Genomic DNA, 70062 nt, shown 5'->3' on the forward strand with positions numbered 1-70062 from the left:
CGAGCCGAGAGACTGGCGTTGGCGATGCTGCTCGCTGCAGGCACATCTTCTTCTTCACAATCGCCCCCGCTGAAAAGGAGCCATCCTGGCGACTTAAGAAGTTTCAGGCAGAGGCTCATAGTACGGTTTCAGTCAGGAAACAAGAACGATGTCACGTGCATGCCGACGTATGTCGTTTGATCGGGAAACTGGTTCAATTAGAAAATTAACCGGAGAGGTTTTCTCCAAAACGGTGTAAGGCCCCTTGTGCCGGGGGACAAGTTTCGAGGAGAGTCCGGGAGTTTGGTATGGGATGGCAAGCCACACCAGAGACCCTGGGGCATAGTTGGGATGTGGAAGAGAGGTGCTACGGTTTTCTTTCTGGCGTTGTTGCTCTTCCGAAGTGAACGCACGGGCGAGCTGGCGGCACTCTTCGGCTTGTCGAGCAGCATCGGAGATAGGTGGACACTCGGAAGCATCAGGACGGTAGGGAAGTAGGGTATCAACTGTATGGGAAGGCTCGCGTCCGTAAAGAAGAAAGAAAGGTGAGAATCCCGTGATGGTTTGTATTGCGGTGTTGTATGCAAATGTGACGTATGGGAGAAGATGGTCCCAATTGCTATGATCAAATGCCACGTACGTTGAGAGCATATCACCCAGCGTGCGGTTGGACCGTTCCGTTAGCCCGTTAGTCTGCGGGTGGTATGCTGTCGTTTTCCGATGAATGATGTGGCATTCCGAAATCAGAGTTTCGACGACCTCGGAGAGGAAATCGTGGCCTCTGTCACTAAGGAGTTTTCGAAGTGCACCCTGTCGAAGGATAAAGCGTTGTAAAATGAAAGAGGCGACATTCTGAGCTGTAGCGCTCGGCAAAGCGGCTGTTTCGGCGTAGCGTGTCAGATGGTCAAGCGCCACTATAATCCACCGATTACCATCTTATGTCAATGAAAGGGGGCCGTAGAGGTGAACGCCGAAGCGATCAAATGACTTGGCAGGGCATGGAAGTGGCTGCAATGCGCCAGTCACACGTGGCGGTGTTGCTTTGCGTCGCTGGCAGTCAGGACAGCACTGCACGTATTTGCGAACAAAATTGTACATGCTGCGCCAGTAATAGCGATGGCGAAAGCGTTCATATGTTTTGAACACCCCGGCGTGACCACGTTGCGGATCCTCGTGAAGAGAGGAACATACTTGTGATCGTAAAGTGCATGGAATGACCAGTAGCCACCGGCGGCCATCGGGAGCGTAGTTGCGTCGATGAAGAAGTTGATCGCAGATGGCGAAATGGAAAACTGTCAAAGGGATCGAGATATTAGAAGGTTGGGCGTGCCAGATAAATATTCGATAAGAGAGGCGATCCATGGGTCATGATGTTGTTTGGTGGCATTCGAGTCGAGATTTAGCGATGACAAGATCTGGAGGCAAGTGTTTCCGCACGTCGGATCTGGTGGTAAAGGTGAGCGGGACAGGGCATTAGCATCAGAGTGTTTGCGTCCACAGCGGTGTACACGACGCGAAAGTCGCACTCCTGGATGTGGATGCCCATCGCGCAAGGCGGTCAGAATGGTCTTTCAACGTGGAGAGCCAGCAAAGTGCGTGGTGGTCAGTTACTTGATCGAACGGGCGGCTGATAAGTACGGCTGGAACTTTCCAAGCGCCCACACCAGAGCCAAACACTCTTTCTGTCACGCTGTAATTAGTTTCGGCATTCGTCAGAGTGCGGCTAGCGTAAGCTACAACGTATTCTGAATAGCCGGGCTTTCGTTTAGCGAGGACAGCGCCTAGCCTGACGCCGCTGGCGTCGTTGTGCACTTCGGTAGGAGCTGTCGGGTCGAAGTGGCGAAGAATAAGTGGGGAGGTGAGCAGACGGCGCAGAGTTGTGAAGGCAGCCTCACATGCACGGGACCAGGAGGAGAGGTTCACGTCACCGCGAAGAAGCTCGGTTAACGGTGACATGATAGATGCAAAATTGCGAACAAAGGGCCAGAAATAGGAGCATAGGCCTACAAAACTGAGAAGTTTTTTCATGGTCGTCGGCTTGGAAAATTCTCCGACTACTCGAAGTTTTGCTGGGTCAGGTACACGCCGTGCTTGGACACGATGTAGCCTAGGATAACGAGCTCGCGTGCAGCAAAGCGGCGTTTTTTCAGGTTAAGCTGCAGGCCAGCGTTGGTCAGACAAGTCAAAACGTATCTGAGGCGAATGAGGTGGGTAGGAAAGTCATGGGAGAATACCACGACATCGTCGAGGTAACAGAGGCACATATTCCATTTGAGGCCACGTAGCGTATTATTCATAAGACGTTCAAACGTGGCAGGCGCGTTACGAAACCCTTAGGGCATGACGTTAAATTCGTATAGTTCGTTGAGTGTAATAAATGACGTTTTTTTGGCGATCAGCTTCAGCTATTGGGACCTGCCAGTAGCCAGACCGCAAATCTAGTGACGAGAAGAATTCCGCTCCGTGAAGGGTGTCAATGGCGTCATCGATGCGCAGCAAAGGATAGACGTCCTTGCGGGTTATCTTATTCAAACGACGACAGTCCACGCAAAATCAGATATATCCGTCTTTCTTACGCACCAGGACGACTGGAGATGCCCAGGGACTGTGAGATAGTAGAATGACGTCTCCACAAAGCATATCTTCGACTTGATCATTAATCACGCGGGGCTTTTCAGCGGAGATACGGTATGGTCTTTGACGCAGTGGCTGGTGTAGGCCGGTGTCAACATGATGTTTGACTTGTGACGTCCGGCCCAGTTAAGGTTGCGACACATCGAAAGAACTCCTGAACTCATGAAGAAGATCCAGCAGGTCGGCATGTTCGGTGGGAGTGAGAGTGTCGGCGATGGCACTGGAAAATGTATCATTAGACGACTCCCCGATTGCGGACAGTGCTTTTGGGTGGTCGCAGTAGTTATCTGGGACATCAACCAAAGACGAAGGGTCAAGATCCTGCACGCAGCCGAGACATTCCCCCGCAAGCAAAGTGACAGGTGTGGAAAGCGGATTGCTTACAAACATGTTGCTTCTTCCGGCGGCAAGCTCAATTGTTGCGAAAGGCAGCGGCAAAGCTCGACGACATTTGAAGATATCGGAAGGCATAAAAAGGACTGTAGCGTCAGCGAAGGCGTTGCATGAAACGGGAACAAGTGCAAAATTTTCAAACTGAATATCGGTATCTTAATGAACGAGCAACTTCGGCGGCTGATGAAGAGTGTCGAATAATGGGACATCACACAAGGGTGAAATCTCAACTTCGGCACGTGCGCAGTCTATGACGGCCTTAGAGTGAGACGTCCCCAGCTACGCCACCGATTACCGAAGAGAGGGAAGACCACTCGTCTTTATTTATTTATTTATTTATTTTACCCTCAGGACTTTACAGCATTGTAAAAGGGAGGGGCAAAAAGCAAAACATACACGTAATAAGTCAGCCAACGCACAAAAACTACAAAACATTCAATAATAAGAAAACGAGCAAAAGCGAAACGGGCAAAAGCGAAATGGGCAAAAAGCAAAACATACACGTAATAAGCTAGGCAACGCAAAAAAGATGCAAAAGATTCAATAATAAGAAAACGAGAAGAAAAAAAAGAGAGAATGCGGTGTGAAATACAAGTTACGAAAACGATGAGGAATTATCGCGTGCGCAACATGAAATTTAATTCGTCAATGAATTCAACATGTGAAGGCCTGACGGAACGCGTCAGGTTCAGTAATACTGGCGGTTGATGCTGACAAAAGATTCCAGTCGCGACATGTGTTAGGAAGGAAAGTTCGGGAAAAGGTGACGGTGTTACTTCGAGTAATATGCACTTTGTGGGGGTGATCTATGCGGGATGATATGAAAGATGCAGGCTGTATTAAGCGCGATTTTAGAACGTGATTGTGATAGTATATTTATTGAAACGCGCAAAGGCGAGCGATTTTTCTACGCATGACAGCAGAGAGAGATTAAGCCTGACCTTCATGGCAGTTACACTAGATGTTCGATTATAGCTGCAAAGAATGAAACGTGACGACCGGTTTTGTATTGCCTCTGATTTGTTAACGAGTGTTATGTGGCCGGGATCCCATACACATGCGGCGTACTCCAGTAGAGGACGGATGTAAATGATGTACAGCTGTTTCTTTAAAAAAGTCGGCGCAACAGGAAAGTTTCGTTTTAAGTAACCGAGCATGCGATTAGACTTGGATGTGACGTGATTATTGTGGTCCATGATAGCGAGTTAGTAATGTGAACACCAAGATACTTATAGGACCGGACATATTCAAGAGGGGTTGCGTTCAGGCTGTAGGAATAGTTATCGATAGATGTGTGCTTACGTGAAACTCTCATTGCTTTACTTTTAGAAATGTTAAGTTCCATTTTCCAAAAGTTACACCAATGTAAAATGTTGTTTAGGTGTGCTTGTAAGGTTTCGCTGTCGTTATGGTCAGTAATTGTACGGTAAATGACACAATCGTCAGCGAAGAGGCAAATAGGGAAGAATATGTTATTAGGCAAGTCAATAATATAAATTAAAAATAGTAGTGGGTCTAAAACAGAACCTTGAGGTATGCCTGAACGTACGGGCACTTCAGAGGAATCAATATTGTTAGTGCAAACAAACTGTGTGTGGTTAGAAAGAAATTCTTTTATCCAGTCAAGTAATAAAGGGTCTATGCGCAAGCAATGTAATTTTAGTAGGAGCAGTTCATGGTTAACCTTGTCAAAAGCTTTGGCGAAATCTAGGAAAATACAATTATTAGTCGCACCTGATTCAAGTGCAGCGTGGAGATCATTAGTAAATAGTATTAGTTGTGTTTCGCAAGAGAAAAATTTGCGGAAACGATGCTGAGAGTTATGAAACAGGTTGTTTGATTCTAAATGTTCAACGAGGTTTGAGTAAATTATGTGCTCCATTAGTTTGCAAGGGACCGATGTGAGAGAAATAGGACGATATTACGGGGGTTATGTCTTTCACCAGACTTATGGAGTGGGATCACCTTAGCGGTTTTTCAGTCTTTAGGTAGACAGTTATCTTGGAGCAATTTAGTAAAGAGGCAGCCTAAGAGTTTGGATTGATTGATATGTGGGGTTTAACGTCCAAAACCACTATATGATTATGAGAGACGCCGTAGTGGAGGGCTCCAGAAATTTAGACCAGCTGGGGTTCTTTAACGTGCACCCAAATCTGAGTACACGGGCCTACAACACTTCCGCCTCCATCGGAAATGCAGCCGCCGCCGCCGGGATTCGAACCCGCGCCCTGCGGGTCAGCAGCCGAGTACCTTAGCCACTAGACCACCGCGGCGGGGCAGCCTAAGATAATTAAACTGTATTCCTTAGTATTCTTGAGAAATTTAGAGTTAATTGAGTCATCTCCACATGATGATGATCGCTTTAGCTTATCAATAAGTGTCGCAATGCCGGTTGTCTTAAAGGTAATGGGATCCATAGGAAGAACGCCTAGATTCTGCATGCATGGACGATTGTTAATGATGAAGTCGGAGAAAGAAGAAGCGAACGTTTCATTCAGTAATGAAGCACAGTGATCTTTTGGGACTCGATTACCGAGTTCATCAACACTCAACCCCTTTTTATCCGGTTCCCTCTTGGATACGTGTCTCAAACACTTGTCAAATACAGGGATTCATGCTGGGGCCGGAAAGTAAGAGACGTCACGATCTTTTCTTAATCATAGACGCATTTAATTGAATAACAAGTGCAAATGGCGTACACACATATTGTCCGTGAACGACATCTCTGTTACACGAAATGGTAACACATCAGCGAATACTCGCGACACGCAAAACAGGATACAGAAGCGAGTAACGGTGACAATACAACGGTGCCTCAATACGGAGTAAACATACGACGACACAAATGATAAAGTGATAAATTAATAAAACCACGCAATGTCTCAATATGCCGCATCCCTTGCCGCATCCCTTCCCGCAAAGCTCGTTTAAGTAAAGGAGGTGAAGTTCGTCTCGCAAAATGTCCATGTAGTCGGAGCCTCGGAGTTGGCTGCTCGAGTCGGGGCCGAAGGTTGGTTCTTGGCGTCGAGGTCTGATCTGTCCAGTTCGTCAGCGTCTTCGTCGTCTTCGTCATCGTCGCCTACGTCGTGCCTCTCAGTGATTTCCATCCTAACTTCTCTACCATCTCGAGCTCATTGCATCGTCTCTCTGACCCTTCACATCGTATCTCGGACTCCCTTTTTATAGGACCCGACTCCGCCCTACCGGGGCACCAAACCAATCGCCACTATCCACGCGGCATAGTTCTCTGTCAGTCGGTGTGCGTCATCTCCGACGGCCGCTCCCGCGGCCCGCACCAGTAGACAACCCTCTCCCAAACAAAGCCGAGCAAGTAACAATGTACAAACTCAAGCCTCAGGGAGAGTGATGGGCGAGCCGTCTTAAGACTCTTTAATTACGGGCGAACAATGATCCAGATACTTCTGGTACTTGGTGAGCCGATGTCCAGACCAAGTCTCAACGTTTCCATGTAGCTCGCTGTCACCCGCGAAATGCTCCGTAGCCGCCGCTTCTTCGTCATTCACCGCCGCGGGCGGCCATCCGCGCAGAACGTAGTAATGAGCCCTGGAGCCCCGGAGGCTGACGGAAAGTCAAACTGAACCCGGCACAAACGCCGCGGCAACATCGCATTCCCCGAACCAACAAAAGGTGCTCTGCTGCTCCCCCATGCCACAAATCTGAAGGGTGCGCGCTGATTATCTCCACCGTACACTGTCACACGGTCTGTAGACGACGAGGCGCCGCTCGGTCCTCGTGTTTGCGCCGGGGAGCCCGTGAGAATAATAGAAATAATCCTTCTGGTACTTTACTCCGGAATGCTCATTTGTTACACTGAAGGTTTTCTTTTCCTTTTTTTGCTTGGATTTGTGAAACGAACGAAAACATCTTGAAAGGAGCGGGGTTCAGTCCGTGTTTGCGGGGACGTCACAATCCCTTCATCTTGCAGAATAATTTTCCCAGCGGGGAAATTCAAACATGAGAATTCTGGGCGCATAACGCCTTCGGGTTGCGCAGCGAATTTGAGACATTGTGGCAGTCTTAGGAATACGATATGCGAACACAGCACACTTGTGATTCAGCCCTGGCGGTTGCGAGTCGCTGAGAGGAACCAATCTGTGATTGTCGCTGAATCATCACCCACCACGAAGCAGTTTGATTCCGTATTTCTACTGCACACAACACACATGAAACCTTCAGAATCACTGCAGAAACTCGTGGATGACGAGTGAACAAAACGCACACTGCTCACAGCTGCTCGTCGGATGGTTTAGCACGCAGCGTTCAGTCATGAGTGCAAAAGGTTCACTACCATGCGAGCACAACACACACTTCGCCTGCACTGTCCACTCTCGGCACAAACAAGCAGAGTATACACACATTTCATTACGCTTTCATTCCACACATGCACAAAATTTTAAGATCTTATCGAACATTTCCAACCAAACGAAAAGCGGGATGGCGGGAGAACATATGTCATACAGGCAGCAACACTGAATTACCCTCGCGTACCATCTCCTGCCTGGCCTCATTTCAAAACACAATCAACAATATAAAACAAGTGTACAAGCCAAAGCAAAACAACATAAAAAACTTAAACTTCGACAGAAAGTCCTTACTAAAGTAACATGCACAATGACCAAGTAGAAATTATAAAACATAAAATGGCATATAACATTGCGGACTCTTATGACCCTAGCCGATCCCCGAGCGCTCAGCGTCTACCCGTATGCAGACCTCTTCCCCGACTCCGAGTACCGGACCCTCATTAGATGGTCCGAACTTCAACCTACTCAACTCAGTCGCGGACTGGGGCATGTGCAAAGCTATCTTATAAAGCCACTGCTGCGCTTGCCCGAGTTTGGTGCGGTGTACATCGAGTGTGCTGCAGTTCCACTTTGGCCCCACAAAACCACCCCGTTTCGATCTAGGCAGTTCTCAATCTCATCTTCTCCCTCTAACGTTCGGTCTACAACCGTGTCGACCAAGACTCCAACAGCTGCATGCTCAGAAAACCCAATCTCATCCAACTCCATATCTGCTACTCCTACTGGATATGCCTCATCGTCTCGTGGGACCTTCGTGGTAGAAACCGCAGCTAAACCGTATGTATCCGCTCCAGCAACCTCAACAGGTTTTGTTTCACCCAGTGGCACCGGAGTGGGAGCGTTCCCCCCAAACACACACTCGCTCAATGGCGGAACATCCTTCTCGATCACGAAACTTACATTAACCACTTCCGCACACGGTGAACCGCGACTCATTTTTACGGAGCTTGTTTCCTCGCGAATATTTACGACTGCGATTTACCTCTGCGCGTCAACGTCATGAGGAGGAGTTGCGTCTAGGTTTCCCGATTCGGATTTTGTCACCATCTCCTTGTCTTTGTGAATGCGGCTGCCACCCGTCGAATTCCACTTTCGTCGCCGCTACCGATAGCATTCTCGCCAAAAGTGACCAACTCTGCCACAGTTATGGCACCTGCCGGAATAAGGAAGCTGCTTAGGGAATTCCTGCCAATTTTGTTTCACCTTATTGTGTACTGCCAAGCTCTCCACAAGTTTTTCGAGGCGGTCAAGGCGGCAATGCATCTCATGAATATCCATGTCCTCTTCTACACATCGAACGTGTAACGAAGGGCTCCAGGACACTTTCTCATTCTGTTCCTCCTTCGCCGCTATGGCAATGGCCTCGTCAAACATTTTCGAGTCCTGATTGAGAAAAAATCTGCGGACCGGATCCCTCAGGCCTAATAAAAATTGGGAGAGCAATTGTCCATCTAGAATTTCGTGGCGCAGTGAAGCTTTCACCGGATCCTGACTATCGGAGCTCGCAAGGGTGGCGGTCCCGAGGATGCGCAAGCGACTTGCAAATGACCGCACTTCCTCATCTGCCTTCTGCCTCGCGTTTAAAAACCTTTCCATTTTGAAGATAAGTCGCTCCATATCGAACCTCTTGAGGGCCAAATATTTGAACTCAGAAAAAGTTGTAGCCGCAGCGACGCCATCATCCCACCACGCAAAATCGTGCGCCGCGCCTACCATCTTGCATCGTGCTATGCAGAGCAGCTCACTATCCCGCCAACTACCCAAGCGACCAACCTGCTCCAAAATTTTAAAGACCCCAACATCCGGACCCGTATCACCTCCCGTAAACGACGGAATCATGTCCGCTCACATTAACGCACTCATTTCTAGTGGGTCGTCCCTGTCGGTCATCTTGGTAGCCTGCTCATTCATTTTGCCGCCTCTCCTTCCCTTGTACGAGGGTGAAATCTCCCACCGTTGCCCCAGCAGTAATCCCACCGCTGCCACCACTTGAGACGTCCCCCGCTACGCCACGGATTACCAAAGAGAGGGAAGACCACTCAACCCCTTTTTATCCGGTTCCCTCTTGGATACGTGTCTCAAACACTTGTCACATACAGGGATTCGTGCTGGGGCCGGGAAGTAAGAGACATCACGATCTTTTCTTAATCATGGACGCATTTAGTTGAATAACAAGTGCAAATGGCGTACACACATGTTGTCCGTGAACGACATCTCTGTTACACGAAATGGTAACACATCAGCAAATACTCGCGACACGCAAAACAGGATACAGAAGCGAGTAACGGTGACAACACAACGGTGCCTCAATACAGAGTAAACATACGACGACACAAATGATAAAGTGATAAATTAATAAAACCGCGCAATGTCTCAATAAGCCGCATCTCTTCCCGCAAAGCTCGTTTAAGTAAAGGAGGTGAAGTTCGTCTCACAGAATGTCCATGTAGTCGGAGCCTCGGAGTTGGCTGCTTGAGTCGGGGCCGAAGGTTGGTTCTTGGCGTCAAGGTTTGATCTGTCCAGTTCGTCAGCGTCTTCGTCGTCTTCGTCATCGTCGCCTACGTCGTGCCTCTCAGTGATTTCCATCCTAACTTCTCTACCATCTCGAGCTCATTGCATCGTCTCTCTGACCCTTCACATCGTATCTCGGACTCTCTTTTTATAGGACCCGACTCCGCCCTACCGGGGCACCAAACCAATCGCCACTATCCACGCGGCATAGTTCTCTGTCAGTCGGTGTGTGTCATCTCCGACGGCCGCTCCCGCGGCCCGCACCAGTAGACAACCCTCTCCCAAACAAAGCCGAGCAAGTAACAATGTACAAACTCAAGCCTCAGGGAGAGTGATGGGCGAGCCGTCTTAAGACTCTTTAATTACGGGCGAACAATGATCCAGATACTTCTGGTACCTTGTGAGCCGATGTCCAGACCAAGTCTCAACGTTTCCATGTAGCTCGCTGTCTCCCGCGAAATGCTCCGTAGCCGCCGCTCCTTCGTCATTCACCGCCGCGGGCGGCCATCCGCGCAGAACGTAGTAATGAGCCCTGGAGCCCCGGAGGCTGACGGAAAGTCAAACTGAACCCGGCACAAGCGCCGCGGCAACGTTGCATTCCCCGAACCAACAAAAGGTGCTCTGCTGCTCCCCCATGCCACAAATCTGAAGGGTGCGCGCCGATTATCTCCACCGTACACTGTCACACGGTCTGTAGACGACAAGGCGCCGCCCGGTCCTCGTGTTTGCGCGGGAGAGCCCGTGAGAATAGTAGAAATAATCCTTCTGGTACTACACTCCGGAATGCCCATTTGTTACACAGAAGGTTTTCTTTTCTTTTTTTTATGCGTGAGTGTGAGAAACGAACGAAAACATCTTGAAAGGAGCGGGGTTTAGTCCGTGTTTGCGGGGACGTCACAATAGCGGTATAGGAAGTCCCAGCCGAGGATGACGTCATGCGAACAGACAGCGAGAACAATAAACTTCCTGATGTAATGAATGACTTCGATGGACACTCTTGCAGTGCCGGCTGCGAGAGGCGTTACTTGCTGCGTGCTTGCGGTGTGAAGCGACCAGCCCTAAAGCGGCATCTTCACTTTGGGAATAAACGGCAGAGATTAGCGGCAATAACAGAAACGGCGGCACCGGTGTCCACAAGGGCGAAAGTACAATAACCTTCAACAGTTACTGCAACCGCGTTAGCAGGAGAGGAGCGAGGGCTCAGACAGTTCGAAAACGGCGCAGTTCTTGCCTCTTGAACTGCAGTGCTTAGTTTTCCTGGTCGGAAGGTCCGGGCTGGCGACGCATCGGGGAGGGCAATCGCCGACGAGAAGAGGGTGCGCGTTGCGGCTGGAAGTCAAGGTGGTCAGTAGGGGCATAGCGAGGTGACAAGACCGGCCCGTATCGGGCGAAGGGTTGGCTGCCGGTTCGCGACAACCGGGAATAGTTGCCGAACGTCTGAGGTCGACGGCGGCAGTAGGTGGCAACGTGTCCGGAATGAAGCAGGCGTAGCAAGTCGGTCGGTTATCGGGCGTCCTCCAAGGATTGGCGACTGGTGCGGCCGCCCAAGGTGCAGTATAAGCAGCCGGGTGTGCAGGCTGTGAGCGCGTGGTGTAGGGTGATTGCGGGAGCCTACGTACAGCGTCTGCATATGAGAGCGGCATGGCTACTGGCTGCATCTCTTGCGAAAAGGCGACAGGAAGAGCCACAGGCTGCGCTGCATAGGTTAGGGGTGCGGCCACAAGCTGAACGGCTGGCGGATAGGTGACAGGAGCACCTACCGGTTGTGCGACACCCGGGCAGTGACCGCGGGTAGATAGAGGTGGCTCGTAGTGCACAAGGGGAACAGTTTGTGCAACCTCATCCGATATAGCGGTGCGAAGCGGGGCAGGTAGACGGGTGGTGGTCTCGTGAGTAAAGGGCACTAGGGAAAGTTGGCGGGCGACTTCCTCACGAACGAAGGCTCGGACTTGCTGAAGCAATGATATATTGTCAGGCATGGAGTCGAAACTGGACAGCGACTCACCACCAGGTTGAGGCTGCCGAGTCAGAGTGCGTTGCTTCTTCAACTCGTCGTAGCTCTGACACAAGCTGGTGGTTTCAGAAACTGTACTTGGATTCCTTGCCAAGAGCATTTGAAAAGCGCCATCGTCAATGTCCTTCAGGGTGTGTTTGACCTTGTTCGACTCGGGCATGGTGTCATTCGCGCCTCGACAAAGGTCGACGACATCCTCAATATAGCTGGTAAAATTTTCTCCAGTCTGCTGAGAGCGGACGCGCAAGCGCTGTTCTGCCCGCTGCTTGCGGACAGCCAGCCGACTGAACACTTCGGCACATGACGTCTTGAAGACGCTCCATGTGGGAATGTTGTGTTTGTGGTTGTTAAACCACAATTCTGCGACGCCAGTGAGATAAAAGATGACGTTGCCCAGCTTGTCGGCTTCATCCCACTTGTTATTGGTGCTCACCAGCTCGCAGTGCTCGAGCCAGTCTTTCACGTCTGTCCCATCCGCACTGCTGAAGACTTTCGAGTCCCGCAGCCTAGGATGGCCGGGAATGTTGAACTGGGGCGACGACACCGATGGGTTGGCGTTGTCAGTCATGACTGGCGGTAGCGTGCTGCTTCGCAGCTCCAGGGTGTAGCGACGGGGATAAACAGCACCCTCCACCAAATGTGATGAGGTTTATTAGTCATTAACGACAATGGCAAGACAGCGTGATGAACCGTCCAGCACAGAGCAGCACAGCAGCGAATCGAAGCACGAGCCGAGAGAGACTGGCCGTTGGCGATGCTGCTCGCTGCAGGCACATCTTCTTCTTCACAATATATTATGTATATATATATATATATATATATATATATATATATATACACTCCGTCATACAGGCAGAGTAACATTTGTAGTTGACGAGAACATGTTTATAAAAAAAATTGTTTAAAGGAGTAGAGCACTGGCTTTCTATAACTGGGTTACTGGAACAATTATGAAATTGTTGCTTGAATTGATGCTTTACCTGGTGTGCTCCCAGGTTCGATAATCGATCATTACGTTCGTTTTTTTACGCCTTCATAATCTCTCATCGACGCACCTTCTACTTTGTCTGATAAAGATGTCATCATAATTCAGAGGGACATACATACTGCAATTGCGTGAGCGTGCACATTATTATTGTGCTCAATACACTCTTAGTCGAGAGCCTCCGCTGTATGCACATTTGCTATCTGAGTTGTACTTAGCCCTATACAAGTCAATTCAAGCTGAAACAATACCACCCAAGTTTTGGCATGGTACTTGAGGAGGTTTTAATTCACGCAAATTATACCAATTTGGTTTACATTAGCTCTTCTTGTCAAGTTTTTATTAAATTTTTCCACAAAAGATAAGTTGTTATCATCTAAAATAATTGTAAATTAAGCCAATTTATCAGTGTTTCTATTCCCCCAATTCCAATCAGAAAAGGCTGCCAAAATGCTTCCTCGAAGTATGCCAGATTTAAGCTCTTTTTGGACTGACCATTCCATGTGCAAACTAGAGTCTCATTTCACCATTGTAAAAAGGATGACCGTATACGGAGAATGCCTTATTTCTCCATCACCTTGAATTTCACTTTCTAAATAAATCAGATAGTTCACAAAGCTAACTATTTCGGAGGACTCTTAATAATAGGCAGTGTACTCATATTTAACTGCATAAGAGTTCTCATATAACAAAAGCTTGTTAATTCGACCCCCGCTATTTCGAAAAATTGGATAACTCAGGCCTATTCCCTCACCCAGCCAGCTTATTTAAGGTACCGAAACCTGCATTGATTACGTGAAATTTGGCCACAACTCGGTTACTATGTTCCTCTTAGGGCACCAAGCATGATGCACTCGAAATGTACGACGCAAAGGTAGGAAAACGTCATTCGGGCACAGCCGAAATCAGTGCACACTTTCGGAGAGACGCAGTCACCACCCACAATAGCGTTGTCGGTAAGTAACAAGGTATTGGATCAGAGGACACTTTGGATTGACTCACGGAGATCGGGAGCCCTATGCACATAGTGAACGATGCCCCAAATGACGAAAATTGAGGCTTTTGCGGTGTTCTTATGCAAGAAAAATAAAAGGTAGCCTTGTACTAGGGGGCAAAGCCTCAAAAAAGTGCGAACTACAACTTTCTTGCATTTTTTGTTCTCTAATTCTTTCTTTTTCTCCTTTTTTAGCCGTTTTTCTGTACCTATTTTTATTTATTTCTTCTCCTCTTTATGTATTTCTCTTTCTTGCTCTCATTTTTCTTCCTACTTATAGCCTACCTCTTCTTTTCTGTTTCGCGCTTGCTTCCTTGTTTTCGCTGTTTTGATAATTCTTTGTGCCTGCGTTACTTTGAAAAGAAGACGGTCGAAGGAGATGAGCGAGGCAAGGGTGAGTAAGGCGTGCGAGACAAACATAAAGTACAACTCCATTTGGGAATACGAAAAATCCCAGGAACCATATTTTACCTTTTCATTTAAGGCCATGCGACGGCACTTCAAATAAGCTAAACTTCTGATTTCTTAAATTATACATCACATTTCAAGTTAGTTTTTGTAGCCACACGTACCAACTTAAAGTGATCTTAACAAACAAATAAAAGAAACACAGCTTCAAGAAGTTCCACTAAAAAATTCAAACTGAATATGCACAGCGGATATTCGAACCCGGGCCTTTAGTGGCCTGTCTACCTCTCCACTATTTCAATTGAGCCGTGCGTAACTCTTAAAACTATTACACAATGCAGACTACCAGTCATGGCGCCTCAAGCGGCTTGGCCGTGTTTGGACTTGACTTTCTGTACAATAGTGCTGCGGCCGTTCCAAGCATTATTCTCCTGTTCAAGTACCCTCTAGCTTTGCTAAAAAATAGCCGTGTTCCAAGCTTTGCACTGAGGAGAATACGGCTGTTCATTCTTATCTGCTTACACGGCATTGCAATCTAGGATGAAGGATAATGTAGTGCTAGAAACTGAAGAAGCGTATCCCGTTTACAGAGCAGGTGATTCTCTCGTCGTGAGATCCACGGTCTCGCTACTTGCCACACATTTGGACTTCTCGGAAGCGCGCCATCCAAATCATCTTTGGTTGCTCGTGTCTTTTTGCATTCATCTAACCCGGCATATCTATTTTAGTATGTTTTGGTTATCTTTTCAATAAATTCTGAGTTGATAGTTTGCGCCAATTTCACGTTAGTTCCTCATTTGTTGTTGTTTTGCACACCACCTCACTTAGATGATATTTCCCTGATTGCAAATAATGTTTGCGGTCCGTAAAATCACCTGCATGATATGCGACATCGCAAATCTGTGAAAACTCATTGCGTTAAAATTATGTGTGCACAATAACCAGTGCATTGCTGAGGTGATATTTCTCGGCATTGACGGACAGTATCTCCTTTGGAGCATAATTTAAAAAAGATGACCGTTGGTCAGTTTGACGGCAGCTTCTATACAGTAGGCAACATGAATTCATGTGCGTTTAATTAATATTTTCAGTAATATAACAATGCTGAGCCATTTATACGCTTCTACTGTTCTCTGTGAAATATTTGCAGATGGGGAGAAATAAACTTTATTAGAAAAGTTGGGAGCATTTGCAGGCGGGCACTCTTCTTAGTCCAAAAAAGTGTGTACTCTAGCCACCTCCCTGCTAAGGTCGATTGATCAAGTTGCGGGGCAAGCCTCTAAGCTGGGCTTCCCTCTGTGCTCGAGTCAAATGCCTTACGTATCGTACTGTTGCAAACGACTGCGAGTGCAACAGTTATACATATTGTCACGAGGTCGTGACGTGCCGAAGACAGGAAACTTCGTGTTGTGATTTACCTGTTTATTTGGGCGAACCTGTTCCCGGTAAAGGGAAAGTCTAATTACAGCACCAGTCTTGCACAGATAGCAGTCTCGGACTGATAGCGGCGAACGCAGCGTCGGCCTTCGATCAACAACTGACAGGCGGCGAAGCGCGTCGGCATTTATACTCTTGCCGTTGAATGTTCTAGCGTTATCGCTGGCGGTGGCGTAAATTCCAGAACAATCTGTACCGTTCGCACAGTGGGCGTGATCTTATCGAAATGATCTACTACAGTCCGGAACCTTCTAGAAAACTGCAGGCGCGGTTTGCGCTGAGAATCGTGTGGTGTTGTGGGATGATAACAAAAACTTGGGAAATGGAACGTGGCATTGCCCCCCTCTCAAAAAATGGCATCGTCCCGATGCTTTAACTAAAGATGAAAGTACAATAATAATGCAAGAAAGTACAATGAATAAATTACGATACAACAATAATACAAAAAAAACTGGTTCAGTTTGTTAACGCGCATAAAACGGCTTGAGGCGCGCGACATGGACGACTTCAGGTCGCGATCGGCGTCGTTGAGAGTTCGTGACGCCGTCGGGGACAACCTCGTAATCAAGTGGGCCGAGCCGTCGAACCACCCTGTACGGTCCGAAGTACCGTCGCAGAAGCTTTTCACTTAGTCCACGTCGGCGTATCGGCGTCCACACCCAAACACGTTCACCGGGCTGGTATTCCACGAAGCGTCGTCGAAGGTTGTAACGGTGGCTGTCGGTCGTCTGTTGATTCTTGATACGGAGACGCGCAAGTTGTCGGGCTTCTTCTGCGCGTTGAAGGTACTCGCTCACATCGAGGTTTTCTTCGTCGGTGACGTTGGGTAACATGGCATCGAGCGTCGTTGCCGGGCTCCTTCCGTAGACCAATTTGTATGGAGATATCTGCGTCGTCTCCTGCACCGCCGTGTTGTATGCGAAGGTCACATACGGAAGAATGGCGTCCCACGTCTTGTGTTCGACATCGACGTACATTGACAGCATGTCGGCGATCGTCTTGTTAAGGCGCTCGGTGAGGCCGTTAGTCTGTGGGTGGTACGCTGTCGTCCGGCGGTGGTTTGTTTGGCTGTATGCCAAGATCGCTTGAGTTAAGTCGGCAGTGAATGCCGTTCCTCTGTCGGTGATAAGGACCTCCGGGGCGCCGTGACGTAGGACGATATTTTCGACGAAGAACTTAGCTACCTCGGACGCACTGCCTTTTGGCAAGGCTTTTGTCTCGGCGTAGCGGGTGAGGTAGTCGGTAGCTACCACGATCCACTTGTTTCCGAAAACTGACGTCGGGAACGGCCCCAGTAGGTCCATACCAATCTGCTGGAAATGTCGGCAAGGTGGATCAATTGGCTGCAGAAGTCCCGCTGGCCTTGTCGGCGGTGTCTTGCGTCGCTGACAGTCCCGGCATATTCTCACATAACAAGTGACGTCGGTGGTAAGACGTGGCCAGTAGTACCTTTCTTGTATCCTCGCGAGCGTGCGAGAAACACCGAGGTGCCCTGCCGTCGGATCGTCGTGCAGGGCCTGCAGGAGTTCTGGTCGCAGAGCTGAAGGCACCACAAGGAGGTACTTAGCTCGAAGAAAAGTTTTTCTTTTGTAGAAGACCGTTTCGTAGAGAGAACGACGCAAGTGCGCGCTTGAATACCTTCGGGACTTCGGCGGTCCTGCCTTCGAGGTATTATATTAGGGTCTTAAGTTCCGGGTCGGCCCTCTGTCGTTCAGCGAAGTCGTCGGTAGTTATCGTTCCTAAGAAGTAGTCGTCATCCGGGTCGTCCGGTAGCGGTTGGTCGACAGGCGCACGAGAGAGACAGTCGGCGTCGGAGTGTTTTTTGCCGGACTTGTAAATGACAGTAATGTCATATTCTTGAAGTCTCAGGCTCCATCGTGCGAGGCGACCTGAAGGGTCCTTCAAGGTGGCTAGCCAACACAATGCATGGTGGTCGCTCACAACTTTGAAGGGTCTGCCGTAGAGGTAGGGGCGAAATTTCGACGTAGCCCAGATGATGGCGAGGCACTCCTTTTCTGTTGTGGAATAATTTGCTTCTGCTTTGGATAGCGATCGGCTGGCGTAACTAATAACCCTTTCAAGTCCGTCAGTCCTCTGCACAAGAACGGCGCCAAGACCTACGCTGCTTGCGTCAGTATGTATTTCTGTCTCGGCGAATTTGTCGAAATGGGCAAGTAACGGAGGCGTCTGAAAGCGATGTTTAAGCTCCTGGAAAGCGTGTTCCTGCTGCGTTTCCCACTCAAACTCCACGTCGGCCTTGGTAAGGTTAGTGAGAGGATGGGCGATGCGGGCGAAGTTTTTCACGAACCGCCTATAATAGGCGCACAGGCCCAGAAATCGGCGCACGGCTTTCTTGTCAGTGGGTGGCGGGAAGTAGGCGATGGCGGCTGTTTTCCGTGGATCGGGACGAACTCCAGACTTGCTGATAACGTGCCCCAGAAACAAGAGCTCCTCATACGCAAATCTGCACTTTTCCGGCTTCAGTGCGAGTCCCGAAGTCTTGATGGCTTGAAGTACAACTTCAAGGCGCCGAAGATGCTCGTCGAAACTCGAGGAAAATACGACGACGTCGTCCAAGTAAACAAGGCAAGTCTGCCACTTCAATCCTGCCAGTACTGTATCCATAACGCGTTGAAAAGTTGCAGGCGCTGAGCAAAGGCCGAAGGGCATCACCTTAAACTCGAAGAGGCCGTCTGGTGTTATAAACGCCGTCTTCTCTCGGTCTCTTTCGTCGACTTCGATTTGCCAATAGCCAGTCTTGGGGTCCATTGACGAAAAGTACTTGGCGTTATGGAGCCGATCAAGTGCGTCGTCTATTCGTGGGAGAGGATACACGTCCTTTCTTGTGATTTTGTTCAGGCGGCGATAATCGACGCAGAAACGTAGGGTCCCATCCTTTTTCTTCACTAACACCACGGGGGATGCCCATGGACTCTTGGACGGCTGGATAATGTCATCCCGCAGCATTTCATCAACTTGTCTCTTCATGGCCTCACGTTCTCGCGTCGAAACCCTGTACGGACTCTGGCGGAGTGGTCTGGCATTTTCTTCGGTTATGATGCGATGTTTCGTGATTGGGGTCTGCCGAATTTTCGATGACGACGAAAAGCAATCTTCGTATTGCAGGAGCAGAACCTTGAGCTGTTCTTGCTTATCGTTCGGAAGTCTGGGATTGACGTCGAAAGCTATGGGAGGGGCTTGGTTCCTCAGAGCAGGTTCCGCAGAATCGGCGAGGGCGAAAGCACTTGTGGCTTCGACAATGTCTTCGATGTATGCGACCGTTGTTCCTTTGTTCACATGTTTGTACTCATTGCTTAAATTCGTGAGCATAACCGTTGCTTTGCCTCCCCGCAGCTCTGCAATCCCTCTTGCGACGCAAATATTTCGGGTGACCAACAGATGCCGACTGCCTTCAACGACGCCTTCCAAGTCAGGTGATTTAGGAGCGCCGACTGAAATAATGACTCTTGAGCGAGGCGGAATGGTGACTTGTTCTTCCAGCACATTCAAGGCATGGTGTTCTGACGGCGTGCGCGGCCGTAGTGCTTCTTCTGTGGATAACGTTATCGACTTTGTTTTTAGGTTGATGACAGCACCATGGAGGCATACGAAGTCCATGCCAAGGATGACATCTCTTGAGCAACGCTGTAGGACTACGAAGTCTGTAGGATAAATACGGCCGTTAATGGAGACTCTCGCTGTGCAGATTCCTGCAGGCGTTACGAGATGGCTTCCGGCTGTGCGGATTTCAGGGCCTTTCCAAGCTGCCCTAACTTTCTTTAACTTCGCGGCGAACGACCCACTGATGACAGAATAGTCGGCTCCAGTATCGACGAGAGCGGTCACACTGTGGCCGTCGATAAGAACGTCGAGGTCGCTAGTTCACCGTCTCGCATCACAGTTAGGGCGTGGCGTCGGGTCACGGCTGCGTCGGCTTGTTCCGCTGCTTCCATGTTGCGTCGTCAGGCCATCTTCGGTAAGTGAGCTTTCGCCGTCAGGGCTTTGCCTGTTTGGCGTTGTGTTCGGAAAGCTCCGTCGCGGCGTCGTCGTCGTCGGAGGATCTTCGGTACTTCGTCGCACAGCAACCGCACCTCCACCGGTTGCTGCCCTTAGTTTCCCGGATACGGGCTAGGAGACCGGCCCCGCGTTGGGCCAGAGTACTGCTGGTGGTGCGGTGACGTGCGGCGGCTGGGCGACGGCGAACGCGAAGGGCTTCGTGGTGTCCACCGAGTTCCTGTCAGGTAGTCGGCGATGTCACGTGGTCGTTCTCCTGGCTGTGGACGCGGTGCATTGACGGCGAAGCCACGCAGTCCCATCTGTCGGTACTGGCAACGGCGGTATGTGTGTCCGGCCTCGCCACAGTGGTAGCAGAGTGGGCGATGGTCAGGGGTGCGCCAGACGTCAGTCTTCCTCGGTGCACTGCGCTGGGCTGCTGGCGTACGGTATGACGTCGGTGGGGGTAGTGGCGGCGGTGGCGTCTGTCGACGGAAGTGCGATGGGGCGGCGTTTTGGCGTGGACGGGGAGGAGCGTTGTGGCGCAGTGCAGCGGCGTAGCTCATAGCTTCCGGCTCGGGCAGCGGTGCGTGGGGAATTTGAAGCGATTGCTGGACTTCTTCTCGCACAATGTCTGCGATCGAATCCACTTGAGGCTGCGCCGAAGGCAACAGTTTGCGCAGCTCTTCCAGCACGATCGCTCGGATCGTTTCAGGCAGGTCGTCGGAGTCACTGGCTCGAGCAGAAGCGCATTCTGGAGACAGGCGACGAATATACTGTCTGGTTCGCATGTCCAGGGTTTTTTCGATGGTGGTCGCTTCGGGTACAAATTCTTGGACGGTGTTCGGTGGATTCCTCATTAGTTCTGCGAAGAGCTCCTGTTTGACCCCTCGCATGAGGAAACGAACTTTCTTTTCCTCAGGCATGTCTGGGTCAGCGTGACGGAATAGGCGGGTCATCTCCTCTGTGAAAATTCCAACCTTTTCTTTTGGTAGCTGAACCCGGGTCTCGAGTAGAGCAGCGGCCCTCTCTTTGCGAGCGTCGCAGAAATGCGCCGCAGAAGACATCCCACGTTCGGAGCGTGGACTCCCGGTTCTCTAGCCAGGTCTTTGCGGTGTCCTCCAGGTAGAAGTACACACGACGGAGCTTTTCTTCGTTGTCTCAGTGGTTGAGGGCGGCCACGCGGTCGTATGTTTCTAGCCAGGTTTCCGGGTCTTCAAACGATGAGCCATGGAACGTTGGTGGTTCGCTAGGTTGATGAATGACGATCGCGGGCTGGGACGCTCCGGTTGTCATTGTCGCTGCAGTCGAGGTCATGGTCTTGGTCTTCCGCACCTTGTCTTGTAAAAGGCCGTACTCCGGTGGGAGACCTTGCTGCCGGCGGCTTGTTCGCTGCTCTTGGTTGGCGTCGGTGTCTTCTTCGCGACGGTGGCTAGGTTCACTGCTTGACGGGGGCGTCCGGTACATGAACGAAGCAGCACCTCCACCAGATGTCACGAGGTCGTGACGTGGCCGAAGACAGGAAACTTCGTGTTGTGATTTAACTGTTTATTTGGGTGAACCTGTGCCCGGTAAAGGGAAAGTCTAATTACAGCACCAGTCTTGCACAGATAGCAGTCTCGGACCGATAGAGGCGAACGCAGCGTCGGCCTTCGATCATCAACTGACAGGCGGCGAAGCGCGTCGGCATTTATACTCTTGCCGTCGAATGTTCTAGCGTTATCGCTGGCGGTGGCGTAGGTTCCAGAACAATCTGTACCGTTCGCACAGTGGGCGTGATCTTATCGAAATGATCTACTACAGTCCGGAACCTTCTAGAAAACTGCAGGCGCGGTTTGCGCTGAGAATCGTGTGGTGTTTTGGGATGATAACAAAAACTTGGGAAATGGAACGTGGCAATATGTTATATAGGTGAGGCTGGTAAACTGGAGACAACAATACGAACTGTTTTTAGTTCTTCCGACTCGGCCCCCTTCAAACACACTTCTATACGCCCTCTTCGACTCACAGCAGCTGCGATATAGAGCAGCAGCGATTGAATTCATTTTCTAAGACACATGATGTTGTTTTCAGGCGGGAGGAAGTCCATACAGCGTTTCCTATTTGCTTTCCACCTGAACCTACGTCACCTTCGATGTAAACTTCAGGTCAGACAAACTCCAATAAAGGCACGACAGAGGGGTTCAAAGAGCCAGAGCTCCGACTGAGCCGTGGCTTCCCTTGCAATGTTCGAGCGTAAGGCAGGAAAGTATTGCATAAGCGGCCTGCAATGCAAAAAGCTTACATTGCACGGTCACAATTAAGACACGGAAAGAACCCCATATGAGCAAAACTCTACGAAAAGTATCTTTAAATATCATTATATATATTTATGTGATAGCTGCGCTGAACGAAAATTTCGTCTGAGTTCGTTTCTCAGTGTGCAGTCGACAGCGGCCACTGCCGAAAGTGGCGGGGGGGGGAGCTCAGCCTCCCTTACTTTCCTTAGTGGGAGGGGGCAGCACTCTCCTTGCCCCCCCCCCAGGAGATACGCCTATGCATGAGGCATGACTCTTGTAAGCTTAATCTTCAAAAAAGCATCACAAATGAATTCAAGTATTGTAAATATGCTATTTCAGAGCTGTCATGTATGTTTATGTATCCATTCATTACTTTTGAATTAAATGACTTGCCTTTGGATTTCCAAGTCCGTTCATTCGCTTAGTTTACATGTAATGTTGAAAATAATGTATAGTAATCAAGGCTGTGTACACTCTGGCCTATTTGGCCACCGGCTGGCACGTGCGGAAACGTCTTGTGCAAGTGGAAACAATGCATTGAAAATATCTGTGAAGTTGGATTGTGCAGAACGAAAGCCACGGTTTTTATTGAGAAACCCTTACTCAAAACTTTTTGCTCTATAGAATCCTGAGCATTTCACAGAAGCAATATTTCCTTACACGACCAGTCAAATAGCAGCACTTAGAAGAACTGAAGCGTTCTGCGATGACATCATGCATGTAACGTGGATGCACGCTGACGAAAAAAATTTCATTGAACAACCAAAAAAACAAACACAATAACCCCAATTTTAAAAGTTCTTAGCTAACTTGTGCATAAGCTACAGAAAAAAAAATTTCTATATTATTCATTTATTTCTATTTCAGTATGAACAAATTCATCTAACCTTTTCTCAAGCATAATTTACAAAAAAAACAATATTTTTATTGTACAAAACGAGAAATTATTCTATTCGCTAACCTTTAAATATATAATTTTTTTTTTCTGAGCTACCCATTTCCTATTAAATCCCCCAGACTGGTTGTGAGCCAGAAATCTGCAAACCTTTTGGGCAGTACGTGCATGAAAGCAAAGGCGAGCAGCTTACGAAGAACACGACTGCATCATGTGCGAATGCATAACCAACGTATACGCAATAAATCACCAGAGAAAAGATCGCAAAGGCTCACAGCACTGTGCTCACGATGCTGGAAATTCCAGCCTTCATGTTTTCGATAGTGCTGTACACTAGCGTTGCATGCTAGCCAAAATTTTTATTGGCATATCACGGGTGCCGACCCGCAAGTGAGAATAAAGATGGCGGCCTGCCCAATTTAGCGGCGGCTATGGATGGTAACTAGGTTGCCCGTCAAATTCGGTGGCTACTTGTGCTTGCACTGTTGCAGATTTCATCACCCTGAAACTGGGCGGGAGGTGTGTGTGCATAAAAGCTCCCTGAGACTACGCGAAGCTGGCGCTGAACAACCACGAGTACAAGGAAGCTCCTGGATTCGTGTTTTTGAGCGAGTTAATTTGAATTTGTGCTTCTCACCGGCTTTGCATTTGTGCTACTCGCCGGGTACAGCGAGGAAGAAAAGTAACACAAACATAGCAGCGTGCTGTTTCTACTGGGCTCTGACTGTAGTGGCAACAAAACGATGCTATATGGTCTTCGCCACATGTGTGACTCTGTCTTTTTATTATCCCAGCTCCAACCACTTAGAAATAATTGTAACAGAAAGAGAGGTACAGTATAGACCGCTTATAAGATAAGTCGTGGGAGTGAAGAATATCCCCACTATAAGTGGTACCGCACTATAACTATAACGACCTTTTTCAAGAGCTCCACTAGCACAAAACATGTTAAGCATGCAGCTTTGTGTGTCTGAGAATGAAAGCATGCGATGTGTGCTTGCTAACATTTAACTTTCTGAATGTTAAAAGAATTTAACGTTCAAAGACAGGTGCTGCCAATGAAATGAATGCGAAAGGAGGGTTCATCACAAAACATTATGATTTGTGATGTCATAAGATGACGTCTTCTTCATGTAACGAGGATTTGGTGCATCATATCGTGTAAACGCAGCTGGCTTGAGAAGATGCCGGATGCCGCCGACGATCCATTTTCGCTTTTCATGAGGAATTTGTTGCATTTGAATCTGTTTTGTTGAGGATTTTTTATGCTGTTTATTTGCCCCGTTTATTCACATGGTTAATTATTGCCTCCTCATGTTATATCGCTGCGAGTTTTTTTTTCTTGCTCCTTCATAAGTGCAGCGCAACTGCAAACACTCCAAAGTGTACAATTGGAGGGAGGGCGGAGCTAGTCAAGCTGCTTGTCAGCTTTTTATCTCACCCTCGATCATTGTCTTGGTGAAAAATAAAGGATATACTATTGTTATTTATGCTTCTGCCTTAATACAATGTATGGCTGTCATTCCGCGAAATTGCAGCTGCCACTGGTGTACGAGGGAGGGTGCTTGCAGTAATCAGGCAAGGTAAGTGATCTTGTAATACAATATTTGTGCTACACTCAAATATGTAGCCGTAATTCACAACTCAAGTATTTTGCAGATTATAAGAAGTGGTGGCGCAAGACTACACTTCACATTTGGAAGCATGGCAATCGGTATGACTAAGCGGCACTGCGCTACGTCCGAACAGTCAACGAATGAGTCTTATCAGTAGCTACGCTGCCCGGCGATCACTCCAGAGTGCAACGCTTACATTACGCCCCGAAGCTGAATGGGAGCCCTAGGGCAAAACATGAGTTACACGCGAAACACGCGACAGTTATCATGTACTGTGTCGTAATGAATGCGTCCTTCTAAGGCTTAACAGGGTGCCCCCCGTGGTGAAAGCGTCCGTGTCTACAGCCATTCAACCTCTACTGTGCTCGCTACCGAATTGAACGGCCGAAGAAAAGAAAAAAGAAACAGAACCGAGCAGCCAAATAAATCTGTCCAGGAATACACAGACGAAATCCAGGAATTGACAACAGCCAGCATTTTTCTCGCCTGTCACCTTGGCTCAAGATGTGGATCGGCATCAGACTTTACACTAACGACCGCGCCTGTACAAAACATCGGCCACGGTTGCAGGAATCGTGCCGTACATGGAGCTGTTTTTGTTTGTTTTTCGTACCAACACCTTTCTGTCAAATGGTGAATTCAAATGGCATATTTTCTCATTTTCTCGCACTTGCTTTCTCTCAGTTTAAACACATGTAATACTCAAAAGCGTTACGAAGGAAATGGATGATCACTTATATTTCTGGAAGCAGTTCAGTGGCAATTCATGCCATTTAGCGCATGAACTCCGTGCTTGCATATGATGTGCTACACCACTGTACAGTAGCAAGCATCAGAGAACATAAAGCACCCAAGGCTTTAGAATTGGCCTCTTGCACAGAAGCTAATACTCTCAAAAATCAACTTTCAGTAAGTCAAAAAAGCAACTCTCAGAAGAGCAAACAAAACAATGAAAAAATTATTTTCGGCGCATCGCTGGCCTGGCATGAGCTATCTGGTATCGGCTTAGCAGAGGACAAGCGATTGCCTCAATGAAGAAGTCGAAAACGACACATGCCTAGGAAACGAGCTAGGTGTCTAGAACAACAAGTGTTTCACATCTCAACTATTATACCTCAAACAATGCCAATACAGCCGAAGGCCGAACCGTATACAGCTTCGAACGCACCCCCGGCGTTGTTTGCGCGAGAGACGACGCGGTGATATGCCTACTCTGGTAGTGGTGCCTGGCAGCAAAATGCCACACTAACACCGACGGCCGCTTCCCATTGAAATCTGCTCCTTCGCCCAGGCATTGAAAAAAGGCGCTAGGCAAGCACATCGAAAGGTGTTCCACGTTGCTTACATACAAATGACGCACGAAACGTATGCGCAGGTACAGATGAACGCAAATAAGCACCTCAATTGTTACTTCCCAGTGTCTGAAAAGCATGGCGCTTTCGTAGAGACTGTGCAGCGAGTGTAGTGACCTTTGTGCACCCAATAAATACAACAAAATATTTCAAGTGGAAGACCAAGGCATACGATTCTCACCACCGTAAGATAAGCGCGCACACGCCTGCGCGTCCATTCCCCCTTTCGCAGGGCAAAGTACGCGTGAAAGACGAGAGCACGCGCCACAGCGTCGTGATCTGGCGACGCGCACTTATTGCATCATCCCACTGGCAATGCTCAAAATATAGAAAATAGAATGGTGAATAGCCGGCAGTGTCGTGACGTGACAAATTATATGCGAACGTCACAAATGGCAAATGAACGTCCCAGTCCTGGTGGTCGGCCGCTACATATTTAGAAAGCATGTCGGTTATGGTGTGGTCGAGGCGCTCCGTAAGACCGTTCCTTTGCGGATGGTACGAAGTGGCAAACTTGTGCTTTGCAGAGCAAGAGCGCAGGATTTCATCAACGACAGCTGATAGGAAGGTCCGGCCCCGGTCAGTGAGAAATTGACGTGGAGCTCCGTGTACTAAAATAATATCATATACCAGAAAGTTCGCCACATCGGTTGCGCAACTCGTTGGAAGTGCTCGTGTGATAGCGTACCGCGTCGCATAGTCAGTGGCGACAGTGATCCAATTGTTGCCTGAGCTGGAGATCGAGAATGGGCCAAGCAGGTCGAGGCCAATTCGAAAAAAAAGGTTCAATGGAAATGTCGATTGGCTGAAGGAATCCAGCTGGTAGGGAAGATGGCTTTTTGCGGCGCTGGCAGGGCTCACAAGCGGTGACGTAGCGTCGAACAGAGCGGGCAAGACCAGGCCAAAAGAAACGACGACGTACACGGTCATATTGCCGAGAGACGCCCAAGTGTCCCGCCAAAGGAGCGTCATGAAGCTGGTTGAGAACAGTCGCACGAAGATGTGCTGGTATGATGGGGAGCAAGTCATGGCTATATGGATAGAGGTTACGGCGATACAGGATGCCGTCTTTTACCAGGAACCTTTGTAGAGATGCCTCGCGAGGCATTGACTCAAGCTTGTCAATGATGGTTCGCAGGGAAGCATCCAGGCGTTGTTCGTGGCCAAGGTTGAGTAGCTGCGTCACAGGCAAAAGGTCTGGAAAGGTGTCAGTATGGGCAGCCTCTTCCACAGGGTAGCGTGATAAACAATCCGCATCTTGATGTGACCGCCCTGTTTTGTACGTTACGGTGAACGTGTATTCTTGTAATTGTAGGGACCAACGAGGGAGGCGTCCTGAGGGATTCTTGAGCGAGGCCAGCCAGCAGAGCGCGTGGTGGTCGGTGACTACCCGGAATGAACGCCCGTATAAGTATGGGAGAAACTTGGCGACTGCCCACACAAGAGCGAGACACTCACGTTGTGTGATTGAATAGTTGCGCTTGGCTGTAGATAGCAGGCGGCTTGCATACGCTATAACACGGTCTTGTCCGCGTTGATGTTGCATTAGCATTGCCCCGATGCCATGCCCACTAGCGTCAGTGCGAACCTCGGTTGGAGCTGATGGATTGAAATGGGCTAAAATCGGCGGTGTTTTAAGGAGCATCGTGAGCTGGGAAAAAGATGAAGCTTGATCAACGCCCCAGAAAAACGGGGTGTCCTTCTTCAGGAGGTTTGTGAGTGGGCGTGCAATGATGGCGAAGTCCTTAACAAACCGTCGAAAGTAGGAGCACAAGCCCACAAAACTGCGAACGTCCTTTGTTGACTTCGGAACAGGAAAGTCCGTGACGGCGCGAATTTTCTCGGGATCTGGGCGGACTTTTGCGGCATCGACGATGTGGCCAAGTACGGTTATTTGACGACGAGCAAAGTGGCATTTCGACGAGTTCAATTGAAGTCTGGATCGATGAAAAACTTCAAGAATCGCCGATAAACGCTTGAGACGGGAGTCGAATGTGGGCGAGGAAACGATAACGTCGTCTTAATAACATAAGCAGGTTGACCGTTTAAACCCTTGAAGCAATGAGTCCATCATTCTTTCGAATGTGGCCGGTGCATTACAGAGACCAAAAGGGCATGACTGTTTTTCTTTGGGCTGATAGCTCTGGAGAAATGTTCTGATGGTGGTGAGAGGGGAGCACGACTGTCTCCGTGGTGCAATTGGCTAGCGCGATAGGCTGTTAACCGAAAGGTTGGAGGTTCGAGCCCTCCCGGGAGTGGTGCGGCGCTTTTTTTCTTTGGGCTGATAGCTCTGAAGAAATGTTCTGACGGAGGTGGGAGTGCTGCACTACTGTCTCCGTGGCGAAATTTGCTAGCGCGATCGGCTGTTACCTGAACGGTTGGAGGTTCGAGCCCTCCCGGGAGTGGTTTGTTGCTTTTTTTTCTTTGGGCTAATAGCTTTGAAAATATGTTCTGATGTTGGTGAGAGTGGAGCAGGACTGTCTCCTTGGCGCAATTGGCTAGCGCGATCAGCTGTTAACCGAAAGATTGGAGGTTCGAGACCACCCGGTGGTGGTGTGGCGCTTTTTTTCTTTGGGCTCATAGCTTTGAAGATATGTTCTGATGGTGGTGAGAGAGGAGCAGGACTGTCTCCGGGGCACAATTGGCTAGCGCGATCGGCTGTTAACCGAAAGGTTGGAGGTTCGAGCCCACCCGGTGGTGGTGCGGCGCTTTTTTTTTCTTTAGGCTGATAGCTTTGAAGATATGTTCTGATGGTGGTGAAAGTGGAGCAGGGCTGTCTCCGTGGCGCAATTGGCTAGCGCGATCATCTGTTAACCGAAAGGTTGGAGTTTCGAGCCCACTCGTGGACGGTGTGTCGCTTTTTTGCTTTGCGCTGATGGCGTTGAAGATATGTTCTCATGGTGGTGAGAGTGAAGCACGACTGTCTCCGTGGCGCAATTGGCTAGAGCGATCGGCTGTTAACCGAAAGGTTGGAGGTTCGAGCCCACCCGGGGGTAGTGCGGCGCTTTTCTTTCTTTGGGCTGATAGCTTTGAAGATATGTTTGATGGTGGTGAGAGTGGTGCAGGACTGTCTCCGTGGCGCAGTTGGCTGGCGCGATTGGCTGTTAACCGAAAAGTTGGAGGTTCGAGCTCACCAAAGAACGGTGAGTCGCTTTTTTCTTTGCGCTGATAGCTTTGAAGATATGTTCTGATGGTGGTGAGAGGGGAAAACGACTGTCTCCGTTGCTGGCGCAATTGGCTAGCGCGATCGGCTGTTGACCGAGAAGTTGGAGGTTCGAGCCCACCCGGGGGTGGTGCGTCGTTTCTTTTTCTTTGGGCTGAAAGCTCTGAAGTAATGTTCTGACAGTGATGAGAGTGGACCACGACTGCCTCCGTGTCCCAATTGGCTAGCGCGATCGGCTGTTAACCGAATGGTTGGAGGTTCGAGCCCACCCGGTGGTGGTGCGGCGCTTTTTTTTTTCTTTGGGCTGATAGCTTAGAAGATATGTTCTGCTGGTGGTGAGAGTATAGAAGGACAGTCTCCGGGGCGCAATCGGCTAGCGCGATCGGCTGTTAACCAAAAAGTTGGAGGTTCGAGCCCTCCCGAGAGTGGTGTGTTGCTTTTTTCTTTGCGCTGATAGCTTTGAAGATATGTTCTGATGGTGGTGAAAGTCGAGCACGACTGTCTCCGTGGCGCTATTGGCTAGCGCGATGGGCTGTTAACCGAAAGGCTGGAGGTTCGAGCCCACCCGGTGGAGGTGCGGCGCTTTTTTTTTCTTTGGGCTGATAGCTCTGAAGAAATGTTCTGACGGAGGTGGGAGTGCTGCACTACCCTACCAGAAAAATTGCCATGGTGGATACTGGAAAATATGGTGGGCGTAGTGGAAATAATAATGGGCATGGTGGAAATTATGATGGATATGGTGGGACGTAGTGGAAAATATGGTGGATATGCCGGGACATACTGGGTGGTATGGTGTACAGATTATGGGTAAAGTGGAAATGATGGTGGAAAGCAGAGGCTAGATAGTGGGCAATAATGGGACACTCGGCCCACCATTGCGATAATGCTGGGAAGCCCTAAGCATATGTTGGGTGGTGCTTATTATGGTGGGCTACATGGAGTACCAAGCTGAGAAGCTCTGCCCACCATCGCGATAATGCTGGGAAGCAGTAAGCAGATGATGGGTGGGCTCATAATGGCGGGCAATTTATATAGTGTACCAAGCTGGGATCTGTATACTACATGTTCTACCACCATGATTTCCACCAAACGTTAGGCCTACCGACCGAGCCCGTACAATTGTGTTATCCGTGCTTCCGGGTTTCAGAATACACGATTTCGACGATTAAGTATGACACTACAGCGCAGCCATGGCATCAATTAACCTAATTGAAGCATTTTTCATTGTGTATGGTGTCCGCTCAAGAAGCAACAAACATCGATGCGACGCGATTAAAGCACTCCCAGAGAACGTCAGTGTCTTCTCACCGACAGCCACCGGTCGCACTCGCCGGCACTTCTCTAGCTTTTGTACGGGAACTCAGAAGTGGCAATTCGTATGCTTGGTGAACCAATATGATAGCGTAATGTTTTCGGCACACTGAATTCGTTTTGGCCAAGCTGTTATGTAGTTGTTGCTTTAGCGAAAGAGCTACAGCATTGCGCTGGCACGACCGCCCTCTACATTGCGCGAAAAGCATCCCAATACTCAATCAAATAAACTAGGCGGGCGAATCTATGGAATGAGCCTAGAAGCGTCATAAAGCGTGAGCAGATGTCGCCCTTTAGAACGAGCGCGAAACGGTTATTAAACTTGGCAGACCCCGCCGGTAAACTGTTGCTGCTCCCCAGTCCACTTGTTTTTTTTCTTGAAGTTGTGAATTGTAAATAAATAGCACTAGTGCCATTAACACAGTGGCAATCATTAAAGGCCGCAGTTGCCTGTGTTTATTAAATGTGCAATTTTTAGTAGCAGGTGTATATCTTGTCTATGTTGTGTACTCGACAAACATAAGTTGAACCGTACGTTAGTATGCCAACTAAGTATTCAACACACCATCAACGTCATGTTGGTGTGGCGCAGTCGTTAGTGTCTTCGAATCAAAACCCACAGGTTGCACGTTCGATCTCCCGGGCGCCTTGTTTTTTTTACAGGACAGGTGTTTTTTAAACCGTTTCTATGGAATTCTTTTTTATTTTTTGTGGCAGCTCGTCACGGTGATTCTGACGTCATTTCGCGCTGAAGCGTTGACGGCACTGCAGCACCCACCATACGCACCATGCACCATGGTGGGCGTTTTCCACCATTCACCCACTACATTAATCCACTATAATGGTGGGTGGTTGTTTCCACCATGCCCACCATACGTTTTTTTTCGATAGGGTACTGTCTCCGTTGCGCAAATGCCTAGCGCGATAGGCTGTTAACCGAAAGTTGGAATTTCGAGCCCTCCCGGGAGTGGTGTGTTGCCTTTTTCTTTGCGCTGATAGCTCTGAAGAAATGTTCTGACGGTGGTGAGAGTGGAGCACGACAGTCTCCGTGGCGCTATTGCCTAGCGCGTTCGGCCGTTAACCGAAAGGCTGAAGGTTCGAGCCCACCCGGTGGTGGTGCGGCGCTTTTTTTTCTTTGGGCTGATAGCTATGAAGAAATGTTCTGACGGTGGTGAGAGCGGAGCACGACTTTCTCCGTGGCGCAATTGGCTAGCGCGATCGGCTGTTAACCGAAAGGTTGGAGGTTCGAGCCCACCCGGTGGTGGTGCGGCGCTTTTTTCTTCTTTGCGCTGATAGCTTTGAAGAAATGTTCTGACGGTGGTGATAGTGCAGCAAAAATGTCTCCGTGAAGCAATTGGCTAGCGCGTTCGGCTGTTAACCGAAAGGTTGGAGGTTTGAGCCCACCAGGGGACGGTGTGTCGCTTTTATCTTTGCGCTGATAGCTTTGAAGATATGTTCTAATGGTGGTGAGAGGGGAGAACGACAGTCTCCGTGGCGCTATTGCCTAGCGCGTTCGGCCGTTAACCGAAAAGCTGGAGGTTCGAGCCCACCCGGTGGTGGTGCGGCGCTTTTGTTTCTTTGGGCTGATAGCTCTGAAGAAATGTTCTGACGGTGGTGAGAGTAGAGCACGACTTTCTCCGTGGCGCAATTGGCTAGCGCGATCGGCTGTTAACCGAAAGGTTGGAAGTTCGAGCCCACCCGGTGGTGGTGCGGCGCTTTTTTCTTCTTTGCGCTGATAGCTTTGAAGAAATGTTCTAACGGGGGTGAGAGTGCGGCAAAAATGTCTCCGTGAAGCAATTGGCTAGCGCGTTCGGCTGTTAACCGAAAGTTTGGAGATTCGAGCCCTCCCGGTAGATGTGTGTTGCTTTTTTTTCTTTGCGCTGATGGCTTTGGAGAAATGTTCTGATGGCAGTGAGAGTGCGGCACGAACTTCCAATCACAGGTAATGTTATTAGGTTCCTTCTGTTCAAAAAGAGTCTGACTGATAATACTCCTTACGACTTGTTTATGTTGTTGGGACTGTATTCATTATGGAAAAGTCGCACGATTGATAGACATGCCGAGCAAGCATGGTCGACTAGATCTGTCTTCCGAGAAGCAGCTGCTCAAGTGCGCAGTGTTGTCGACACTTTTGACCCTGTTCCGGAGTCACTTCTCCTTCTTGACGCTTTTGCGTGTTTTCCGGACTTCTGGTGAAGTATGCTCTGTGTACATTACTGTTGATAATTTCATTCATTCAAGAAAAAAAAAGTGTCCGTGGCGCAATATTCTAGCGCCATCGGCTGTTAATTGAAACGTTGGAGGTTCGAGCCTTCCCGGGAGTGGTGTGTCGCTTTTTTTTTCTTGGCGCTGAAAGCTTTGGAGAAATGTTCTGACGGTGGTGAAAGTGGAGCACGACTATCTCCGTTGCGCCATTGGCTAGCGCGACGGGCTGTTAACCGAAAGGTTGGAGTTTCGAGCCCACCCGTGGACGGTGTGTCGCTTTTTTTGCTTTGCGCTGATGGCGTTGAAGATATGTTCTGATGGTGGCGAGAGTGAAGCACGACTGTCTCCGTGGCGTAATTGGCTAGCGCGATCGGCTGTTAACCGAAAGGTTGGAGTTTCGAGTCCACCCGTGGACGGTGTGTCGCTTTTTTTGCTTTGCGCTGATGGCGTTGAAGATATGTTCTGATGGTGGTGAGAGTGAAGCACGACTGTCTCCGTGGCGCAATTGGCTAGCGCGATGGGCTGTTAACCGAATGTTTGGAGGTTCGAGCCCACCCGGGGGTGGTGCGGCGCTTTTTTTTCTTTGGGCTGATAGCTTTGAAGATATGTTTGATGGTGGTGAGAGTGGTGCAGGACTGTCTCCGAAGAGCAATTGGCTAGCGCAATTGGCTGTTAACCAAAAGGTTGGAGGTTTGAGCCCACCAGGGGACGGTGTGTCGCTTTTTTCTTTGCGCTGATAGCTTTGAAGATATGTTCTTATGGTGGTGAGAACGGAGAACGACTGTCTCCGTGGCTGTCGCAATAGGCTAGCGCGATCGGCTGTTGACCGAGAGGTTGGAGGTTCGAGCCCTCCCGGGAGTGTTGTGTTGCTTTTTTCTTTGCGCTGATAGCTTTGAAGGTATGTACTGATGGTTGTGAGAGTGGACCACGAATGTCTCCGTGGCGCAATTGGCTAGCGCGTTGGGCTGTTAACCGACAGGTTGGAGGTTCGAGCCCACCCGGTTGTGGTGCTGCGCTTTTTTACCTTTGGGCTGATAGCTCTGAGGAAATGTTCTGACGGTGGTGAAAGTGTAGCGCGACTGTCTCCGTGTCGCAATTGGCTAGCGCGATCGGCTTTTAACTGAAAGGTTGGAGGTTCGAGCCCTCCCGAGAGTGGTGTGTTGCTCTTTTTTCTTTGGGCTGATAGCTTTGAAGATATGTTTTGATGGTGGTGAGAGTGGAGCAGGACTGTCTCCGTGGCGCAACTGGCTAGCGCGTTCGGCTGTTAACCGAAATTTGGAGGTTCGAGCCCTCCCGGAAGCAGTGTGTCAGTTTTTTTTATCTTTGCGCTGATAGCTTTGGAGAAATGTTTTCACGGTGGTGAGAGTTGCGCATGACTGTCTCCGCTGCGCAATTCGCTAGCGCGATCGGCTGTTAACCAAAAGGTTTGAGTTCCGAGCCCTCCCGGGAGTGGTGTGATGCTCTTTTCTTTGTGCTGATAGATTTGGAGAAATGTTCTGACGTTGGTGAGATTGGAGCACGACTGTCTCCGTGGCGCAATTGGCTAGCACGTTCGGCTGTTAACCGAAAATTTGGAGGTTCGAGCCCTCCCGGGAGTGGTGTGTTGCTCTTTCTTTGCGCTGATAGCTTTGAAGATATGTTCTGATGGTGGTGAGAGTGGAGCACGACTGTCTCCGTGGCGCAATCGGCTAGCGTGAACGGCTGTTAACCGAAAGGTTGGAGGTTCGCGCCCACCCGGTGGTGGTGCGGCGCTTTTTTTTCTTTGGGCTGATAGTCTGAAGAAATGTTATGACGGTGGTGAGAGAGGAGCACGACTGTCTCCGTGGCGCTATTGGCTAGCGCGATGGGCTGTTAACCGAAAGGTTGGAGGTTCGAGCCCACCCGGTGGTGGTGCGGCGCTTTTTTTCTTTTGGCCTGATAGCTCTGAAGAAATGTTCTGATGGTGTTGAGAGTGGAGCACGACTGTCTCTGTGGCGCAATTGGCTAGCGCGATCGGCTGTTAACTGAAAGGTTGGAGGTTCGAGCCCTCCCAGGAGTGGTTTGTTGCTTTTTTTCTTTGGGCTGATAGCTTTGAAGATATGTTCTCATGGTGGTGAGAGTGGAGCAGGACTGTCTCCGTGGCGCAATTGGCTAGCGCGATCAGCTGTTAACCAAAAGGTTGGAGGTTCGAGCCCACCCGGTGGTGGTGCGGCGCTTTTTTTTCTTTGGGCTCATAGATTTGAAGATATGTTCTGATGGTGGTGAGAGTGGAGCAGGACTGTCTCCGTGGCGCAATTGGCTAGCGCGATCGGCTGTTAACCGAAAGGTTGGAGGTTCGTGCCCTCCCGGAAGTGGTGTGTTGCTTTTTTATTTGCGCTGATAGCTTTACAGTTATGTTCTGACAGTGGTGAGAATGGAGCACGACTGTCTCCGTGGCGCATTTGGCTAGCGCGTTCGGCTGTTAACCGAAAGTTTGGAGGTTCGAGCCCTCCCGGAAGCGGTGTGTCACTTTTTTTATCTTTGCGCTGATAGCTTTGGAGAAATGTTTTCGCGGTGGTGAGAGTAGCGCATGACTGTCTCCGCTGTGCAATTGGCTAGCGCGATTGGCTGTTAACCAAAAGGTTGGAGTTCCGAGCCCTCCCGGGAGTGGTGTGATGCTCTTTTCTTTGTGCTGATAGCTTTGGAGAAATGTTCTGACGTTGGTGAGATTGGAGCACGACTGTCTCCGTGGCGCAATTGGCTGCAACGTTTGGCTGTTAACCGAAAATTTGGAGGTTCGAGCCCTCCGGGGAGTGGTGTGTTGCATTTTCTTTGCGCTGATAGCTTTGAAGATATGTTCTGATGGTGGTGAGAGTGGAGCACGACTGTCTCCGTGGCGCAATCGGCTAGCGTGATCGGCTGTTAACCGACAGGTTGGAGGTTCGAGCCCACCCGGTTGTGGTGCTGCGCTTTTTTACCTTTGGGCTGATAGCTCTGAGGAAATGTTCTGACGGTGGTGAAAGTGTAGCGCGACTGTCTCCGTGTCGCAATTGGCTAGCGCGATCGGCTTTTAACTGAAAGGTTGGAGGTTCGAGCCCTCCCGAGAGTGGTGTGTTGCTCTTTTTTCTTTGGGCTGATAGCTTTGAAGATATGTTTTGATGGTGGTGAGAGTAGAGCAGGACTGTCTCCGTGGCGCAACTGGCTAGCGCGTTCGGCTGTTAACCGAAATTTGGAGGTTCGAGCCCTCCCGGAAGCAGTGTCAGTTTTTTTTATCTTTGCGCTGATAGCTTTGGAGAAATGTTTTCACGGTGGTGAGAGTTGCGCATGACTGTCTCCGCTGCGCAATTCGCTAGCGCGATCGGCTGTTAACCAAAAGGTTTGAGTTCCGAGCCCTCCCGGGAGTGGTGTGATGCTCTTTTCTTTGTGCTGATAGATTTGGAGAAATGTTCTGACGTTGGTGAGATTGGAGCACGACTGTCTCCGTGGCGCAATTGGCTAGCACGTTCGGCTGTTAACCGCAAATTTGGAGGTTCGAGCCCTCCCGGGAGTGGTGTGTTGCTCTTTCTTTGCGCTGATAGCTTTGAAGATATGTTCTGATGGTGGTGAGAGTGGAGCACGACTGTCTCCGTGGCGCAATCGGCTAGCGTGAACGGCTGTTAACCGAAAGGTTGGAGGTTCGCGCCCACCCGGTGGTGGTGCGGCGCTTTTTTTTCTTTGGGCTGAGAGTCTGAAGAAATGTTATGACGGTGGTGAGAGAGGAGCACGACTGTCTCCGTGGCGCTATTGGCTAGCGCGATGGGCTGTTAACCGAAAGGTTGGAGGTTCGAGCCCACCCGGTGGTGGTGCGGCGCTTTTTTTCTTTTGGCCTGATAGCTCTGAAGAAATGTTCTGATGGTGTTGAGAGTGGAGCACGACTGTCTCTGTGGCGCAATTGGCTAGCGCGATCGGCTGTTAACTGAAAGGTTGGAGGTTCGAGCCCTCCCGGGAGTGGTTTGTTGCTTTTTTTCTTTGGGCTGATAGCTTTGAAGATATGTTCTCATGGTGGTGAGAGTGGAGCAGGACTGTCTCCGTGGCGCAATTGGCTAGCGCGATCAGCTGTTAACCAAAAGGTTGGAGGTTCGAGCCCACCCGGTGGTGGTGCGGCGCTTTTTTTTCTTTGGGCTCATAGATTTGAAGATATGTTCTGATAGTGGTGAGAGTGGAGCAGGACTGTCTCCGTGGCGCAATTGGCTAGCGCGATCGGCTGTTAACCGAAAGGTTGGAGGTTCGTGCCCTCCCGGAAGTGGTGTGTTGCTTTTTTATTTGCGCTGATAGCTTTACAGTTATGTTCTGACAGTGGTGAGAATGGAGCACGACTGTCTCCGTGGCGCATTTGGCTAGCGCGTTCGGCTGTTAACCGAAAGTTTGGAGGTTCGAGCCCTCCCGGAAGCGGTGTGTCACTTTTTTTATCTTTGCGCTTATAACTTTGGAGAAATGTTTTCACGGTGGTGAGAGTAGCGCATGACTGTCTCCGCTGTGCAATTGGCTAGCGCGATCGGCTGTTAACCAAAAGGTTGGAGTTCCGAGCCCTCCCGGGAGTGGTGTGATGCTCTTTTCTTCGTGCTGATAGCTTTGGAGAAATGTTCTGACGTTGGTGAGATTGGAGCACGACTGTCTCCGTGGCGCAATTGGCTGCAACGTTTGGCTGTTAACCGAAAATTTGGAGGTTCGAGCCCTCCGGGGAGTGGTGTGTTGCTTTTTCTTTGCGCTGATAGCTTTGAAGATATGTTCTGATGGTGGTGAGAGTGGAGCACGACTGTCTCCGTGGCGCAATCGGCTAGCGTGATCGGCTGTTAACCGAAAGGTTGGAGGTTCGAGTCCACCCGGTGGTGGTGCGGCGCTTTTTTTTCTTTGGGCTGATAGTCGGAAGAAATGTTCTGACGGTGTTGAGAGAGGAGCACGACTGTCTCCGTGGCGCTATTGGCTAGAGCGATGGGCTGTTAACCGAAAGGTTGGAGGTTCGAGCCCACCCGGTGGTGGTGCGGCGCTTTTTTTCCTTTGGCCTGATAGCTCTGAAGAAATGTTCTGACGGTGGTGAGAGTGGAGCACGACTGTCTCTGTGGTGCAATTGGCTAGCGCAATCGGCTGTTAACTGAAAGGTTGGAGGTTCGAGCCCTCCCGGGAGTGGTTTGTTGCTTTTTTTCTTTGGGCTGATAGCTTTGAAGATATGTTCTCATGGTGGTGAGAGTGGAGCAGGATTGTCTCCGTGGCGCAATTGGCTAGCGCGATCAGCTGTTAACCAAAAGGTTGGAGGTTCGAGCCCACCCGGTGGTGGTGCGGCGCTTTTTTTTCTTTGGGCTCATAGATTTGAAAATATGTGCTGATGGTGGTAATAGTGAAGCATGACTGTCTCCGTGGTGCAATTGGCTAGCGCGATCGGCTGTTAACAGAAAGGTTGGAGGTAAGAGCCCACCTGGGGGTGCTGCGGCGCTTTTTTTTCTTTGGGCTTATAGCTTTGAAGATATGTTTGATGGTGTTGAGAGTAGTGCAGAAATGTCTTCGTAGCGCAATTGGCTAGCGCGATTGTCTGCTAACCGAAAGGTTGGAGGTTTCAGCCCACCAGGGGACGGTGTGTCGCATTTTTCTTTGCGCTGATAGCTTTGAAGATATGTTCTAATGGTGGTGAGAGGGGAGAACGACAGTCTACGTGGCGCTATTGCCTAGCGCGTTCGGCCGTTAACCGAAAAGCTGGAGGTTCGAGCCCACCCGGTGGTGGTGCGGCGCTTTTGTTTCTTTGGGCTGATAGCTCTGAAGAAATGTTCTGACGGTGGTGAGAGTAGAGCGCGACTTTCTCCGTGGCGCAATTGGCTAGCGCGATCGGCTGTTAACCGAAAGGTTGGAGGTTCGAGCCCACCTGGTGGTGGTGCGGCGCTTTTTTCTTCTTTGCGCTGATAGCTATGAAGAAATGTTCTGACGGGGGTGAGAGTGCATCAAAAATGTCTCCGTGAAGCAATTGGCTAGCGCGTTCGGCTGTTAACCGAAAGGTTGGAGGTTCGAGCCCACCCGGCGGTGGTGCGGCGCTTTTTTTTCTTTGGGCTCATAGATTTGAAGATATGTTCTGACGGTGGTAAGAGTGAAGCATGACTGTCTCCGTGGTGCAATTGGCTAGCGCGATCGGCTGTTAACAGAAAGGTTGGAGGTTAGAGCCCACCCGGGAGTGGTGCGGCGCGTTTTTTCTTTGGGCTTATAGCTTTGAAGATATGTTTGATGGTGGTGAGAGTGGTGCAGGAATGTCTCCGTGGCGCAATTGGCTAGCGCGATTGGCTGTTAACCGAAAGGTTGGAGGTTTGAGCCCACCAGGGGACGGTGTGTCGCTTTTTTCTTTGCGCTGATAGCTTTGAAGATATTTTCTAATGGTGGTGAGAGGGGAGAACGACAGTCTCCGTGGCGCTATTGCCTAGCGCGTTCGGCCGTTAACCGAAAAACTGGAGGTTCGAGCCCACCTGGTGGTGGTGCGGCTTTTTTGTTTCTTTGGGCTGATAGCTCTGAAGAAATGTTCTGACGGTGGTGAGAGTAGAGCACGGCTTTCTCCGTGGCGCAATTGGCTAGCGCGATCAGCTGTTAACCGAAAGGTTGGAGGTTCGAGCCCACCCGGTGGTGGTGCGGCACTTTTTTCTTCTTTGCGCTGATAGCTTTGAAGAAATGTTCTGACGGGGGTGAGAGTGCAGCAAAAATGTCTCCGTGAAGCAATTGGCTAGCGCGTTCGGCTGTTAACCGAAAGTTTGGAGATTCGAGCCCTCCCGGTAGATGTGTGTTGCTTTTTTTGCGCTGATGGCTTTGGAGAAATGTTCTGATGGTGGTGAGAGTGCAGCACGAACTTCCAATCACAGGTAATGTTATTAGGTTCCTTCCGTTCAAAAAGAGTCTGACTGATAATACTCTTTACGACTTGTTTATGTTGTTGGGACTGTATTCATTATGGAAAAGTCGCATGATTGATAGACATGCCGAGCCACCATGGTCGTCTAGATCTGTCTTCCGAGAAGCAGCTGCTCAAGTGCGCAGTGTTGTCGACACTTTTGACCCTGTTCCGGAGTCGCTTCTCGTTCTTGACGCTTTTGCGTGTTTTCCGTACTTTTGGTGAAGTATGCTCTTTGTACATTACTGTTGATAATTTCATTCATTTAAGAAAAAAAAAAGGTCTCCGTGGCGCAATATTCTAGCGCGATCGGCTATTAATCGAAACGTTGGAGGTTCGAGCCCTCCCGGGAGTGGTGTGTCGCTTTTTTTTTTCTTTGCGCTGATAGCTTTCAAGAAATGTTCTGACAGTGGTGAGAGTGGAGCACGACTGTCTCCGTGGCACATTTGGCTAGCGCGTTCGACTGTTAACCGAAAGGCTGGAGGTTCGAGCCCTCCCAGGAGCGGTGTGTCGCTTTTTTCTTCTTGGCGCTGAAAGCTTTGGAGAAATGTTCTGACGGTGGTGAAAGTGGAGCACGACTATCTCCGTTGCGCCATTGGTTAGCGCGATGGGCTGTTAACCGTAAGGTTGGAGGTTCGAGCCCACCCGGTGGTGGTGCGGCGCTTTTTTTCCTTTGGGCTAATAGCTCTGAAGAAATGTTCTGACGGTGTTGAGAGTGGTGCACGACTGTCTCCGTGGCGCAATTGGCTAGCGCGATCGGCTGTTAACTGAAAGGTTGGAGGTTCGAGCCCTCCCGGGAGTGGTTTGTTGCTTTTTTTCTTTGGGCTGATAGCTTTGAAGCTATGTTCTGATGGTGGTGAGAGTGGAGCAGGACTGTCTCCGAGGCGCAATTGACTAGAGCGATCAGCTGTAACCGAAAGGTTGGAGTTTCGAGCCCGCCCGTGGACGGTGTGTCGCTTTTTTTGCTTTGCGCTGATGGCGTTGAAGATATGTTCTGATGGTGGTGAGAGTGGAGCCCGACTGTCTCCGTGGCGCAATTGGCTAGCGCGATCGGCTGTTAACCGAAAGTTTAGAGGTTCGAGCCCACCCGGGGGTGGTGCGGCGCTTTTTTTTCTTTGGGCTGATAGCTTTGAAGATATGTTTTGATGGTGGTGAGAGGGGAGAACGACTGTCTCCGTGGCTGTCGCAATTGACTAGCGCGATCGGCTGTTGACCGAGAGGTTGGAGGTTCGAGCCCTCCCGGGAGTGGTGTGTTGCTTTTTCCTTTGCGCTGATAGCTTTGAAGATATGTTCTGATGGTGGTGAGAGTGGACCACGACTGTCTCCGTGGCGCAATTGGCTAGCGCGTTGGGCTGTTAACCGAAAGGTTGGAGGTTCGAGCCCACCCGGTTGTGGTGCTGCGCTTTTTTTCCTTTTGGCTGATAGCTCTGAGGAAATGTTCTGACGGTGGTGACTGTGCAGCGCGACTGTCTCCGTGGCGCAATTGGCTAGCGCGATCGGCTTTTAACTGAAAGGTGGGAGGTTCCAGCCCACCCGGTGGTGGTGCGGCGTTTTTTTTTCTTTGGGCTGATAGTCTGAAGAAATGTTCTGATGGTGGTGAGAGTGGAGCAGGACTGTCTCCGTGGCGCAATGGGCTAGCGTGATCGGCTGTTAACCGAATGGTTGGAGGTTCGAGCCCACCCGGTGGTGGTGCGGCGCTTTTTCTTCTTTGGGCTGATAGCTCTGAAGAAGTGTTCTGACGGTGGTGAGAGTGGAGCACGACTGTCTCCGTGGCGCAATTGGCTAGCGCGATCGGTGGTTAACCGAAAGTTTGGAGGTTCTAGCCCACCCGGTGGTGGTGCGGCGCTTTTTTTCTTTGGGCTGATCGTCTGAAGAACTGTTCTGACGGTGGTGAGAGAGGAGCACGACTGTCTCCGTGGCGCTATTGGCTAGCGCGATGGGCTGTTAACCGAAAGGTTGGAGGTTCGAGCCCACCCGGTAGTGGTGCGGTGCTTTTTTTTTCTTTGGGCTGATAGTCTGAAGAAATGTTCTGATGGTGGTGAGAGTGGAGCACGACTGTCTCCGTGGCGCAATGGGCTAGCGTGATCGGCTGTTAACCGAATGGTTGGAGGTTCGAGCCCACCCGGTGGTGGTGCGGCGCTTTTTCTTCTTTGGGCTGATAGCTCTGAAGAAGTGTTCTGACGGTGGTGAGAGTGGAGCACGACTGTCTCCGTGGCGCAATTGGCTAGCGCGATCGGCGGTTAACCGAAAGTTTGGAGGTTCTAGCCCACCCGGTGGTGGTGCGGCGCTTTTTTTCTTTGGGCTGATCGTCTGAAGAAATGTTCTGACGGTGGTGAGAGTGGAGCACGACTGTCTCTGTGGCGCAATTGGCTAGCGCGTTCGGTTGTTAACTGAAAGGTTGGAGGTTCGAGCCCTCCCGGGAGTGGTTTTTTGCTTTTTTTGGGCTGATAGCTTTGAAGATATGTTCTCATGGTGGTGAGAGTGGAGCGGGACTGTCTCCGTGGCGCAATTGGCTAGCGCGATCAGCTGTTAACCAAAAGGTTGGAGGTTCGAGCCCACCCGAGAGTGGTGTGTTGCTCTTTTTTCTTTGGGCTGATAGCTTTGAAGATATGTTTTGATGGTGGTGAGAGTAGAGCAGGACTGTCTCCGTGGCGCAACTGGCTAGCGCGTTCGGCTGTTAACCGAAATTTGGAGGTTCGAGCCCTCCCGGAAGCAGTGTGTCAGTTTTTTTTTATCTTTGCGCTGATAGCTTTGGAGAAATGTTTTCACGGTGGTGAGAGTTGCGCATGACTGTCTCCGCTGCGCAATTCGCTAGCGCGATCGGCTGTTAACCAAAAGGTTTGAGTTCCGAGCCCTCCCGGGAGTGGTGTGATGCTCTTTTCTTTGTGCTGATAGATTTGGAGAAATGTTCTGACGTTGGTGAGATTGGAGCACGACTGTCTCCGTGGCGCAATTGGCTAGCACGTTCGGCTGTTAACCGAAAATTTGGAGGTTCAAGCCCTCCCGGGAGTGGTGTGTTGCTCTTTCTTTGCGCTGATAGCTTTGAAGATATGTTCTGATGGTGGTGAGAGTGGAGCACGACTGTCTCCGTGGCGCAATCGGCTAGCGTGAACGGCTGTTAACCGAAAGGTTGGAGGTTCGCGCCCACCCGGTGGTGGTGCGGCGCTTTTTTTTCTTTGGGCTGAGAGTCTGAAGAAATGTTATGACGGTGGTGAGAGAGGAGCACGACTGTCTCCGTGGCGCTATTGGCTAGCGCGATGGGCTGTTAACCAAAAGGTTGGAGGTTCGAGCCCACCCGGTGGTGGTGCGGCGCTTTTTTTCTTTTGGCCTGATAGCTCTGAAGAAATGTTCTGATGGTGTTGAGAGTGGAGCACGACTGTCTCTGTGGCGCAATTGGCTAGCGCGATCGGCTGTTAACTGAAAGGTTGGAGGTTCGAGCCCTCCCGGGAGTGGTTTGTTGCTTTTTTTCTTTGGGCTGATAGCTTTGAAGATATGTTCTCATGGTGGTGAGAGTGGAGCAGGACTGTCTCCGTGGCGCAATTGGCTAGCGCGATCAGCTGTTAACCAAAAGGTTGGAGGTTCGAGCCCACCCGGTGGTGGTGCGGCGCTTTTTTTTCTTTGGGCTCATAGATTCGAAGATATGTTCTGATGGTGGTGAGAGTGGAGCAGGACTGTCTCCGTGGCGCAATTGGCTAGCGCGATCGGCTGTTAACCGAAAGGTTGGAGGTTCGTGCCCTCCAGGAAGTGGTGTGTTGCTTTTTTATTTGCGCTGATAGCTTTACAGTTATGTTCTGACAGTGGTGAGAATGGAGCACGACTGTCTCCGTGGCGCATTTGGCTAGCGCGTTCGGCTGTTAACCGAAAGTTTGGAGGTTCGAGCCCTCCCGGAAGCGGTGTGTCACTTTTTTTATCTTTGCGCTGATAGCTTTGGAGAAATGTTTTCACGGTGGTGAGAGTAGCGCATGACTGTCTCCGCTGTGCAATTGGCTAGCGCGATCGGCTGTTAACCAAAAGGTTGGAGTTCCGAGCCCTCCCGGGAGTGGTGTGATGCTCTTTTCTTCGTGCTGATAGCTTTGGAGAAATGTTCTGACGTTGGTGAGATTGGAGCACGACTGTCTCCGTGGCGCAATTGGCTGCAACGTTTGGCTGTTAACCGAAAATTTGGAGGTTCGAGCCCTCCGGGGAGTGGTGTGTTGCTTTTTCTTTGCGCTGATAGCTTTGAAGATATGTTCTGATGGTGGTGAGAGTGGAGCACGACTGTCTCCGTGGCGCAATCGGCTAGCGTGATCGGCTGTTAACCGAAAGGTTGGAGGTTCGAGTCCACCCGGTGGTGGTGCGGCGCTTTTTTTTCTTTGGGCTGATAGTCGGAAGAAATGTTCTGACGGTGTTGAGAGAGGAGCACGACTGTCTCCGTGGCGCTATTGGCTAGAGCGATGGGCTGTTAACCGAAAGATTGGAGGTTCGAGCCCACCCGGTGGTGGTGCGGCGCTTTTTTTCCTTTGGCCTGATAGCTCTGAAGAAATGTTCTGACGGTGGTGAGAGTGGAGCACGACTGTCTCTGTGGTGCAATTGGCTAGCGCAATCGGCTGTTAACTGAAAGGTTGGAGGTTCGAGCCCTCCCGGGAGTGGTTTGTTGCTTTTCTTCTTTGGGCTGATAGCTTTGAAGATATGTTCTCATGGTGGTGAGAGTGGAGCAGGATTGTCTCCGTGGCGCAATTGGCTAGCGCGATCAGCTGTTAACCAAAAGGTTGGAGGTTCGAGCCCACCCGGTGGTGGTGCGGCGCTTTTTTTTCTTTGGGCTCATAGATTTGAAAATATGTTCTGATGGTGGTAAGAGTGAAGCATGACTGTCTCCGTGGTGCAATTGGCTAGCGCGATCGGCTGTTAACAGAAAGGTTGGAGGTAAGAGCCCACCTGGGGGTGGTGCGGCGCTTTTTTTTCTTTGGGCTTATAGCTTTGAAGATATGTTTGATGGTGTTGAGAGTAGTGCAGAAATGTCTTCGTAGCGCAATTGGCTAGCGCGATTGTCTGCTAACCGAAAGGTTGGAGGTTTCAGCCCACCAGGGGACGGTGTGTCGCATTTTTCTTTGCGCTGATAGCTTTGAAGATATGTTCTAATGGTGGTGAGAGGGGAGAACGACAGTCTCCGTGGCGCTATTGCCTAGCGCGTTCGGCCGTTAACCGAAAAGCTGGAGGTTCGAGCCCACCCGGTGGTGGTGCGGCGCTTTTGTTTCTTTGGGCTGATAGCTCTGAAGAAATGTTCTGACGGTGGTGAGAGTAGAGCGCGACTTTCTCCGTGGCGCAATTGGCTAGCGCGATCGGCTGTTAACCGAAAGGTTGGAGGTTCGAGCCCACCTGGTGGTGGTGCGGCGCTTTTTTCTTCTTTGCGCTGATAGCTATGAAGAAATGTTCTGACGGGGGTGAGAGTGCATCAAAAATGTCTCCGTGAAGCAATTGTCTAGCGCGTTCGGCTGTCAACCGAAAGGTTGGAGGTTCGAGCCCACCCGGCGGTGGTGCGGCGCTTTTTTTTCTTTGGGCTCATAGATTTGAAGATATGTTCTGACGGTGGTAAGAGTGAAGCATGACTGTCTCCGTGGTGCAATTGGCTAGCGCGATCGGCTGTTAACAGAAAGGTTGGAGGTTAGAGCCCACCCGGGAGTGGTGCGGCGCTTTTTTTCTTTGGGCTTATAGCTTTGAAGATATGTTTGATGGTGGTGAGAGTGGTGCAGGAATGTCTCCGTGGCGCAATTGGCTAGCGCGATTGGCTGTTAACCGAAAGGTTGGAGGTTTGAGCCCACCAGGGGACGGTGTGTCGCTTTTTTCTTTGCGCTGATAGCTTTGAAGATATTTTCTAATGGTGGTGAGAGGGGAGAACGACAGTCTCCGTGGCGCTATTGCCTAGCGCGTTCGGCCGTTAACCGAAAAACTGGAGGTTCGAGCCCACCTGGTGGTGGTGCGGCTTTTTTGTTTCTTTGGGCTGATAGCTCTGAAGAAATGTTCTGACGGTGGTGAGAGTAGAGCACGGCTTTCTCCGTGGCGCAATTGGCTAGCGCGATCAGCTGTTAACCGAAAGGTTGGAGGTTCGAGCCCCCCCGGTGGTGGTGCGGCGCTTTTTTCTTCTTTGCGCTGATAGCTTTGAAGAAATGTTCTGACGGGGGTGAGAGTGCAGCAAAAATGTCTCCGTGAAGCAATTGGCTAGCGCGTTCGGCTGTTAACCGAAAGTTTGGAGATTCGAGCCCTCCCGGTAGATGTGTGTTGCTTTTTTTTGCGCTGATGGCTTTGGAGAAATGTTCTGATGGTGGTGAGAGTGCAGCACGAACTTCCAATCACAGGTAATGTTATTAGGTTCCTTCCGTTCAAAAAGAGTCTGACTGATAATACTCCTTACGACTTGTTTATGTTGTTGGGACTGTATTCATTATGGAAAAGTCGCATGATTGATAGACATGCCGAGCCACCATGGTCGTCTAGATCTGTCTTCCGAGAAGCAGCTGCTCAAGTGCGCAGTGTTGTCGACACTTTTGACCCTGTTCCGGAGTCGCTTCTCGTTCTTGACGCTTTTGCGTGTTTTCCGTACTTTTGGTGAAGTATGCTCTTTGTACATTACTGTTGATAATTTCATTCATTTAAGAAAAAAAAAGGTCTCCGTGGCGCAATATTCTAGCGCGATCGGCTGTTAATCGAAACGTTGGAGGTTCGAGCCCTCCCGGGAGTGGTGTGTCGCTTTTTTTTTCTTTGCGCTGATAGCTTTCAAGAAATGTTCTGACGGTGGTGAGAGTGGAGCACGACTGTCTCCGTGGCACATTTGGCTAGCGCGTTCGACTGTTAACCGAAAGGCTGGAGGTTCGAGCCCTCCCAGGAGCGGTGTGTCGCTTTTTTCTTCTTGGCGCTGAAAGCTTTGGAGAAATGTTCTGACGGTGGTGAAAGTGGAGCACGACTATCTCCGTTGCGCCATTGGTTAGCGCGATGGGCTGTTAACCGTAAGGTTGGAGGTTCGAGCCCACCCGGTGGTGGTGCGGCGCTTTTTTTCCTTTGGGCTAATAGCTCTGAAGAAATGTTCTGACGGTGTTGAGAGTGGTGCACGACTGTCTCCGTGGCGCAATTGGCTAGCGCGATCGGCTGTTAACTGAAAGGTTGGAGGTTCGAGCCCTCCCGGGAGTGGTTTGTTGCTTTTTTTCTTTGGGCTGATAGCTTTGAAGCTATGTTCTGCTGGTGGTGAGAGTGGAGCAGGACTGTCTCCGAGGCGCAATTGACTAGAGCGATCAGCTGTAACCGAAAGGTTGGAGTTTCGAGCCCGCCCGTGGACGGTGTGTCGCTTTTTTTGCTTTGCGCTGATGGCGTTGAAGATATGTTCTGATGGTGGTGAGAGTGGAGCCCGACTGTCTCCGTGGCGCAATTGGCTAGCGCGATCGGCTGTTAACCGAAAGTTTAGAGGTTCGAGCCCACCCGGGGGTGGTGCGGCGCTTTTTTTTCTTTGGGCTGATAGCTTTGAAGATATGTTTTGATGGTGGTGAGAGGGGAGAACGACTGTCTCCGTGGCTGTCGCAATTGACTAGCGCGATCGGCTGTTGACCGAGAGGTTGGAGGTTCGAGCCCTCCCGGGAGTGGTGTGTTGCTTTTTCCTTTGCGCTGATAGCTTTGAAGATATGTTCTGATGGTGGTGAGAGTGGACCACGACTGTCTCCGTGGCGCAATTGGCTAGCGCGTTGGGCTGTTAACCGAAAGGTTGGAGGTTCGAGCCCACCCGGTTGTGGTGCTGCGCTTTTTTTCCTTTTGGCTGATAGCTCTGAGGAAATGTTCTGACGGTGGTGACTGTGCAGCGCGACTGTCTCCGTGGCGCAATTGGCTAGCGCGATCGGCTTTTAACTGAAAGGTGGGAGGTTCCAGCCCACCCGGTGGTGGTGCGGCGTTTTTTTTTCTTTGGGCTGATAGTCTGAAGAAATGTTCTGATGGTGGTGAGAGTGGAGCACGACTGTCTCCGTGGCGCAATGGGCTAGCGTGATCGGCTGTTAACCGAATGGTTGGAGGTTCGAGCCCACCCGGTGGTGGTGCGGCGCTTTTTTTTCTTTGGGCTGAGAGTCTGAAGAAATGTTATGACGGTGGTGAGAGAGGAGCACGACTGTCTCCGTGGCGCTATTGGCTAGCGCGATGGGCTGTTAACCAAAAGGTTGGAGGTTCGAGCCCACCCGGTGGTGGTGCGGCGCTTTTTTTCTTTTGGCCTGATAGCTCTGAAGAAATGTTCTGATGGTGTTGAGAGTGGAGCACGACTGTCTCTGTGGCGCAATTGGCTAGCGCGATCGGCTGTTAACTGAAAGGTTGGAGGTTCGAGCCCTCCCGGGAGTGGTTTGTTGCTTTTTTTCTTTGGGCTGATAGCTTTGAAGATATGTTCTCATGGTGGTGAGAGTGGAGCAGGACTGTCTCCGTGGCGCAATTGGCTAGCGCGATCAGCTGTTAACCAAAAGGTTGGAGGTTCGAGCCCACCCGGTGGTGGTGCGGCGCTTTTTTTTCTTTGGGCTCATAGATTCGAAGATATGTTCTGATGGTGGTGAGAGTGGAGCAGGACTGTCTCCGTGGCGCAATTGGCTAGCGCGATCGGCTGTTAACCGAAAGGTTGGAGGTTCGTGCCCTCCAGGAAGTGGTGTGTTGCTTTTTTATTTGCGCTGATAGCTTTACAGTTATGTTCTGACAGTGGTGAGAATGGAGCACGACTGTCTCCGTGGCGCATTTGGCTAGCGCGTTCGGCTGTTAACCGAAAGTTTGGAGGTTCGAGCCCTCCCGGAAGCGGTGTGTCACTTTTTTTATCTTTGCGCTGATAGCTTTGGAGAAATGTTTTCACGGTGGTGAGAGTAGCGCATGACTGTCTCCGCTGTGCAATTGGCTAGCGCGATCGGCTGTTAACCAAAAGGTTGGAGTTCCGAGCCCTCCCGGGAGTGGTGTGATGCTCTTTTCTTCGTGCTGATAGCTTTGGAGAAATGTTCTGACGTTGGTGAGATTGGAGCACGACTGTCTCCGTGGCGCAATTGGCTGCAACGTTTGGCTGTTAACCGAAAATTTGGAGGTTCGAGCCCTCCGGGGAGTGGTGTGTTGCTTTTTCTTTGCGCTGATAGCTTTGAAGATATGTTCTGATGGTGGTGAGAGTGGAGCACGACTGTCTCCGTGGCGCAATCGGCTAGCGTGATCGGCTGTTAACCGAAAGGTTGGAGGTTCGAGTCCACCCGGTGGTGGTGCGGCGCTTTTTTTTCTTTGGGCTGATAGTCGGAAGAAATGTTCTGACGGTGTTGAGAGAGGAGCACGACTGTCTCCGTGGCGCTATTGGCTAGAGCGATGGGCTGTTAACCGAAAGGTTGGAGGTTCGAGCCCACCCGGTGGTGGTGCGGCGCTTTTTTTCCTTTGGCCTGATAGCTCTGAAGAAATGTTCTGACGGTGGTGAGAGTGGAGCACGACTGTCTCTGTGGTGCAATTGGCTAGCGCAATCGGCTGTTAACTGAAAGGTTGGAGGTTCGAGCCCTCCCGGGAGTGGTTTGTTGCTTTTCTTCTTTGGGCTGATAGCTTTGAAGATATGTTCTCATGGTGGTGAGAGTGGAGCAGGATTGTCTCCGTGGCGCAATTGGCTAGCGCGATCAGCTGTTAACCAAAAGGTTGGAGGTTCGAGCCCACCCGGTGGTGGTGCGGCGCTTTTTTTTCTTTGGGCTCATAGATTTGAAAATATGTTCTGATGGTGGTGAGAGTGAAGCATGACTGTCTCCGTGGTGCAATTGGCTAGCGCGATCGGCTGTTAACAGAAAGGTTGGAGGTAAGAGCCCACCTGGGGGTGGTGCGGCGCTTTTTTTTCTTTGGGCTTATAGCATTGAAGATATGTTTGATGGTGTTGAGAGTAGTGCAGAAATGTCTTCGTAGCGCAATTGGCTAGCGCGATTGTCTGCTAACCGAAAGGTTGGAGGTTTCAGCCCACCAGGGGACGGTGTGTCGCATTTTTCTTTGCGCTGATAGCTTTGAAGATATGTTCTAATGGTGGTGAGAGGGGAGAACGACAGTCTCCGTGGCGCTATTGCCTAGCGCGTTCGGCCGTTAACCGAAAAGCTGGAGGTTCGAGCCCACCCGGTGGTGGTGCGGCGCTTTTGTTTCTTTGGGCTGATAGCTCTGAAGAAATGTTCTGACGGTGGTGAGAGTAGAGCGCGACTTTCTCCGTGGCGCAATTGGCTAGCGCGATCGGCTGTTAACCGAAAGATTGGAGGTTCGAGCCCACCTGGTGGTGGTGCGGCGCTTTTTTCTTCTTTGCGCTGATAGCTATGAAGAAATGTTCTGACGGGGGTGAGAGTGCATCAAAAATGTCTCCGTGAAGCAATTGTCTAGCGCGTTCGGCTGTCAACCGAAAGGTTGGAGGTTCGAGCCCACCCGGCGGTGGTGCGGCGCTTTTTTTTCTTTGGGCTCATAGATTTGAAGATATGTTCTGACGGTGGTAAGAGTGAAGCATGACTGTCTCCGTGGTGCAATTGGCTAGCGCGATCGGCTGTTAACAGAAAGGTTGGAGGTTAGAGCCCACCCGGGAGTGGTGCGGCGCTTTTTTTCTTTGGGCTTATAGCTTTGAAGATATGTTTGATGGTGGTGAGAGTGGTGCAGGAATGTCTCCGTGGCGCAATTGGCTAGCGCGATTGGCTGTTAACCGAAAGGTTGGAGGTTTGAGCCCACCAGGGGACGGTGTGTCGCTTTTTTCTTTGCGCTGATAGCTTTGAAGATATTTTCTAATGGTGGTGAGAGGGGAGAACGACAGTCTCCGTGGCGCTATTGCCTAGCGCGTTCGGCCGTTAACCGAAAAACTGGAGGTTCGAGCCCACCTGGTGGTGGTGCGGCTTTTTTGTTTCTTTGGGCTGATAGCTCTGAAGAAATGTTCTGACGGTGGTGAGAGTAGAGCACGGCTTTCTCCGTGGCGCAATTGGCTAGCGCGATCAGCTGTTAACCGAAAGGTTGGAGGTTCGAGCCCCCCCGGTGGTGGTGCGGCGCTTTTTTCTTCTTTGCGCTGATAGCTTTGAAGAAATGTTCTGACGGGGGTGAGAGTGCAGCAAAAATGTCTCCGTGAAGCAATTGGCTAGCGCGTTCGGCTGTTAACCGAAAGTTTGGAGATTCGAGCCCTCCCGGTAGATGTGTGTTGCTTTTTTTTGCGCTGATGGCTTTGGAGAAATGTTCTGATGGTGGTGAGAGTGCAGCACGAACTTCCAATCACAGGTAATGTTATTAGGTTCCTTCCGTTCAAAAAGAGTCTGACTGATAATACTCCTTACGACTTGTTTATGTTGTTGGGACTGTATTCATTATGGAAAAGTCGCATGATTGATAGACATGCCGAGCCACCATGGTCGTCTAGATCTGTCTTCCGAGAAGCAGCTGCTCAAGTGCGCAGTGTTGTCGACACTTTTGACCCTGTTCCGGAGTCGCTTCTCGTTCTTGACGCTTTTGCGTGTTTTCCGTACTTTTGGTGAAGTATGCTCTTTGTACATTACTGTTGATAATTTCATTCATTTAAGAAAAAAAAAGGTCTCCGTGGCGCAATATTCTAGCGCGATCGGCTGTTAATCGAAACGTTGGAGGTTCGAGCCCTCCCGGGAGTGGTGTGTCGCTTTTTTTTTCTTTGCGCTGATAGCTTTCAAGAATTGTTCTGACGGTGGTGAGAGTGGAGCACGACTGTCTCCGTGGCACATTTGGCTAGCGCGTTCGACTGTTAACCGAAAGGCTGGAGGTTCGAGCCCTCCCAGGAGTGGTGTGTCGCTTTTTTCTTCTTGGCGCTGAAAGCTTTGGAGAAATGTTCTGACGGTGGTGAAAGTGGAGCACGACTATCTCCGTTGCGCCATTGGTTAGCGCGATGGGCTGTTAACCGTAAGGTTGGAGGTTCGAGCCCACCCGGTGGTGGTGCGGCGCTTTTTTTCCTTTGGGCTAATAGCTCTGAAGAAATGTTCTGACGGTGTTGAGAGTGGTGCACGACTGTCTCCGTGGCGCAATTGGCTAGCGCGATCGGCTGTTAACTGAAAGGTTGGAGGTTCGAGCCCTCCCGGGAGTGGTTTGTTGCTTTTTTTCTTTGGGCTGATAGCTTTGAAGCTATGTTCTGCTGGTGGTGAGAGTGGAGCAGGACTGTCTCCGAGGCGCAATTGACTAGAGCGATCAGCTGTAACCGAAAGGTTGGAGTTTCGAGCCCGCCCGTGGACGGTGTGTCGCTTTTTTTGCTTTGCGCTGATGGCGTTGAAGATATGTTCTGATGGTGGTGAGAGTGGAGCCCGACTGTCTCCGTGGCGCAATTGGCTAGCGCGATCGGCTGTTAACCGAAAGTTTAGAGGTTCGAGCCCACCCGGGGGTGGTGCGGCGCTTTTTTTTCTTTGGGCTGATAGCTTTGAAGATATGTTTTGATGGTGGTGAGAGGGGAGAACGACTGTCTCCGTGGCTGTCGCAATTGACTAGCGCGATCGGCTGTTGACCGAGAGGTTGGAGGTTCGAGCCCTCCCGGGAGTGGTGTGTTGCTTTTTCCTTTGCGCTGATAGCTTTGAAGATATGTTCTGATGGTGGTGAGAGTGGACCACGACTGTCTCCGTGGCGCAATTGGCTAGCGCGTTGGGCTGTTAACCGAAAGGTTGGAGGTTCGAGCCCACCCGGTTGTGGTGCTGCGCTTTTTTTCCTTTTGGCTGATAGCTCTGAGGAAATGTTCTGACGGTGGTGACTGTGCAGCGCGACTGTCTCCGTGGCGCAATTGGCTAGCGCGATCGGCTTTTAACTGAAAGGTGGGAGGTTCCAGCCCACCCGGTGGTGGTGCGGCGTTTTTTTTTCTTTGGGCTGATAGTCTGAAGAAATGTTCTGATGGTGGTGAGAGTGGAGCACGACTGTCTCCGTGGCGCAATGGGCTAGCGTGATCGGCTGTTAACCGAATGGTTGGAGGTTCGAGCCCACCCGGTGGTGGTGCGGCGCTTTTTCTTCTTTGGGCTGATAGCTCTGAAGAAGTGTTCTGACGGTGGTGAGAGTGGAGCACGACTGTCTCCGTGGCGCAATTGGCTAGCGCGATCGGTGGTTAACCGAACGTTTGGAGGTTCTAGCCCACCCGGTGGTGGTGCGGCGCTTTTTTTCTTTGGGCTGATCGTCTGAAGAACTGTTCTGACGGTGGTGAGAGAGGAGCACGACTGTCTCCGTGGCGCTATTGGCTAGCGCGATGGGCTGTTAACCGAAAGGTTGGAGGTTCGAGCCCACCCGGTAGTGGTGCGGTGCTTTTTTTTTCTTTGGGCTGATAGTCTGAAGAAATGTTCTGATGGTGGTGAGAGTGGAGCACGACTGTCTCCGTGGCGCAATGGGCTAGCGTGATCGGCTGTTAACCGAATGGTTGGAGGTTCGAGCCCACCCGGTGGTGGTGCGGCGCTTTTTCTTCTTTGGGCTGATAGCTCTGAAGAAGTGTTCTGACGGTGGTGAGAGTGGAGCACGACTGTCTCCGTGGCGCAATTGGCTAGCGCGATCGGCGGTTAACCGAAAGTTTGGAGGTTCTAGCCCACCCGGTGGTGGTGCGGCGCTTTTTTTCTTTGGGCTGATCGTCTGAAGAAATGTTCTGACGGTGGTGAGAGTGGAGCACGACTGTCTCTGTGGCGCAATTGGCTAGCGCGTTCGGTTGTTAACTGAAAGGTTGGAGGTTCGAGCCCTCCCGGGAGTAGTTTTTTGCTTTTTTTGGGCTGATAGCTTTGAAGATATGTTCTCATGGTGGTGAGAGTGGAGCGGGACTGTCTCCGTGGCGCAATTGGCTAGCGCGATCAGCTGTTAACCAAAAGGTTGGAGGTTCGAGCCCGCCCGGTGGTGGTGCGGCGCTTTTTTTTCTTTGGGCTCATAGATTTGAAGATATGTTCTGATGGTGGTGAGAGTGGACCTGGACTGTCTGCGTGGCGCAATTGGCTAGCGCAATTGGCTGTTAACCGAATGGTTGGAGGTTCGAGCCCACCCGGTGGTGGTGCGGCGCTTTTTCTTCTTTGGGCTGATAGCTCTGAAGAAGTGTTCTGACGGTGGTGAGAGTGGAGCACGACTGTCTCCGTGGCGCAATTGGCTAGCGCGATCGGTGGTTAACCGAAAGTTTGGAGGTTCTAGCCCACCCGGTGGTGGTGCGGCGCCTTTTTCTTTGGGCTGATCGTCTGAAGAACTGTTCTGACGGTGGTGAGAGAGGAGCACGACTGTCTCCGTGGCGCTATTGGCTAGCGCGATGGGCTGTTAACCGAAAGGTTGGAGGTTCGAGCCCACCCGGTAGTGGTGCGGTGCTTTTTTTTTCTTTGGGCTGATAGTCTGAAGAAATGTTCTGATGGTGGTGAGAGTGGAGCACGACTGTCTCCGTGGCGCAATGGGCTAGCGTGATCGGCTGTTAACCGAATGGTTGGAGGTTCGAGCCCACCCGGTGGTGGTGCGGCGCTTTTTCTTCTTTGGGCTGATAGCTCTGAAGAAGTGTTCTGACGGTGGTGAGAGTGGAGCACGACTGTCTCCGTGGCGCAATTGGCTAGCGCGATCGGCGGTTAACCGAAAGTTTGGAGGTTCTAGCCCACCCGGTGGTGGTGCGGCTTTTTTGTTTCTTTGGGCTGATAGCTCTGAAGAAATGTTCTGACGGTGGTGAGAGTAGAGCACGGCTTTCTCCGTGGCGCAATTGGCTAGCGCGATCAGCTGTTAACCGAAAGGTTGGAGGTTCGAGCCCACCCGGTGGTGGTGCGGCGCTTTTTTCTTCTTTGCGCTGATAGCTTTGAAGAAATGTTCTGACGGGGGTGAGAGTGCAGCAAAAATGTCTCCGTGAAGCAATTGGCTAGCGCGTTCGGCTGTTAACCGAAAGTTTGGAGATTCGAGCCCTCCCGGTAGATGTGTGTTGCTTTTTTTTGCGCTGATGGCTTTGGAGAAATGTTCTGATGGTGGTGAGAGTGCAGCACGAACTTCCAATCACAGGTAATGTTATTAGGTTCCTTCCGTTCAAAAAGAGTCTGACTGATAATACTCCTTACGACTTGTTTATGTTGTTGGGACTGTATTGATTATGGAAAAGTCGCATGATTGATAGACATGCCGAGCCACCATGGTCGTCTAGATCTGTCTTCCGAGAAGCAGCTGCTCAAGTGCGCAGTGTTGTCGACACTTTTGACCCTGTTCCGGAGTCGCTTCTCGTTCTTGACGCTTTTGCGTGTTTTCCGGACTTTTGGTGAAGTATGCTCTTTGTACATTACTGTTGATAATTTCATTCATTTAAGAAAAAAAAAGGTCTCCGTGGCGCAATATTCTAGCGCGATCGGCTGTTAATCGAAACGTTGGAGGTTCGAGCCCTCCCGGGAGTGGTGTGTCGCTTTTTTTTTCTTTGCGCTGATAGCTTTCAAGAAATGTTCTGACGGTGGTGAGAGTGGAGCACGACCGTCTCCGTGGCACATTTGGCTAGCGCGTTCGACTGTTAACCGAAAGGCTGGAGGTTCGAGCCCTCCCAGGAGCGGTGTGTCGCTTTTTTCTTCTTGGCGCTGAAAGCTTTGGAGAAATGTTCTGACGGTGGTGAAAGTGGAGCACGACTATCTCCGTTGCGCCATTGGTTAGCGCGATGGGCTGTTAACCGTAAGGTTGGAGGTTCGAGCCCACCCGGTGGTGGTGCGGCGCTTTTTTTCTTTGGGCTGATAGCTTTGAAGCTATGTTCTGATGGTGGTGAGAGTGGAGCAGGACTGTCTCCGAGGCGCAATTGACTAGAGCGATCAGCTGTAACCGAAAGGTTGGAGTTTCGAGCCCGCCCGTGGACGGTGTGTCGCTTTTTTTGCTTTGCGCTGATGGCGTTGAAGATATGTTCTGATGGTGGTGAGAGTGGAGCCCGACTGTCTCCGTGGCGCAATTGGCTAGCGCGATCGGCTGTTAACCGAAAGTTTAGAGGTTCGAGCCCACCCGGGGGTGGTGCGGCGCTTTTTTTTCTTTGGGCTGATAGCTTTGAAGATATGTTTTGATGGTGGTGAGAGGGGAGAACGACTGTCTCCGTGGCTGTCGCAATTGACTAGCGCGATCGGCTGTTGACCGAGAGGTTGGAGGTTCGAGCCCTCCCGGGAGTGGTGTGTTGCTTTTTCCTTTGCGCTGATAGCTTTGAAGATATGTTCTGATGGTGGTGAGAGTGGACCACGACTGTCTCCGTGGCGCAATTGGCTAGCGCGTTGGGCTGTTAACCGAAAGGTTGGAGGTTCGAGCCCACCCGGTTGTGGTGCTGCGCTTTTTTTCCTTTTGGCTGATAGCTCTGAGGAAATGTTCTGACGGTGGTGACTGTGCAGCGCGACTGTCTCCGTGGCGCAATTGGCTAGCGCGATCGGCTTTTAACTGAAAGGTGGGAGGTTCCAGCCCACCCGGTGGTGGTGCGGCGTTTTTTTTTCTTTGGGCTGATAGTCTGAAGAAATGTTCTGATGGTGGTGAGAGTGGAGCACGACTGTCTCCGTGGCGCAATGGGCTAGCGTGATCGGCTGTTAACCGAATGGTTGGAGGTTCGAGCCCACCCGGTGGTGGTGCGGCGCTTTTTTTCTTTGGGCTGATCGTCTGAAGAACTGTTCTGACGGTGGTGAGAGAGGAGCACGACTGTCTCCGTGGCGCTATTGGCTAGCGCGATGGGCTGTTAACCGAAAGGTTGGAGGTTCGAGCCCACCCGGTAGTGGTGCGGTGCTTTTTTTTTCTTTGCGCTGATAGCTTTGAAGATATGTTCTGATGGTGGTGAGAGGGGAGAACGACTGTCTCCGTGGCTGTCGCAATTGGCTAGCGCGATCGGCTGTTGACCGAGAGGTTGGATGTTCGAGCCCACTCAGGGGTGGTGCGGCGTTTCTTTTTCTTTGGGCTGATAGCTCTGAAGAAATGTTCTGACAGTGGTGAGAGTGGAGCATGACTGCCTCCGTGGCCCAATTGGCTAGCGCGATTGGCTGTTGACCGAGAGGTTGGATGTTCGAGCCCACCCAGTGGTGTTGCGGCGCTTGTTTTCTCTTGGGCTGATAGCTCTGAATAAATGTTCTGACGGTGGTGAGGGTGGAGCACGACTGTCTCCGTGGCGCAATTGGCTAGCGCGATCGGCTGTTAACTGAAAGGTTCGAGGTTCGAGCCCTTCCGGAAGTGGTGTGTTGCTTTTTTTTGCGCTGATGGCGTTGAAGGTATGTTCTGATGGTGTTGAGAGTGAAGCACGACTGTTTCCGTGGCGCAATTGGCTAGCGCGATCGGCTGTTAACCGAAAGGTTGGAATTTTGAGCCCTCCCGGGAGTGGTGTGTTGCTTTTTTTCTTTGCGCTGATAGCTTTGAAGATATTTTCTGATGGTGGTGAGAGTGGAGCACGACTGTCTCGATGGCGCGATTGGCTAGCGCGTTCGGCCGTTAACGGAAAGGCTGGAGGTTCGAGCCCACCCGGTGGTGGTGTGGCGCTTTTTTTTCTTTGGGCTGATAGCTCTGAAGAAATGTTCTGACGGTGGTGAGAGCGGAGCACGACTGTCTCCGTGGCGCCATTGGCTAGCGCGACCGGCTGTTAACCGAGAGGTTGGAGGTTCTAGCCCACCCGGTGGTGGTGCGGCGTTTCTTTTTCTTTGGGCTGATAGCTCTGAAGAAATGTTCTGACAGTGGTGAGATTGGAGCACGACTGCCTCCGTGGCCCAATTGGCTAGCGCGATCGGTTGTTAACCGAAAGGTTGGAGGTTCGAGCCCACCCGGTGGTGGTGCGGCGCTTTTTTTCTTTGGGCTAATAGTGTGAAGAAATGTTCTGCGGTGGTGAGAGTGGTGCACGACTGTCTCCGTGGCGCAATTGGCCAGCGCAATGGGCCCTTAACCGAAAGGGTGGAGGTTCTAGCTCACTCGGTGGAGGTGCGGCGCTTTTTTTCCTGTGGGCTGATAGCTCTGAGGAAATGTTCTGATGGTGGTGAGAGTGGAGCACGACTGTCTCCGTGGCGCAATTGGCTAGCGCAATCGGCTGTTAACCGAAAGGTTGGAGGTTCGAGCCCACCCGGTGGTGGTGCGGCGCTTTTTTTTCTTTGGGCTGATAGCTCTGAAGAAATGTTCTGACAGTGGTGAGAGTGGAGCACGACTGCCTCCGTGGCCCAATTGGCTAGTGCGATCGGCTGTTAACCGAAAGGTTGGAGGTTCCAGCCCACCCGGTGGCGGTGCGGCGCTTTTTTTTTCTTTGGGCTGATAGTCTGAAGAAATGTTCTGACGGTGATGGGAGAGGAGCACGACTGTCTCCGTGGCGCTATTGGCTAGCGCGATGGGCTGTTAACCGAAAGGTTGGAGGTTCGAGCCCACCCGGTGGTGTTGCGGCGCTTTTTTTCCTTTGGGCTGATAGCTCTGAAGAAATGTTCTGACGGTCGTGAGAGTGGAGCACGACTGTCTCCGTGGCGCAATTGGCTAGTGCGATCAGCTGTTAACTGAAAGGTTGGAAGTTCGAGCCCTCCCGGGAGTGGTTTGTTGGTTTTTTTTCTTTGAACTGATAGCTTTGAAGATATGTTCTCATGGTGGTGAGAGTGGAGCGGGACTATCGCCGTGGCGCAATTGGCTAGCGCGTTCGGCCGTTAACCGAAAGGCTGGAGGTTCGAGCCCACCCGGTGGTGGTGTGTTGCTTTTTTCTTTGCGCTGATAACTTTGAAGTTAATTTCTGATGGTGGTGAGAGTGGAGCACGACTGTCTCCGTGGCGCGATTGGCTAGCGCGTTCAGCCGTTAACCGAAAGGCTGGAGGTTCGGGCCCACCCGGTGGTGGTGTGGCGCTTTTTTTTCTTTGGGCTGATATCTCTGAAGAAATGTTATCACGGTGGTGAGAGCGAAGCGCGACTGTCTCCGTGGCGCCATTGGCTAGCGCAATCGGCTGTTAACCAAGAGGTTGGAGGTTCGAGCCCACCCGGTGGTGGTGCTGCGTTTCTTTTTCTTTGGGCTGATAGCTCTGAAGAAATGTTCTGACAGTGGTGAGAGTGGAGCACGACTGCCTCCGTGGCCCAATTGGCTAGCGCGATCGGCTGTTAACCGAAAGGTTGGAGGTTCGAGCCCACCCGGTGGTGGTGCGGCGCTTTTTCTTCTTTGAGCTGATAGCTCTGAAGAAATGTTCTGACGGTGGTGAGAGTGGAGCACGACTGTCTCCGAGGCGCAATTGGCTAGCGCGTTCGGCTGTTAACCTAAAGGTTGGAGGTTCGAGCCCACCAGGTGGTTGTGTGGCGCTTTTTTTTCTTTGGGCTGATAGTCTGAAGAAATGTTCTGACGTTGGTGAGAGTGGAGCACGACTGTCTCCGTGGCGCAACTGGCTAGCGCGATCGGCTGTTAACCGAAAAGTTGGAGGTTCGATCCCTCCCGGGAGTGGTGTGTTGCTTTTTTCTTTGCGCTGATAGCTTTGAAGATATGTTCTGATGGTGGGGATATTGGAGCATGACTGTGTCCGTGGCGCTATTGGCTAGCGCATTCGGCTGTTAACCGAAAGGTTGGAGGTTCGAGCTCGCCCGTTGGTGGTGCGGCGCTTTTTTTCCTTTGGCCTGACAGCTCCGAAGAAATGTTCTGACGGTGGTGAGAGTGGAGCACGACTGTCTCCGTAGCGCAATGGCCTAGCGCATCCGGCTGTTAACCGAAAGTTTGGAGGTTCGAGCCCACCCGGTGGTGGTGCGGCGCTTTTTTTTCTTTGGGCTGATAGCTCTGAAGAAATATCCTGACGGAGGTGGGAGTGCTGCACTACTGTCTCTGTGGCGCAATTGGCTAGAGCGATCGGCTGTTAACCGAAAGGTTGTAGTTTCGAGCCTTCCCGGGAGTGGTGTGTTGCCCTTTTCTTTGCGCTGATACCTTTAGAGATATGTTCTGATGGTGGTAACAGTGAAGCACGACTGTCTCCGTGGCGCAATTGGCTAGCGCGATCGGCTGTTAACCGAAAGGCTGGAGGTTCGAGCCCACCCGGTGGAGGTGCGGCGCTTTTTTTTCTTTGGGCTGATAGCTCTGAAGAAATGTTCTGACGGAGGTGGGAGTGCTGCACTATACTGTCTCCGTGGCCTAATCGCCTAGCGCGATCGGCTGTTAACCGAATAGTTGGAATTTCGAGCCCTCCCGAGAGTGGTGTGTTGCTTTTTTTTGCGCTGATAGCTTTGAAGATATGTTCTGATGGTGGTGAGAGTGAAGCACGACTGTCTCCGTGGCGCAATTGGCTAGCGCGTTCGGCCGTTAACCGAAAGTCTGGAGGTTCGAGCCCACCCGGTGGTGGTGTGTTTCTTTTTTCTTTGCGCTGATAGCTTTGAAGATATGTTCTGTCGGTGGTGAGAGCGGAGCACGACTGTCTCCGTGGCGCAATTGGCTAGCACGTTCGGCTGTTAACCAAAACATTCCAGGTTTGAGCCCTCCCGGGAGTGGTGTGTTGCTTTTTTCTTTGCGCTGATAGCTTTGAAGATAGGCACTGATGGTGGTGAGAGTGGCGCACGACTGTCTCCGTGGCGCAATTGGCTAGCGCGATGGGCTGTTAACCGAAAGGTTGGAGGGTCGAACCCACCTGGTGGTGGAGCGGCGCTTTTTTTTTCTTTGGGCTGATAGCTCTGAAGAAATGTTCTGACGGTGGTGAGAGTGGAGCACGACTATCTCCGTGGTGCAATTGGCTAGCGCGATCGGCTGTTAACTGAAAGGTTGGAGGTTCGAGCCCTCCCGGGAGTGGTTTGTTGCTTTTTTTTCTTTGGGCTCAAAGCTTTGAAGATATGTTCTGATGGTGGTGAGAGTGGAGCAGGACTGTCTCCGTGGCGCAATTGGCTAGCGCGTTCGGCCGTTAACCGAAAGGCTGGAGGTTCGAGCCCACCCGGTGGTGGTGTGTTACTTTTTTCTTTGCGCTGATAACTTTGAAGTTATTTTCTGATGGTGGTGAGAGTGGAGCAGGACTGTCTCCGGGGCGCAATTGGCTAGCGCGATCGGCTGTTAACCGAAAGGTTGGAGGTTCGAGCCCACCCGCTGGTGGTGCGGCGCTTTTTTTTCTTTGGGCTGATAGCTCTGAAGAAATGTTATGACGGTGGTGAGAGCAAAGCGCGACTGTCTCCGTGGCGCCATTGGCTAGCGCAATCGGCTGTTAACCAAGAGGTTGGAGGTTCGAGCCCACCCGGTGGTGGTGCGGCGTTTCTTTTTCTTTGGGCTGATAGCTCTGAAGAAATGTTCTGACAGTGGTGAGAGTGGAGCACGACTGTCTCCGTGGCCTAATCGCCAAGCGCGATCGGCTGTTAACCGGAAGGTTGGAATTTCGAGCCCTCCCGGGAGTGGTGTGTTGCTTTTTTCTTTGCGCTGATAGCTTTGAAGATATGTTCTGATGGTGGTGAGAGTGAAACCGACTGTCTCCGTGGCGCAATTGGCTAGCGCGTTCGGCCGTTAACCGAAAGGCTGGAGGTTCGAGCCCACCCGGTGGTGGTGTGTTGCTTTTTTCTTTGCGCTGATAGCTTTGAAGATATGTTCTGATGGTGGTGAGAGTGGCGCACGACTGTCTTCGTGGCGCAATTGAATAGCGCGATGGGCTGTTAACCGAAAGGTTGGAGGTTCGAGCCCACCCGGTGGTGGTGCGGCGCTTTTTTTCTTTGGGCTATGATGTGAAGAAATGTTCTGCGGTGGTGAGAGTGGTGCACGACTGTCTCCATGGCGCAATTGGCCAGCGCAATGGGCCCTTAACCGAAAGGTTGGAGGTTCTAGCTCACTCGGTGGAGGTGCGGCGCTTTTTTTCCTGTGGGCTGATAGCTCTGAGGAAATGTTCTGATGGTGGTGAGAGTGGAGCACGACTGTCTCCGTAGCGCAATGGCCTAGCGCATCCGGCTGTTAACCGAAAGTTTGGAGGTTCGAGCCCACCCGGTGGTGGTGCGGCGCTTTTTTTTTCTTTGGGCTGATAGCTCTGAAGAAATATCCTGACGGAGGTGGGAGTGCTGCACTACTGTCTCTGTGGCGCAATTGGCTAGCGCAATCGGCTGTTAACCGAAAGGTTGTAGTTTCGAGCCTTCCCGGGAGTGGTGTGTTGCCCTTTTCTTTGCGCTGATACCTTTAGAGATATGTTCTGATGGTGGTAACAGTGAAGCACGACTGTCTCCGTGGCGCAATTGGCTAGCGCGATCGGCTGTTAACCGAAAGGCTGGAGGTTCGAGCCCACCCGGTGGAGGTGCGGCGCTTTTTTTTCTTAGGGCTGATAGCTCTGAAGAAATGTTCTGACGGAGGTGGGAGTGCTGCACTATACTGTCTCCGTGGCCTAATCGCCTAGCGCGATCGGCTGTTAACCGAATAGTTGGAATTTCGAGCCCTCCCGAGAGTGGTGTGTTGCTTTTTTTGCGCTGATAGCTTTGAAGATATGTTCTGATGGTGGTGAGAGTGAAGCACGACTGTCTCCGTGGCGCAATTGGCTAGCGCGTTCGGCCGTTAACCGAAAGTCTGGAGGTTCGAGCCCACCCGGTGGTGGTGTGTTTCTTTTTTCTTTGCGCTGATAGCTTTGAAGATATGTTCTGATGGTGGTGAGAGCGGAGCACGACTGTCTCCGTGGCGCAATTGGCTAGCACGTTCGGCTGTTAACCAAAACATTCCAGGTTTGAGCCCTCCCGGGAGTGGTGTGTTGCTTTTTTCTTTGCGCTGATAGCTTTGAAGATAGGCACTGATGGTGGTGAGAGTGGCGCACGACTGTCTCCGTGGCGCAATTGGCTAGCGCGATGGGCTGTTAACCGAAAGGTTGGAGGGTCGAACCCACCTGGTGGTGGAGCGGCGCTTTTTTTTTCTTTGGGCTGATAGCTCTGAAGAAATGTTCTGACGGTGGTGAGAGTGGAGCACGACTATCTCCGTGGTGCAATTGGCTAGCGCGATCGGCTGTTAACTGAAAGGTTGGAGGTTCGAGCCCTCCCGGGAGTGGTTTGTTGCTTTTTTTTCTTTGGGCTCAAAGCTTTGAAGATATGTTCTGATGGTGGTGAGAGTGGAGCAGGACTGTCTCCGTGGCGCAATTGGCTAGCGCGATCAGCTGTTAACCAAAAGTTTGGAGGTTCGAGCCCACCCGGTGGTGGTTCGGCGCTTTTTTTCTTTGGGCTCATAGCTCTGAAGATATGTTCTGATGGTGGTGAGTAGTGGAGCAGGACTGTCTCCGGGGCGCAATTGGCTAGCGCGATCGGCTGTTAACCGAAAGGTTGGAGGTTCGAGCCAACCCGCTGGTGGTGCGGCGCTTCTTTTTCTTTGGGCTGATAGCTTTGAAGATATGTTCTCATGGTGGTGAGAGTGGAGCACGACTGTCTCCGTGGCGCAATGGCCTAGCGCATCCAGCTGTTAACCGAAAGTTTGGAGGTTCGAGCCCACCCAGTGGTGGTGCGGCGCTTTTTTTTCTTTGGGCTGATAGCTCTGAAGAAATATCCTGACGGAGGTGGGAGTGCTGCACTACTGTCACTGTGGCACAATTGGCTAGCGCGATCGGCTGTTAACCGAAAGGTTGTAGTTTCGAGCCTTCCCGGGAGTGGTGTGTTGCTCTTTTCTTTGCGCTGATAGCTTTGGAGATATGTTCTGATGGTGGTAAGAGTGGAGCACGACTGTCTCCGTGGCGCAATTGGCTAGCGCGATCGGCTGTTAACCGAAAGGCTGGAGGTTCGAGCCCACCCGGAGGAGGTGCGGCGCTTTTTTTTCTTTGGGCTGATAGCTCTGAAGAAATGTTCTGACGGAGGTGGGAGTGCTGCACTATACTGTCTCCGTGGCCTAAGCGCCAAGCGCGATCGGCTGTTAACCGGAAGGTTGGAATTTCGAGCCCTCCCGGGAGTGGTGTGTTGCTTTTTTCTTTGCGCTGATAGCTTTGAAGATATGTTCTGATGGTGGTGATAGTGAAGCCGACTGTCTCCGTGGCGCAATTGGCTAGCGCGTTCGGCCGTTAACCGAAAGGCTGGAGGTTCGAGCCCACCCGGTGGTGGTGTGTTGCTTTTTTCTTTGCGCTGATAGCTTTGAAGATATGTCCTGATGGTGGTGAGAGTGGCGCACGACTGTCTTCGTGGCGCAATTGAATAGCGCGATGGGCTGTTAACCGAAAGGTTGGAGGTTCGAGCCCACCCGGTGGTGGTGCGGCGCTTTTTTTCTTTGGGCTAATAGTGTGAAGAAATGTTCTGCGGTGGTGAGAGTGGTGCACGACTGTCTCCATGGCGCAATTGGCCAGCGCAATGGGCCCTTAACCGAAAGGTTGGAGGTTCTAGCTCACTCGGTGGAGGTGCGGCGCTTTTTTTCCTGTGGGCTGATAGCTCTGAGGAAATGTTCTGATGGTGGTGAGAGTGGAGCACGACTGTCTCCGTGGCGCAATTCTCTAGCGCAATCGGCTGTTAACCGAAAGGTTGGAGGTTCGAGCCCACCCGGTGGTGGTGCGGCGCTTTTTTTTTCTTTGGGCTGATAGCTCTGAAGAAATGTTCTGATAGTGGTGAGAGTGGAGCACGACTGCCTCCGTGGCCCAATTGGCTAGTGCGATCGGCTGTTAACCGAAAGGTTGGAGGTTCCAGCCCACCCGGTGGCTGTGTGGCGCTTTTTTTTTCTTTGGGCTGATAGTCTGAAGAAATGTTCTGACGGTGGTGGGAGAGGAGCACGACTGTCTCCGTGGCGCTATTGGCTAGCGCGATGGGCTGTTAACCGAAAGGTTGGAGGTTCGAGCCCACCCAGTGGTGTTGCGGCGCTTTTTTTCCTTTGGGCTGATAGCTCTGAAGAAATGTTCTGACGGTCGTGAGAGTGGAGCACGACTGTCTCCGTGGCGCAATTGGCTAGCGCGATCAGCTGTTAACTGAAAGGTTGGAAGTTCGAGCCCTCCCGGGAGTGGTTTGTTGGTTTTTTTTCTTTGGACTGATAGCTTTGAAGATATGTTCTCATGGTGGTGAGAGTGGAGCGGGACTATCGCCGTGGCGCAATTGGCTAGCGCGTTCGTCCGTTAACCGAAAGGCTGGAGGTTCGAGCCCACCCGGTGGTGGTGTGTTGCTTTTTTCTTTGCGCTGATAACTTTGAAGTTATTTTCTGATGGTGGTGAGAGTGGAGCACGACTGTCTCCGTGGCGCGATTGGCTAGCGCGTTCAGCCGTTAACCGAAAGGCTGGAGGTTCGAGCCCACCCGGTGGTGGTGTGGCGCTTTTTTTTTCTTTGGGCTGATAGCTCTGAAGAAATGTTATGACGGTGGTGAGAGCGAAGCGCGACTGTCTCCGTGGCGCCCTTGGCTAGCGCCATCGGCTGTTAACCAAGAGGTTGGAGGTTCGAGCCCACCCGGTGGTGGTGCGGCGTTTCTTTTTCTTTGGGCTGATAGCTCTGAAGAAATGTTCTGACAGTGGTGAGAGTGGAGCACGACTGCCTCCGTGGCCCAATTGGCTAGCGCGATCGGCTGTTAACCGAAAGGTTGGAGGTTCGAGCCCACCCGGTGGTGGTGCGGCGCTTTTTCTTCTTTGAGCTGATAGCTCTGAAGAAATGTTCTGACGGTGGCGAGAGTGGAGCACGACTGTCTCCGAGGCGCAATTGGCTAGCGCGTTCGGCTGTTAACCTAAAGGTTGGAGGTTCGAGCCCACCAGGTGGTTGTGTGGCGCTTTTTTTTCTTTGGGCTGATAGTCTGAAGAAATGTTCTGACGTTGGTGAGAGTGGTGCACGACTGTCTCCGTGGCGCAATTGGCCAGCGCAATGGGCCCTTAACCGAACGGTTGGAGGTTCTAGCTCACTCGGTGGAGGTGCGGCGCTTTTTTTCCTGTGGGCTCATAGCTCTGAGGAAATGTTCTGATGGTGGTGAGAGTGGCGCACGACTGTCTCCGTGGCGCAATTGGCTAGCGCGATGGGCTGTTAACCGAAAGGTTGGAGGGTCGAGCCCACCTGGTGGTGGAGCGGCGCTTTTTTTTTCTTTGGGCTGATAGCTCTGAAGAAATGTTCTGACGGTGGTGAGAGTGGAGCACGACTATCTCCGTGGTGCAATTGGCTAGCGCGATCGGCTGTTAACTGAAAGGTTGGAGGTTCGAGCCCTCCTGGGAGTGGTTTGTTGCTTTTTTTTCTTTGGGCTCAAAGCTTTGAAGATATGTTCTGATGGTGGTGAGAGTGGAGCAGGACTGTCTCCGGGGCGCAATTGGCTTGCGCGATCGGCTGTTAACCGAAAGGTTGGAGGTTCGAGCCCACCCGCTGGTGGTGCGGCGCTTCTTTTTCTTTGGGCTGATAGCTTTGAAGATATGTTCTCATGGTGGTGAGAGTGGAGCACGACTGTCTCCGTGGCGCAATGGCCTAGCGCATCCGGCTGTTAACCGAAAGTTTGGAGGTTCGAGCCCACCCGGTGGTGGTGCGGCGCTTTTTTTTCTTTGGGCTGATAGCTCTGAAGAAATATCCTGACGGAGGTGGGAGTGCTGCACTACTGTCTCTTTGGCACAATTGGCTAGCGCGATCGGCTGTTAACCGAAAGGTTGTAGTTTCGAGCCTTCCCGGGAGTGGTGTGTTGCTCTTTTCTTTGCGCTGATAGCTTTGGAGATATGTTCTGATGGTGGTAAGAGTGGAGCACGACTGTCTCCGTGGCGCAATTGGCTAGCGTGATCGGCTGTTAACCGAAAGGCTGGAGGTTCGAGCCCACCCGGAGGAGGTGCGGCGCTTTTTTTTTCTTTGGGCTGATAGCTCTGAAGAAATGTTCTGACGGAGGTGGGAGTGCTGCACTATACTGTCTCCGTGGCCTAATCGCCAAGCGCGATCGGCTGTTAACCGGAAGGTTGGAATTTCGAGCCCTCCCGGGAGTGGTGTGTTGCTTTTTTCTTTGCGCTGATAGCTTTGAAGATATGTTCTGATGGTGGTGAGAGTGAAGCCGACTGTCTCCGTGGCGCAATTGGCTTGCGCGTTCGGCCGTTAACCGAAAGGCTGGAGGTTCGAGCCCACCCGGTGGTGGTGTGTTGCTTTTTTCTTTGCGCTGATAGCTTTGAAGATATGTTCTGATGGTGGTGAGAGTGGCGCACGACAGTCTTCGTGGCGCAATTGGATAGCGCGATGGGCTGTTAACCGAAAGGTTGGAGGTTCGAGCCCACCTGGTGGTGGAGCGGCGCTTTTTTTTCCTTTGGGCTGATAGCTCTGAAGAAATTTTATGACGGTGGTGAGAGTGGAGCACGACTATCTCCGTGGTGCAATTGGCTAGCGCTATCGGCAGTTAACTGAAAGGTTGGAGGTTCGAGCCCTCCCGGGAGTGGTTTGTTGCTTTTTTTTCTTTGGGCTGAAAGCTTTGAAGATATGTTCTGATGGTGGTGAGAGTGGAGCAGGACTGACTCCGTGGCGCAATTGGCTAGCGCGATCAGCTGTTAACCAAAAGGTTGGAGGTTCGAGCCCACCCGGTGGTGGTTCGGCGCTTTTTTTTCTTTGGGCTCATAGCTCGGAAGATATGTTGTGATGGTGGTGAGAGTGGAGCAGGACTGTCTCCGGGGCGCAATTGGCTAGCACGATCGGCTGTTAACCGAAAGGTTGGAGGTTCGAGCCCACCCGGTGGTGGTGCGGCGCTTCATTTTCTTTGCGCTTTTAGCTTTGAAGATAAGTTCTCATGGTGGTGAGAGTGGAGCACGACTGTCTCCGTGGCGCAATGGCCTAGCGCATCCGGCTGTTAACCGAAAGTTTGGAGGTTCGAGCCCACCCGGTGGTGGTGCGGCGCTTTTTTTTCTTTGGACTGATAGCTTTGAAGATATGTTCTCATGGTGGTGAGAGTGGAGCGGGACTATCGCCGTGGCGCGATTGGCTAGCGCGTTCGGCCGTTAACCGAAAGGCTGGAGGTTCGAGCCCACCCGGTGGTGGTGTGTTGCTTTTTTCTTTGCGCTGATAACTTTGAAGTTATTTTCTGATGGTGGTGAGAGTGGAGCACGACTGTCTCCGTGGCGCGATTGGCTAGCGCGTTCAGCCGTTAACCGAAAGGCTGGAGGTTCGAGCCCACCCGGTGGTGGTGTGGCGCTTTTTTTTTCTTTGGGCTGATAGCTCTGAAGAAATGTTATGACGGTGGTGAGAGCGAAGCGCGACTGTCTCCGTGGCGCCATTGGCTAGCGCAATCGGCTGTTAACCAAGAGGTTGGAGGTTCGAGCCCACCCGGTGGTGGTGCGGTGTTTCTTTTTCTTTGGGCTGATAGCTCTGAAGAAATGTTCTGACAGTGGTGAGAGTGGAGCACGACTGCCTCCGTGGCCCAATTGGCTAGCGCGATCGGCTGTTAACCGAAAGGTTGGAGGTTCGAGCCCACCCGGTGGTGGTGCGGCGCTTTTTCTTCTTTGAGCTGATAGCTCTGAAGAAATGTTCTGACGGTGGTGAGAGTGGAGCACGACTGTCTCCGAGGCGCAATTGGCTAGCGCGTTCGGCTGTTAACCTAAAGGTTGGAGGTTCGAGCCCACCAGGTGGTTGTGTGGCGCTTTTTTTTCTTTGGGCTGATAGTCTGAAGAAATGTTCTGACGTTGGTGAGAGTGGTGCACGACTGTCTCCGTGGCGCAATTTGGCCAGCGCAATGGGCCCTTAACCGAACGGTTGGAGGTTCTAGCTCACTCGGTGGAGGTGCGGCGCTTTTTTTCCTGTGGGCTGATAGTTCTGAGGAAATGTTCTGATGGTGGTGAGAGTGGCGCACGACTGTCTCCGTGGCGCAATTGGCTAGCGCGATGGGCTGTTAACCGAAAGGTTGGAGGGTCGAGCCCACCTGGTGGTGGAGCGGCGCTTTATTTTTCTTTGGGCTGATAGCTCTGAAGAAATGTTCTGACGGTGGTGAGAGTGGAGCACGACTATCTCCGTGGTGCAATTGGCTACCGCGATCGGCTGTTAACTGAAAGGTTGGAGGTTCGAGCCCTCCCGGGAGTGGTTTGTTGCTTTTTTTTCTTTGGGCTCAAAGCTTTGAAGATATGTTCTGATGGTGGTGAGAGTGGAGCAGGACTGTCTCCGTGGCGCAATTGGCTAGCGCGATCAGCTGTTAACCAAAAGGTTGGAGGTTCGAGCCCACCCGGTGGTGGTTCGGCGCTTTTTTTTTGTTTGGGCTCATAGCTCTGAAGATATGTTCTGATGGTGGTGAGAGTGGAGCAAGACTGTCTCCGGGGCGCAATTGGCTAGCGCGATCGGCTGTTAACCGAAAGGTTGGAGGTTCGAGCCCACCCGCTGGTGGTGCGGCGCTTCTTTTTCTTTGGGCTGATAGCTTTGAAGATATGTTCTCATGGTGGTGAGAGTGGAGCACGACTGTCTCCGTGGCGCAATGGCCTAGCGCATCCGGCTGTTAACCGAAAGTTTGGAGGTTCGAGCCCACCCGGTGGTGGTGCGGCGCTTTTTTTTCTTTGGGCTGATAGCTCTGAAGAAATATCCTGACGGAGGTGGGAGTGCTGCATTACTGTCTCTTTGGCACAATTCGCTAGCGCGATCAGCTGTTAACCGAAAGGTTGTAGTTTCGAGCCTTCCCGGGAGTGGTGTGTTGCTCTTTTCTTTGCGCTGATAGCTTTGGAGATATGTTCTGATGGTGGTAAGAGTGGAGCACGACTGTCTCCGTGGCGCAATTGGCTAGCGTGATCGGCTGTTAACCGAAAGGCTGGAGGTTCGAGCCCACCCGGAGGAGGTGCGGCGCTTTTTTTTTCTTTGGGCTGATAGCTCTGAAGAAATGTTCTGACGGAGGTGGGAGTGCTGCACTATACTGTCTCCGTGGCCTAATCGCCAAGCGCGATCGGCTGTTAACCGGAAGGTTGGAATTTCGAGCCCTCCCGGGAGTGGTGTGTTGCTTTTTTCTTTGCGCTGATAGCTTTGAACATATGTTCTGATAGTGGTGAGAGTGAAGCCGACTGTCTCCGTGGCGCAATTGGCTTGCGCGTTCGGCCGTTAACCGAAAGGCTGGAGGTTCGAGCCCACCCGGTGGTGGTGTGTTGCTTTTTTCTTTGCGCTGATAGCTTTGAAGATATGTTCTGATGGTGGTGAGAGTGGCGCACGACAGTCTTCGTGGCGCAATTGGATAGCGCGATGGGCTGTTAACCGAAAGGTTGGAGGTTCGAGCCCACCTGGTGGTGGAGTGGCGCTTTTTTTTCCTTTGGGCTGATAGCTCTGAAGAAATTTTATGACGGTGGTGAGAGTGGAGCACGACTATCTCCGTGGTGCAATTGGCTAGCGCTATCGGCAGTTAACTGAAAGGTTGGAGGTTCGAGCCCTCCCGGGAGTGGTTTGTTGCTTTTTTTTCTTTGGGCTGAAAGCTTTGAAGATATGTTCTGATGGTGGTGAGAGTGGAGCAGGACTGACTCCGTGGCGCAATTGGCTAGCGCGATCAGCTGTTAACCAAAAGGTTGGAGGTTCGAGCCCACCCGGTGGTGGTTCGGCAATTTTTTTTCTTTGGGCTCATAGCTCGGAAGATATGTTGTGATGGTGGTGAGAGTGGAGCAGGACTGTCTCCGGGGCGCAATTGGCTAGCGCGATCGGCTGTTAACCGAAAGGTTGGAGGTTCGAGCCCACCCGGTGGTGGTGCGGCGCTTCATTTTCTTTGCGCTGATAGCTTTGAAGATAAGTTCTCATGGTGGTGAGAGTGGAGCACGACTGTCTCCGTGGCGCAATGGCCTAGCGCATCCGGCTGTTAACCGAAAGTTTGGAGGTTCGAGCCCACCCGGTGGTGGTGCGGCGCTTTTTTTTCTTTGGACTGATAGCTCTGAAGAAATATCCTGACGGAGGTGGGAGTGCTGCCCTACTGTCTCCGTGGCGCAAATGGCTAGCGCGATCGGCTGTTAACCGAAAGGGTGTAGTTTCGAGCCTTCCCGGGGTGGTGTGTTCCTTTTTTCTTTGCGCTGATAGCTTTGGAGATATGTTCTGATGG

General features: G+C 51.2%; 3 non-coding genes across 3 annotated transcripts; all 3 read left to right on the forward strand.

The window, feature by feature from the left end:
- The first annotated feature begins 33723 nt into the window (after nucleotides 1–33723).
- TRNAN-GUU (transfer RNA asparagine (anticodon GUU)) lies at nucleotides 33724–33796 on the forward strand. Its single transcript has one exon. It is a non-coding gene; the product is annotated as a tRNA-Asn (tRNA).
- Nucleotides 33797–35635: 1839 nt separating this feature from the next.
- On the forward strand, nucleotides 35636–35708 carry TRNAN-GUU (transfer RNA asparagine (anticodon GUU)). Its single transcript has one exon. It is a non-coding gene; the product is annotated as a tRNA-Asn (tRNA).
- Nucleotides 35709–41992: 6284 nt separating this feature from the next.
- Nucleotides 41993–42065, forward strand: TRNAN-GUU (transfer RNA asparagine (anticodon GUU)). Its single transcript has one exon. It is a non-coding gene; the product is annotated as a tRNA-Asn (tRNA).
- Nucleotides 42066–70062: the final 27997 nt, after the last annotated feature.

This window comes from Rhipicephalus microplus, unplaced genomic scaffold, assembly GCF_043290135.1.
Source record: "Rhipicephalus microplus isolate Deutch F79 unplaced genomic scaffold, USDA_Rmic scaffold_53, whole genome shotgun sequence".
Classification (NCBI taxonomy): domain Eukaryota; kingdom Metazoa; phylum Arthropoda; class Arachnida; order Ixodida; family Ixodidae; genus Rhipicephalus; species Rhipicephalus microplus.